The 70,850-nt window shown below is 43.6% G+C and overlaps 4 protein-coding genes across 8 annotated transcripts in view; 1 reads left to right on the top strand and 3 right to left on the bottom strand.

Annotated features, from left to right (window-relative positions):
* Window positions 1-15,697: 15,697 nt before the first annotated feature.
* LOC121615401 lies at window positions 15,698-23,653 on the bottom strand. Of its 2 annotated transcripts, XM_041949748.1 has the most exons (7): window positions 23,402-23,653; window positions 23,084-23,277; window positions 20,647-20,919; window positions 20,333-20,374; window positions 18,400-18,426; window positions 17,086-17,127; window positions 15,698-16,933 (listed from the first exon to the last, which is right to left on the bottom strand). In XM_041949748.1, exons 2-7 carry the CDS (start codon window positions 23,148-23,150, stop codon window positions 16,824-16,826), a joined length of 561 nt encoding a protein of 186 aa, XP_041805682.1. In that variant the 5' UTR covers window positions 23,151-23,277; window positions 23,402-23,653; the 3' UTR covers window positions 15,698-16,823. The 2 variants fall into 2 exon arrangements, with proteins under 2 accessions (XP_041805682.1, XP_041805683.1); XM_041949749.1 differs by lacking the exons at window positions 17,086-17,127; window positions 18,400-18,426.
* A 3,818-nt stretch (window positions 23,654-27,471) lies between these two features.
* Window positions 27,472-49,379, bottom strand: smg7 (SMG7 nonsense mediated mRNA decay factor). Of its 4 annotated transcripts, none has more exons than XM_041949746.1 (23): window positions 49,288-49,379; window positions 48,315-48,346; window positions 45,385-45,502; window positions 45,142-45,274; window positions 44,052-44,223; window positions 43,875-43,946; window positions 42,266-42,416; window positions 41,908-42,043; window positions 41,535-41,697; window positions 40,288-40,447; window positions 40,101-40,171; window positions 39,349-39,409; window positions 39,130-39,249; window positions 37,759-38,182; window positions 37,501-37,642; window positions 36,279-36,694; window positions 35,183-35,551; window positions 34,342-34,491; window positions 32,351-32,437; window positions 31,846-31,996; window positions 31,579-31,749; window positions 30,671-30,831; window positions 27,472-30,477 (listed from the first exon to the last, which is right to left on the bottom strand). In XM_041949746.1, exons 1-23 carry the CDS (start codon window positions 49,311-49,313, stop codon window positions 30,364-30,366), a joined length of 3,600 nt encoding a protein of 1,199 aa, XP_041805680.1. In that variant the 5' UTR covers window positions 49,314-49,379; the 3' UTR covers window positions 27,472-30,363. The 4 variants fall into 4 exon arrangements, with proteins under 4 accessions (XP_041805680.1, XP_041805681.1, XP_041805678.1 ...); XM_041949747.1 differs by having other exon boundaries at window positions 35,183-35,548; XM_041949744.1 differs by lacking the exon at window positions 34,342-34,491.
* Window positions 49,380-52,106: 2,727 nt separating this feature from the next.
* Window positions 52,107-63,654, top strand: nmnat2 (nicotinamide nucleotide adenylyltransferase 2). Its single transcript, XM_041949877.1, has 11 exons — window positions 52,107-52,191; window positions 56,990-57,078; window positions 59,451-59,518; window positions 59,644-59,722; window positions 60,172-60,298; window positions 60,461-60,541; window positions 60,767-60,811; window positions 60,961-61,037; window positions 62,187-62,288; window positions 62,402-62,469; window positions 63,552-63,654. Exons 1-11 carry the CDS (start codon window positions 52,107-52,109, stop codon window positions 63,652-63,654), a joined length of 924 nt encoding a protein of 307 aa, XP_041805811.1.
* Window positions 63,655-67,202: 3,548 nt separating this feature from the next.
* The window catches only part of lamc2 (laminin, gamma 2), a 15,467-nt gene continuing 11,819 nt past the window's right edge, over window positions 67,203-70,850 (bottom strand). Inside the window, exons 16-21 of the mRNA XM_041949145.1 lie at window positions 70,704-70,850; window positions 69,544-69,658; window positions 69,266-69,462; window positions 68,780-68,938; window positions 68,490-68,589; window positions 67,203-68,289 (exon numbers count right to left, since the gene is read on the bottom strand). The exon at window positions 70,704-70,850 is cut by the window's right edge and continues 3 nt beyond it. Of these exons, the coding sequence (XP_041805079.1) occupies window positions 68,036-68,289; window positions 68,490-68,589; window positions 68,780-68,938; window positions 69,266-69,462; window positions 69,544-69,658; window positions 70,704-70,850 (972 nt within the window). The 3' untranslated portion in view covers window positions 67,203-68,035. The remainder of the gene's footprint in view (window positions 68,290-68,489; window positions 68,590-68,779; window positions 68,939-69,265; window positions 69,463-69,543; window positions 69,659-70,703) is intronic.

Below are 70,850 nucleotides of genomic sequence, written 5' to 3'. Positions count from 1 at the left end.
GATCGGCGCTCTCTGGAAGCATCGAGCTTCATAAAATCTGCAGTTTTCGTTCGTCTTCAGCAGGTTTTGGTTAAAATCAGAAGAGGTGTGAACGACTCAACGTTTAACTTCATCTTCATGAAACACCTGAACCAAAGGCTCCATTTAAACTCAAACACCTTGAAACAGGTGAAACATCCGACCAGTCACTTCTTTTAAGAAGCTGATTGTTGCAGCGTAACATAAAAAACCTTCTGAACTGTTCACACGAGCAGCAGTTTGATGGAACCTCTGTTCAGTCTGCGTTCAGCAGTGAATCTCTGACTTCAGTTTTTTCTCACCAGAGTCGACGATCAGCTGAACTCCTCTCCCGAAAACCATCTTCTCTGTTCGTGTTGTCACACAGTGACGGACAGCCGACAGCAAACCTTTTACAGATCCAAACCAAACAGATCCAAACCAAACAGATTGAAACCAAACAGATCCAAACCAAACAGATTCAATCCAAACAGATCCAAACCAAACAGATTCAAACCAAACAGATTCAAACCAAACAGATTCAAACCAAACAGATCCAGACCAAGCAGATCCAATCCAAACAGATTCAAACCAAACAGATCCAAACCAAACAGATTGAAACCAAACAGATTCAATCCAAACAGATCCAAACCAAACAGATCCAAACCAAACAGATTCAAACCAAACAGATTCAAACCAAACAGATCCAAACCAAACAGATCCAGACCAAGCAGATCCAATCCAAACAGATCCAAACCAAACCGATTCAAACCAAACAGATCCAGACCAAACAGATCCAAACCAAACAGATTCAAACCAAACAGATCCAAACCAAACAGATCCAATCCAAACAGATTTAAACCAAACAGATCAAACTGAGCAGGATTAAGTTTAAGTCTTCCTTAAAGTTTAGTTCTCTGTGAATCGACTTTCAGCGGTTTTTGTTGAAATATTTGGAGTTTCTGGCGTCTTTTTTGGCGTCTTGCCGTCGATCGTTGGACTGAGCTGCTTCACTCTCACTTAAACTCAGATTTAACTGTTAATTCGACTCCTGGATCAAAGAATCACAAAAAACACAACCAGGAAAAGACGATTTGACCCATTTTCTCTGTTGATCTGATTCATTTTTCTGTTTGTCAAATTAAAGCTTTTAAGTCACGTTGTTTTCAGTTTTCACAGAACAAACTGATGTGTGAAACTCACGGCTGCCGACGGTCAGTCTGCTGCCGGATCCAAACAGCAGTTTCCCGTAACTGGCTCCGGTATTCACACCATCAGACACAGCATGACGAAAACTGAGCTGAGATCAGCTCCTCTCTGCCGTTTTTAATCTCTGATGGTTTTAGTCTAAACTGATCTGTTTTGCTTCCCTGAAGAAACTCTTGACTTCTTGTTGGTTTTATACACATTTTTACAAGCACCTATAATTTCATTATTAACCGTTAAACCATAAAATTCAGCTTCAGTGGAACGCTGAGAGCATCTGAAACCAGAGTCACATCACTTGAATGTGTTCACGCTCTTGGCCAGTTAATAATCTCGACACAATGGTAGATTTGCTTTTTTGAAGAAAACATTTAGGACTCAGTCATAGACTGAAAAATGGTCTTAAACATTTGTTTCTGGACTTATACGTCTTACCTGAGTCGACTCTCAGGTGAGTTCCTCTCCCAAAGCTCATTTTGTCTGCAGCTCCTCTCACACTGTGACTGACAGCTGACTGAAAACCTTTTAGAGCTTCTGCTGATCTCAACACAAGGTTTGAAACAGTTTCATGTTCACAGTTTCGATGATTTTCAGTTTTTAAAAACTGGAAACTGAACTTTTTGAATTTTTGTTTGCATGTTGTTGCTTCTCTCTCTCAGAGCAGCAGCTCTGAAGCAGGAATGAATGTAACCGGATCTTCTTTCTGTCATCCAGTTTAAAATAATTACAGTTTTACTGTTTAAACCAAACTTTTAAACCTGGATTAAATCATCTGGGTTTAAGAAATCTTGATGTAGTTCTCCAGCTAGTTTGTTTATTTTGGATTTCACTGACTCTAATGTTAAGACTTTATCATTTCAACCTGTGAACCACAGAACCGAATCATCGTTGATGGACTGAGATTATCCATCAGCTCGAGTCCGATGTGGCTCTAAATATCTGACGTTCTGCTCTCAAACAAAGTTTGTGGAAGTAAAAACTGGGTTTAAGCGTTACTCACTGCTTTGTACAGTCAGTTTTGTTCCTCTTGCAAACACAGTGGTGTAGCCTCCCTGCGCAGTCACACTGACATACACAGCTCAACAAAAACCAGTACGAACCACAGGCTGGACTGGGAACAGCGACATCATCTATTAAAACTGGATTTCTTTGAGACGAACCAGCGAAGCAACGGTGGTTTATTGACCGACCTGCCGACACGACGAGCTTCACGCCGCCGCCGAACATCAGTTTGTTTCCAGTTCCATACACACCGCCACACACACTCATGCACAAACCTCACACACACACTTACATAACAATATCACTCAGGATGTTCAGTACAGAAGCTCAAATGTTATGAACGACAATATTCATGTTCATGTATTCATGTGACTTTTTAAATTGAAATCAAGATGTTCTATAATGTAAAAGAAAGATTTTGACTTCGCATCTCGTAATTTTGGCTTTTAAAATGGCATTAGCTCAGTTCTGAATGAATAAATCTCATAATTCTCATTTATTAAATCACAGTTTAGACTTCTCAAGACGAGATTTGTTTCTTTTCATGATCAGATTTTTCTTGTTTTTCCTGGAGGGAATCTGCTTCCATACATTTAGGTTTTTTCTTGCTTTAATTTCTTTAAATTTTTTATTCTTTTTTTTTTTTTTGCTTTGGCATTTATAATAATATCAGCTTGTTTATTGTATTGTTTGTTGTTGTCCATGCAGCTGATTGAGCATAGATTTATCTGAATCATATTCTTTATTATTATTAATAATATTTTATATTCTGTCTGTTCTTATTGGTTTTTACACAATTTAAAACTGGTTTGATCCTTCTCTCACTTTCTTTTAACTTTATCTTTATCGTTATTATTTAATAGTTTGTCATGAGTTTATGTATTTTTTTGTATTTTTGCCTCATAGTCAAAACAAGATGCAATAAACTCAGATAAAAAGACAAATGAAGAATGGAAAATGTTCCTCTTACCAGTTTCAACGGTCAGTTTGGTTCCACTGCTGAAATAGATTCTGGTTCCTGCCTGATTCTTCACACTGTAACTCACACTGTGACGAATACTGCTGCGCCTCCTTTTATCCACTTTCACGCTGTTTTTATCCATCAATCTGTTTTTAACATGAACTTGTTCATTGTAATATTTCATGTTGTGCAGCTGATGTTTCACACAGTTTTTCTGCTGTATGTTTCTCAGTTTAAACCAATTTGAACCTGTTTTAGGTTTGATTTTAACTTTGAATTCATCATTACTCATCAGGAATTTCCTAATTTTAGAATAACTGCTGTAGAGTCCAGTTCAGTTTGTAGCAATCAAAAACTAAAAAACTGTAATAAACCAAAAGTAAATGACAAATGAAAAAGTTCTACTGATACATTATAATTATGAACGCATGAAAAATGTTCATTTTACCAGATTCAACAGTCAGTTTGGTTCCGCCGGCGAAGTGAAGTTTGAGTCCCTGATTGTTCACACTGTGACGGATGCTGCTGCAGAAACCCTCAGTTTACTTTGAGTGTTTGTTACTCTCAGCTCATCTGCTGCTTTTTACACTTTCATCCAGTTTGACCCTGTTTTTAGTTGTACATTCACTCTGCAGTCTGCATGTGTCCAGGTCAGTTTGCGTCGACCAAACAAAACAGATTAAACTGAGCTAAAATGACAAATGAAAAACTTCTTTTGACACATTTTAAAGTGTGAAAGCATGAAAAATGTTCATCTTACCTGTTTCAACAGTCAGTTTGGTTCCATTGCCAAAATAAACTCTGTTTCCTCCCTGATTGTTCACACTGTGACTCACGCTGTGACGAATACTGCTGCCAGGAACAGTATCCCATCGTTGTGTCTGTTTTATTTCTACACTAGATTTTCTCGATCTGGACACACTGATTTGTGATGGTTGTTTGAAACAGCTCCACACTAACACGTATTGTTAACTGAATCTTTTCATAGGACGTAGCTTTGATCATCTAACAAAGACTAGAAGTGAGATCTTCCTCTACAGCAGGTAGTCATCAGCATACATCAGCAATTCCCGCTCTGGTTTTTCCGAAATCAGCAGCTTTGTTTTCATCTTTAGGAATCGGTCGTGTCTCCTAGAAACTACGTTTATATACAAATTATTTTCAACAGCAAAGACGTTCTGAAAGGACCGTAATGCCGACCGAACTCTGTTTTCTGTTACCTGGCAAGTCACAAAAATGGTCACCATCCAGTGACTGCAGCATGATTCAGCTCTTTCATGGTTCTCGCAGGGAAAAAGATCTGCTGTGTTTTAATACAAAGTCAGCAGATACATAAGATTTTTATTCATATTTATCTGAACTCAGGATCTTTCCCTGACCTGAACCAGAGTACTTTTGTTACCTGAACCTGACCACAGTCTGGATGTCTCCAGCAGGACTCAAACAAACGCTGACTCTGAACATAATCATGTTTGTCAGCACAACATAATTCTGAATGCCAGTCATATAACTTACAGGAAAAAACTCACCCAGTGGCTCCTCCACACTGACTGAGAGTCGACTGTGTCTGTTTGAGGGTCCACTTCCTTTAAAGTCCACATCTCAAGACCACAAGCATCGCTGAGTTGATGGGGCAGCAGTCTCTGATAAAAACAGTCTGAATGACCTGTGTATTCATCGGCCCTCTGCATCCCATAATCCAGTTCAGGAGGGTCTCAACTCAAGCATCGCCTCCTTCAAACTGATGTGACCTGAAATCTAACAGGCAGAAACCAATAATATAAACGCCATGTCACAGTGAAGAATGAAGAGAAATCAAATGACAGTTACGGCCTGACGATCAGGCTATAAAACAGTATCATCTGCATAGAGACGGACTGACAATCATGGCCAGTTTGATCCCTGTGGCTCAGATAAGGTGCTTGTTGGATCTTTATTCTGAAACTGAGACATTCTCTACATTCAGCAGGATGAGGCGTTGACGTCATGTCCCTCTGTGGTTCTTCTGCAGAGAGACTTGTGTCATTATTGTCATCAGCAGACTCGAGCTTTAGTACCTGTTGGTGTGATGAAATCCTCGTGGATCCCTGCTGGTGATCGACAGATTCGACTCCTCTTCAGCTTCTTCTCTGAGATAAAAACTCCTCCAGGAGTAAGTTTATAGTTTCTGTAACCGACAGGAAGGAATGAGCAGAACTGACGTGACCTGTTTGTGAACCAAACATCACCTGCGGCCTATAAAAGCATCAGTCTGAGAGGAAACTCTGAGTATTTTATATTCCTGCTGTTCGTTCATGTAACAGAACAGCAGTTTCTCCACATGGACGCAGATGATACTGTTGTTTATCTCATAGACTCATTTCATCATTTGCACCCACAAACTCGTGTCCAACATTAAAGGATCACTGTGTCGTTTTCAGACTGAAAGCAGCGAAAGGTTGGTCCGTCTCTCAACACTGTTTCACTTCCTGTCTGTGGCCCTTTGGTTCCTACTGAAGATTTAAAATACCTCAAACACAAAGTTTCATTTTCTTACTCAGACAGAACAAAATACAGCAACTGTTGGGACTATTTTCAGCAGCGGATGAACCCACATTTGGTGCTGTAGTGAGTGTTTTTGGCAGCAGGACAGTGTGTGTGTGTGTGTGTGTGTGTGTGTGTGTGTGTGTGTGTGTGGGACTGAGTCAGAATAAACTACAGTGTGTGTTGATGGTGATGAAGGAACGTGTGTGTGGCTCACTGATGGCTGTCAGTAGTTTGTGGACAGCAGTGGAGCTCTGGTGTGTTCAGGTGCTGCTTGTAACTGTGTGACTGACCTGGGCTGTGCTGACCAGCCAATCACTGTGCAGACGTCAGGCTGTCTGGCAGTCTGGTACAGACTGATACTGAATGGCTATAGCATGCTAGCTAGCATGTATATGAGATGTTTGATGGTTTGTATTAACTTTCTAGAGACATTTCTTGGTCGAAGAAAATCAATATTATTTTTATATTCTATCTGATGACGTTTTTGAGGTCAAGGGATCCACAAGAGTTAAAGGTATTGCCAGGCCGGGACTCAGATCAGGACTCAGACGCAGAGATTTGAATTCACAGATCTTTATTAACTCAACCCAAGTTCCACTTCGCTGAGTGTCAAACAAATAGGCTATATAAATTATACGAGGCACAAAGGCTATAACTAGGAATATCAAAGATAAGAAGCTAACAAAGAACACAAAACGCTCACTAAGAGGATAACTATAGAAAACACTATGAAAATAAAATAACAAACGAAATTCACTCCGAACGGAGGAAAACTCGAACTAGGATTAGCGAAACTAGGTAAGGAAAACTAAGAAATCAAATACACTCCTAAAAAACGGAGGAACCAGAATATAAACACAAAAACAGAATCAACAGAAAATCACTCTAATAAGAGGAAAACAATTTGGCTAAGGTCCATGACAGGAAAATAAATCAGAAACTAGGATATCAAAGTTACAAAACAAAAACACTCACGAGGAGGAAACAAGAGCTTACGATACAAGACTGTGGCTGTGGCAAGGACAAACGGGGAAGACAGGCTCGGGTGAATTGCCGATGGACAAAGACACACTGGCACAAGACAAGAGAGACGCAGACTATTTAACACATGGAGGGTAATCAGGAACAGGTGGAGACAACAGGTGATCAGGGCGGACACACGGGACACATGAGGAAGGCAAGTGCTCTGAAACGAGAGGAGAGTTAGACCTTCAAAATAAAACAGGAAATGACAAGACAAAAACCCCATGATGAGACAGACCTCACCGCGGTGTGACAGGTATTAATTAGCTCCAGTACCTGCTGCAGGAAGCAGCAGGTAAAAACAAGCCCAAGCTCAGATTCAACACCCAGACGAACCAGCCATGAAGTCTCAAGTCCTGAAAAGAATAAACCAATGAGGTGAGCCTGCTGTTTCTGAAGCAGATCTCATTCCATTTCTTTCTTGGTAAAGTTGCAGGTTTTTTAAACAGTTTTGGGTTTGATATTTGCAGACGACTCATTGACACAATGACGAAAACAGCTTCAGTCCACCAGAGGGCAGCCTCTCTCTGCTGGAGCTCAGCTTTGTCTCCGGGACTCGATGGACTTCACTGTTAAAACTAAATGAAATGAAGCAGAATCATATTTTCATGTTGTCTCTTCTCAGATGGAAATAATGTGATGAACCTGCATCTGTTTTTTGAACATCTGTTATGCCCCTGGTCTAGGGGTGCAGAGGCACAACACAAAGAAAGGTGGACGAGAAATTACTATAGAAAACAGGCAGTTTATTGCCAACAAAAATCGTACTTTTTATAATTCACAGATAAATTTACAAACCAAATGGACCATCAAAAGAAGCCTGGCTTCAGGGTGGACTAATGGCCAAAACAACAAACAAAACAAGCTATCTAAGAACCCCAAAAAAGTAACTAAACCTAAATTTCACGTCTTTGTCGGGGGAGATTTACATACTGACAGATTGATGTGCAGCAGAAGCTGCAGTAACCGTTCCTCCCTGCAACAAAACCTTCTCGTGGATAAAAAACTAAAGACATAAAAGCCAAAAGTAAGACCAGCAGGCACAGGTGAAGCAGAGCCGGACTGAGCCGGCTGAACTTTACATGGTTGAAAAAGAAAAAGCTTTACCAACACTTCCAGTACAGTCACATTTTTGGACGAGAAGTCTGCTGTTAATGGAGTTAATAAGCTTTTAAAATCTGTCATTTAGTTTCATCGTTGACTCAAAGCAGAGTTTAACGAGTTCAATGTTTCACAGCAAACACAGTGTGAGAGTCGAGCTGCGAAAACCACAGCGGACGACTTCCTGCTGCTGGTTCTTCCTGTTTGAGCTTTATCTGCTGCTCACATTTGACTGTTGCCATGGTTTCAACTTCCTGTTGAAATGTGGTTTCAACTGATGAAGCTGCTGCACTGAACACCAGCAGACAGACAGACAGACAGAGACAGAGAGACAGACAGAGAGACAGACAGACAGACAGAGAGAGAGACAGAGAGAGAGACAGAGAGAGAGACAGAGAGAGAGACAGACAGACAGAGAGACAGAGAGAGAGACAGAGAGAGAGACAGAGAGAGAGACAGACAGACAGAGAGACAGAGAGAGAGACAGAGAGACATTCTGTACATATGAAGACACGAACAGTTGAACCACTGCAGCTCAAACTTTATTAGAAATAAAACAGGTAACATGTCAACCTGGAGGCCCAGAAGCTGATCAAAGGTGGAGCAGAGACTGAACTACGTCACGCTGACATCAGAGTTCAATAATCAAACAACAGTTCAGAAAAACAGACGATTCATTATCAAAAAGAAAACGAACAAAAATCCTCTACGTAGAATCACATCACCTGACAGGAAGTCCTCAATGTGTCTGTGAGACAGCAGGAGACAGATAGTGAGACAGTGACACAGCTTTCATTTCGTTTATCTACGGGACAGCGAAAGCACGTTCCTACGGTGTCCCCGAGGACAAAACAAGAGAAGAGAAACAGCGCTCCCAATTCAACGAAGCACCGAACACCTGAGGACAGCAACAGGTGTCCTCTGTGCTGGACTGTCGGTGTCTTCAGTACTGACACATCACATCTGTCCTCTCACCTCCTGTCTTCAGTGTCTTTGTGAATTCAGAGCACATTTCTCAGATGTCACACTGTTGATTTTCTCTTTTTATTTTCAATGTGCTTCAGTTTTTCTGTCTCCAGAGAACATTTTTCTTAATGTCTGTCTTCTCACTCAAGACAAAAAAACAAAATTAAATGTTTATGCTTCACTTTCACAAACCTGATTCCAGAACAGCTGTGACGCTGTTAAAAACATCAGTAAAACAGGACGTGATCGCCTGCTGACCCTGAAAACAGCACAAAGTCAATATATTTACTGTTTGAGCTCATCAGCTTCGTTGGTTTTTGTTTATTTGGTTTATTTCCTGATCTTCTTCGTGTTCTCACTCCTCTCTGTGTGGACGTATTTCATTAAGATCATCAATAATGAGAATAAACTTTCTTTATATTTATACAAAGAGATGCAGATCAAAGAGATCACATGACCAAAAACATGTGATCTGAATCCAGAAATGAGATCAATAAAAAGAGAAATTCTGCAGCTTCATGTTTATGATCATGTGACTGCGGCTGAATCAAACATACAGAAAGACACGTGAACACAACGACAGCTCACGCCCCCGATCAATCGGTCAAGGAGGAGGAGGAAGAGGAGCAGGAGGAGGAGGGGGAGGAGCAGGAGGAGCAGGAGGAGGAGGAGGAGGAGGAGCAGGAGGAGGAGCCGGCCTGGTCTCAGTGTTAAAGGAGCACAGCTCTGATGGTGAGGATGGTGTTGAAGGCCAGAGTTTTGATGAAGATCACTCTCACTCCGTTCATCACCAGCAGGAAGAAGTTCAGCTTCGCTGCCTCTGCAGGAGAGAAGAAAAGCAGACGAGTGACCGACAGCTTCCTGTTCTGATGCTGGAAGAAACAAACAAGCTGAAGCCAAACAGGGAACGCTTCAACACTCCACGCTGCTGTCAGCATCCAGCAGGGCGCTCAGGTGTGTCCCGTCACTCACCTGGACGGGGCTCGGTGCACAGGTCGACTGCATGGTGAAAAACAGAAAACACATCAGTCAGACACTCAGTAAGAAATATCGATAATTATTCTCAACATTCAACGTCTGAATGAATAATTAGTGGCACGAGGCAACGCTCGAGCCACTATTGTGATCCTGCGCGTTTTTTCTTCCCATTTTTCATCTTCCGCCAGAATTTCGGCGCGTAACTAGTCCCGCAGCTTTGAGAAATCGGGAATGGTGTGCTTTGTCTTTTATAGCTCTTTCGTCAATAATTCACAAAGTTATACGCAAAAAACTGTGAAGAATTTCCCATAAGAAATGAATGGGGACATTTCCTCAAATTTCAGCCTTTTTCAAGTTTCCGCTGCCTCGCCATACTTTCTCCCAGAGACTTCATTCAAACTTTAAAACGCAGATAATTTTGTCGGCTCAAAATGAAGCCCAGCACATTTTTTGATATCTCTTATGGTTTTCGAGCTATGACCATCTGAAGACCATAAAGTTTCTCAAAAAATGCTCAGAATTTCTCCCCCTAGAGTGGATGACATCATCAGTTAGAGTGAAAGAGCCAGTGAGAAATCGCCTGAAATTTTTTTCTAAAATTGCTGTAAAATCCAAACGGTGAATAGGAGACACAAAATTTTTGGATCTTTTTGTAGACAAACCTTTCTTCTCTCGTCAAAGTTAAATTTTAAAGGGTTCGCCCCCACCAAATTTAAATAAAGAGGGATCTTGCACCAGCTGCCCTGTTCTGCTGCTCCATTTAAACCCACACAATCTCCTGTTTTCTGACTCGCAGCCTGCCGGAGTGTGTCTTTTTAAATCGACCATTTAGTCATTTTTCTAAAGAATATCTGGACATAAAACACACGTACATCTGGCCCAGACTTGTCTGCATCTCACAGTGTCATCGGTTTTTTGATAACAGCTACTGTTTTGTCACAATCACAAGTTGTTCAGAAGAAACCGACAGCGAAAAAAACAGGAACAGGTAAAAAGTGGCAGAGATCGAGAGGTATTTATCAGCAGGTGGGGCAGAACTTACACACGTACACACATACACATTCAGACACACATATACCAGACACATCTCCATGTAGGAACTGGTTGGGCTGCTTGTTCAAAATACTTGGGACAATTTGATAAATGTGTTGTTCAAGCAGACAAACACACACAAACAGACGAAGACACACACACACACAGTCACACACAAATACAGCTAAATACACACAGACAGCCTCATATACATAGACAGACACAACGCTGTTAGCTCTATTAGCGCCACTGGCATTAGCTCCGTTAGCGCCGTTAGCACTATTAGCACTGTTAGCTGTTAGCTCCGTTAGTGTTAGCTCTGTTAGCTCTGCTAGCATTAGCTCTGTTAGCTCTATTAGTAAAAGGAAACTTTGGATGATAATAGAGATGGTTCATTTCCATTAACTTCATTCATGTTTAGTTAAAAAGACCAGCAGCCCCCTCGTGCCACTGTCAAAATTTTGGCGGTGCCAGAAATGTCTAGTCCTAATAATTATTAATATTAATATAATTAATATTATCTATGTAACAAATACTGACTTGGTATCAATCAATAATCAATATTAAAGAACTCTAATGAATCATCCCCCACAGCAACAGAACATGTGAATTCATCACATTTCAACCACCTCACATGTTCCCACGACTCATAATAAAGACACATGTGACTCAGACTGTCTGAGGGTTTTAGACATCAGAAGTTTATTCAGTAAGAACATTTTCTGTTAATTATCAGACTGTTTGTAAATTCTTATTAGAAATAATAACATTTATAAAAATGTAATACTGTAAGATTACACTATGATATTAATTAATAACATTATCTAATATTATTACAAACCCAGCTCCTAAGAAGTTGGGCGCTGTGTAAAAACACATCAGTCAGACACTCAGTAAGAAATATTGTTAATTATTCCCAACATTCAACGTCTGAATGAATAATTAGTGGCACGAGGAAACGCAAGAGCCACTCGCCTCTATAGCTCAAAGAGCTATAGAGGCGAGTGGCTCGAGCGTAGCTTTCTCGTCATTCGGAGCTCACGAGTGTAAAATGAGCACAGGAAGTGAGAATCAGACCAAACATTTACTAACAGTTTGAAATGGTTTAATAATGGAATTATTCTTGTGATTATTGTTACCGTAGTCATGGTCGGTCCTGGTGTTGTGCAGCTCACAGGAGCAGATGGTCTCGCTGGTGAATCCGGCGTAGAAGTAGCTTTTCGTAGTCCTGGACAGAACGGCGTTGCTGGTGCTCATATTGACTTGATGGTTCTTCATATTCAGAATCATTTCACCTTCCTTCGGACGGAAACCAGCAGCCAGACAAACCTCATCAGTCGGCTCGTCCGCTCGAACCCCCTCAGGCTGCAGAGGACTGAGGACGAACAGGATCGGGTCCACGGGGGACTGATCTGCACCCGGACAAAGAAAATGAAGCAGAGCCACGCAATTTATTGAACAGTAAAAAGCTGAAAAAAACATGCTTTCAAATATTCTTAAAACATTAAAATCTAAATCTTCCATGAACACAAATAAAGAGTTCAGTCTGAAGCAGAACAAGATGCAGTTTCTGTTTCTTCAAAAACCTTTAAAGGATTCTTGAATCTCAATCACAACAGAAGCTAAAAAAACAGCTGAAAACTGGGTTCAGACTTTCATGAAACTTTTTTTAACTATTACAAATTTGCTGCTTTTTTTTATTTGAGTCTGCTTTAAATCGTATTCTTAAGTTGTTTTTATGTGAAGTGCTTCATTGTGAGATAGACAATAAAAATTAACTTTATTATTAGTGGTAGTCGTAGATTTATTAGAATTTTTTTCACCGCAGACAAACAGCACAACAGACACATGTACGACTTTTTAAAACAATACTGGTTCAATCTTAATTTATTTAATTACTACAACACAATTTTTTTTGAACAAATGATTTATTGATGTTTCCAGCTTTTACAATTTGAAATACATTTACAGAATCTTTTTTTAAAATGAAAAAGCTCTAGATTCTTTTGTTCCATATCACAACACAATTTAGTCAATAAGAAACATCAAGACTCTGCAGTCAATCATGATTTAACTTGGCAGATTTTCAGAAGTTCATCTGTATGCAGATGATACTGTTTTATAACATCGCAAATTCAGTCAAATTAGCCTTGAGAGATTGGATCTCTCCTATTTTTTATACATTTGATGGACAAATTCTCTGCTTTTCCATCTTTACATTTTGAAGTAGTTCCTGTATAAATAACGTTTATTATGAGGAGTAGTGTTAATGGATTTATTGGTAAGTAGATTTCTATGCAATTAAATATTGCAGCAAGAATAGAAGCTGCATTTGTTGTACAAATTAACTTTAACATTATAGCATCATAATTAGAAAAAAAAAATCACCAAGAAATCACTTTTAGGTGAAGTTTAAGAGCTGACATATTTGATTTTTCTAAAAGCACTTAAATCTTCAAAACAAGCATCAGCAACTTTCAGACACTCTGAGATTTTTCTCCTCTTCTGTCTTCGCTGCTTTTAATATAGGTTGTGTTTTAGGTTTTTTCTTTAATGTTTTTTAAAACTTCTTTTACTTAAAGAAATAGTTTGATGTGTGTTTCGTTATTTACATTATTTCATACTATTATTATTATTGTTATTGTTATCATTGTTGTTGCTCTTAATTTTGCGAGAAATGAAACAAGAACTCACAACTTCAAATATTTTGATCGTTTAAACTTTTCAGTCAATAATTATAGATTATAGATTTATAGATTTTGAGAGTTTTCAGGACGGCACACATGCAGCTTCTGTTCTGCCTTCAGTGATTCTCTCTGCCTCAAGAACACGTCATTGTTTCAGGTTTTCACTTTCTCACCTTTTAGCTCAGCACCTGTAATCGTTTCAAGTTGTTTTCTTGTTGTAGAGTGAACTTTCTATGATTTGATGTGAGTATTTATCATTATAATAAGAATGATCAGTCTGGACTGGTATTCAGCTGAAGTGCTGACATTTAGAAAACATTTCAGGACTTCATTAATCGCTCTGAATCTAAATATTTGATCGTTTCAGGTTTTCAACGCTCCAGCTGTGATCATTTCAAGTTGTTTTTCATTTTCACAAGAAGCAGTTATTTTCATTTTTCTGATCATTATTCTAAATGTTCATTATGTCTTGTTGTCATTATAAGCAGACAAAACAAAACAAGAAAATTCAAGATCTGATAGATTTTATTTGAAACCACTGAAGTCTGTAAATATGGGAAACGTTATTTCAGGATTTCTGGAAGATTTGATGAAGATTTTTCACCGTCATTATTATTTGTCATCATTAGCAGTATTAGAGCAGACCAGGACGGTAAGTAGGACCTAAACTGCTGCAGGTCACTGTGATCACAACAGAAAACATTCCAGAACATCTAAAATCCATATTTTGTGTGTGTGGACGATGTTTTACAGGACGCCTGCTGCCGCTTCACAGCAGCTCGCTGCCTCATATCAACTCATCCATTAAATTAAAGCTTTAAAACAGAAATCCAGAACTAAACAGACCCAGAAAACGATTTTAATCCTGATGATGTTAACAAGGAGAAAGTGTGTTTTCTTACCTTGAGGATGAACGGTGAGCCGGATGGCTTTTCCAAACACTAAAGCATCACAGTGATTCAGCCTCATACAAAAACCCCAGAGCTGCTAATCGTCCTCAGAGAAGCTCAGAAGTGTTAAATCCACTTCACATGGACTCTCCCACAGCAGTTAAACACAGAGGAACAAACACAGACGGCCTCAGATGTGTGTTTATCTGGTAAATGCAAGAATATTCAACATTTCTGCAGCACAGACAGCAGCGCAGCACAGACACAACGCTCAGCAAAGTGAAGAAACGTGACAGTTTTCAGGTAGAAAAGAAGCAGCTGAGGACTCACCTGAGACACAGGTGTGTTTTCTGGCTTACTTGTTGATTCTGGACGTTTACTGACTGTGAACAGACAGTTTAGAGGAGACGGGAGGTTTTAGTTCAGCTCAGTGTGGATGTTCAGTCAGTGTGGTAACCAGCCCATCACAGTGAAAAAACCTCGTACAAAAACCTCCCACAGCTGCAGCAGCCAAACTGCTGCGATGAAGACAAACTGCTGCGATGAAGACAAACTGCTGCGATGAGGACAAACTGCTGCCATGAAGACAAACTGCTGCCATGAAGACAAACTGCTGCCATGAGGACAAACTGCTGCAATGAAGACAAACTGCTGCGATGAAGACAAACTGCTGCGATTAGGACAAACTGCTGCGATGAAGAGAAACTGCTGCGATGAAGACAAACTGCTGTAATGAGGACAAACTGCCACCATGAGGACAAACTGCTGTAATGAGGACAAACTGCTGCGACGAAGACAAACTGCTGCGATGAAGACAAACTGCTGCCATGAAGACAAACTGCTGCCATGAGGACAAACTGCTGTGATGAAGACAAACTGCTGCCATGAGGACAAACTGCTGTGATGAGGACAAACCATATAAATGTAAAAAAAACTGTATAAATGTAAAAAGAACAGGTGGGGTCGGCTTTTGGTTTCAGACAGAGACCCTCGTGTCCCTTCCTTTGGTTTCCTGTCTGTCTCCTGGATCTCCTGGAAACCTGTTGTTCTGACCGGTAAATGTAATGAAACGTTTTCAGATTCATCACAACATCATATTATAGCAGCAAGTGTTTTTGTTTGGAGACAAAAAGTTTAATGTTTTATCAAGAATTGATATATAAAAAACTAGAGTGACGTGTTTCTAACAGAAAAGTCTGAATAATGAAATCATAACTGTCCCTCAGGACATGTCATGATGTCTGTCTGAAGAGAGAAATCTGAGTAGCAGTTTGTCCTCATCAGAGCATTCTGAGACATTCCGTACACACGAAGACACGAACAGTTGAACCACTGCAGCTCAAACTTTATTAGAAATAAAACAGGTAACATGTCAACCTGGAGGCCCAGAAGCTGATCAAAGGTGGAGCAGAGACTGAACTACGTCACGCTGACATCAGAGTTCAATAATCAAACAACAGTTCAGAAAAACAGACGATTCATTATCAAAAAGAAAACGAACAAAAATCCTCTACGTAGAATCACATCACCTGACAGGAAGTCCTCAATGTGTCTGTGAGACAGCAGGAGACAGATAGTGAGACAGTGACACAGCTTTCATTTCGTTTATCTACGGGACAGCGAAGGCACGTTCCTACGGTGTCCCCGAGGACAAAACAAGAGAAGAGAAACAGCGCTCCCAATTCAACGAAGCACCGAACACCTGAGGACAGCAACAGGTGTCCTCTGTGCTGGACTGTCGGTGTCTTCAGTACTGACACATCACATCTGTCCTCTCACCTCCTGTCTTCAGTGTCTTTGTGAATTCAGAGCACATTTCTCAGATGTCACACTGTTGATTTTCTCTTTTTATTTTCATTGTGCTTCAGTTTTTCTGTCTCCAGAGAACATTTTTCTTAATGTCTGTCTTCTCACTCAAGACAAAAAAACAAAATTAAATGTTTATGCTTCACTTTCACAAACCTGATTCCAGAACAGCTGTGACGCTGTTAAAAACATCAGTAAAACAGGACGTGATCGCCTGCTGACCCTGAAAACAGCACAAAGTCAATATATTTACTGTTTGAGCTCATCAGCTTCGTTGGTTTTTGTTTATTTGGTTTATTTCCTGATCTTCTTCGTGTTCTCACTCCTCTCTGTGTGGACTCAGAGCGTATTTCATTAAGATCATCAATAATGAGAATAAACTTTCTTTATATTTATACAAAGAGATGCAGATCAAAGAGATCACATGACCAAAAACATGTGATCTGAATCCAGAAATGAGATCAATAAAAAGAGAAATTCTGCAGCTTCATGTTTATGATCATGTGACTGCGGCTGAATCAAACATACAGAAAGACACGTGAACACAACGACAGCTCACGCCCCCGATCAATCGGTCAAGGAGGAGGAAGAGGAGCAGGAGGAGGAGGAGGAGGGGGAGGAGCAGGAGGAGCCGGCCTGATCTCAGTGTTAGAGGAGCACAGCTCTGATGGTGAGGATGGTGTTGAAGGCCAGAGTTTTGATGAAGATCACTCTCACTCCGTTCATCACCAGCAGGAAGAAGTTCAGCTTCGCTGCCTCTGCAGGAGAGAAGAAAAGCAGACGAGTGACCGACAGCTTCCTGTTCTGATGCTGGAAGAAACAAACAAGCTGAAGCCAAACAGGGAACGCTTCAACACTCCACGCTGCTGTCAGCATCCAGCAGGGCGCTCAGGTGTGTCCCGTCACTCACCTGGACGGGGCTCGGCAGGCAGGTCGACAGCATCATGGTGAACTGAAAACACATCAGTCAGACACTCAGTAAGAAATATCGATAATTATTCTCAACATTCAACGTCTGAATGAATAATAATAATAAATAATAATATAATTAATATTATCTATGTAACAAATATTGACTTGGTATCAATCGATAATCAATATTAAAGAACTCTAATGAATCATCCCCCACAGAAACAGAACATGTGAATTCATCACATTTCAACCACTTCACATGTTCACACGACTCATAATACAGACACATGTGACTCTCAGATATTCACATGATGAACTCAGACTGTCTGAGGGTTTTAGACATCAGAAGTTTATTCAGTAAGAACATTTGCTGTTAATTATCAGACTGTTTGTAAATTCTTCTTATTATAAATAGTAACATTTATAATCAGAATTTACTGAAAGATTGCACTAAGATATTAATTAACTAGAAAATTCCCTCTGGGAAATTTTGAAAGGGACACGGGGTGTGTTCGAGCCGACAAAATTATCTACGTTTTAAAGTTTGAATGAAGTCTCGAGGAGAAACTATGGCGAAGCAGCGGACAATTGAAAAAGGCTGCAGTTTGAGTAAACAGCAGATATCAGAGGTAGTCAGTCCCTGATTAATGAATTGCTGTCAGCTGTGCCTGTGAGTTCAGCTCAGAGGTTGCCATGACAACTTGGGGCGGTTAGAAGCAGGCAGCATGCAGAGAGCAGGCAGTATGCAGTGAGATTTGGGTTCTGCGCACCTCCGAAACAAATCCCCCCCAGGAGAGAACTGTACCTCCTATCAGAGTGTACGATAGATCATCGGACTCCCGAGACCTTCCTGAGTCCGAATATGGCCTCGTTTTATTCCTGAGACAACAACTTTTCTTTTTATGGCGATCTAAAGACAGGAGGCATTTCTGCTTTTCTCACAAAACAGCTCTGAATTTTTACATTGGAGTCAATGGAGAGCAGGAGGGAGCTGGCTGCAGCTATTTCATAGCTGTAGGAGCCAGTGACTCGGGACGTTGCCCCGTGTCCCTAATAACATTGTGTAATATTATTACAACCCCAGCTCCAAAGAAGTTGGGCGGTGTGTAAAACATCAATGGAAACCGAATGTGATGTTTGTATATTATTGAATTGAAAAAGCACAAAAAAAACATCAAATGCTGAAACTCTGAAACTTGATTGTTTTTTGAAAAAACATCTTTTCTGGTCATTCAGTGCTCATGAGTGTAAATTGACACTCCACGCTGCTGTCAGCGTCCAGCAGGGCGCTCAGGTGTGTCCGGTCACTCACCTGGACGGGGCTCGGCAGGCAGGTCGACTGAAAAACAGAAAACACATCAGTCAGACACTCAGTCAGAAATATCGATAATTATTCTCAACATTTAACATCTTCTATAACCTGAATGAACACTAATAATAATTAATAATAATTAATATTAATATAATTAATATCTATGTAACAAATACTGACTTGGTATCAATCAATAATCAATATTAAAGAACTCTAATGAATCATCCCCCACAGAAACAGAACATGTGAATTCATCACATTTCAACCACTTCACATGTTCACACGACTCATAATACAGACACATGTGACTCTCAGATATTCACATGATGAACTCAGACTGTCTGAGGGTTTTAGACATCAGAAGTTTATTCAGTAAGAACATTTGCTGTTAATTATCAGACTGTTTGTAAATTCTTCTTATTAGAAGTAAGAACATTTATAATAAGAAGAATTTACATACAGTACCAGTCAGACGTTTGGACTCACCTTCTCCCTCAAAGGTTTTTCTTTATTTTTATAGCTTTCTACATTGTAGATTCACACTGAAGACATCAAAACTATGAAGGAACACATGTGGAATTATGTAGTAGCACTCTGTCACTCTCCGCCTTGGTCAAACAGCCCTTACATAGCCTGGACATGTGTTTGGGGTCATTGATCAAGCCAGATGGGCCAGAAGCCAGAAGTGTGCCTTGACTTTTGAATAAATCACCAAGTGTCACCTTCAAAACACCTCCACGCCTCCTCCTCCATGCTTCACGGTGGGAACCGGACATGTCGAGACAATCCGCTCACCTTTTCTGCGTCTGACAAAGACGTGGTGGGTGGAACCAGATTTCCACTGGTCTAATGTCCATTCCTTGTGCTTCTTGGCCTGAACAAGTCTCTTCGCCTCGTTGTTCTTCCTCAGTCGTGGTTTCTTTGCAGCTATTCGACCATGAAGGCCTGATTCTCGCAGTCTCCTCTCAACAGTTGATGTTGAGATGTGCCTGCTGCTTGAAATCTGTGAAGCATTTCTGTGGGCTCTAATCTGGGGTGCTGTTAATCTCTGGTTTCTGAGGCTGGTAGCTGTGATGAACTTCTCCTCTGCAGCAGAGGTAACTCTTGGCCTTCCTTTCCTGGGGCGGTCCTCATGAGGGCCAGTTTCATCACAGCGTTTGATGTTTTTTGTGACTGCACTTGATGATACTTTCGAAGTTCTTGAAATCTTCTGGATCGACTGACCTTCATGTCTTAGAGTAACGCTGACCGTCTCTTCACTCAGCTCAGTGCTTCTTGTCATAAAATGGATTATTACAGCAGTCAAATATGCTGTTAACTGTGTACCAACCCTGCTTCTGCACAACACAACCGACGGTCTCACACACATTCAGAAGGCGAGAAATTCCACAAATTACCTCTTGACACGGCTCACCTGTTAACTGAAAACCATTCCAGGTGACGGCCTCATGAAGCTGACTAAGAGAATACCAAGAGTGTGTAAAACTTTGAAGAATCTGAAATATAATTGTCTTCAGTGTGAATCTACAATGTAGAAAGCAATAAAAATAAAGAAAAACCATTGAGGGAGAAGGTGAGTCCAAACTTTGACTGGCAGTGTTTGTATATTCTTCTCAATATAAACAATATTTATAAAAATGTAATACTGTAAGATTACACTATGATATTAATTAATAACATTGTGTAATATTATTACAACCTCAGCTCCAAAGAAGTTCGGCGGTGTGTAAAACATCGATAGTAACAGAATGTGATGTTTGTATATTATTGAATTGAAAAAGCACAAAAAAACCAATCAAATGCTGAAACTCTGAAACTTGATTGTTTTTTGAAAAAACATCTTTTCTGGTCATTCAGTGCTCATGAGTGTAAATTGACACTCCACGCTGCTGTCAGCGTCCAGCAGGGCGCTCAGGTGTGTCCGGTCACTCACCTGGACGGGGCTCGGCAGGCAGGTCGACTGCATCATGGTGAACTGAAAACACATCAGTCAGACACTCAGTAAGAAATGTTGTTAATTATTCCCAACATTCAACGTCTGAATGAATAATTAGTGGCACGAGGAAACGCAAGAGCCACTCGCCTCTATAGCTCAAAGAGCTATAGAGGCGAGTGGCTCGAGCGTAGCTTTCTCGTCATTCGGAGCTCACGAGTGTAAAATGAGCACAGGAAGTGAGAATCAGACCAAACATTTACTGACAGTTTGAAACGGTTTAATAATGGAATTATTCTTGTGATTATTGTTACCGTTGTCGTTGTCGGTCCTGGTGTTGTGCAGCTCACAGGAGTAGATGGTCTCGCTGGTGAATCCGGCGTAGAAGTAGCTTTTCGTAGTCCTGGACAGAACGGCGTTGCTGGTGCTCACATTGACCTGACGGTCCTTCATATTCAGAACCATTTTACCTTCCTTCGGACGGAAACCAGCAGCCAGACAAACCTCATCAGTCGGCTCGTCCGCTCGAACCCCCTCAGGCTGCAGAGGACTGAGGATGAACAGGATCGGGTCCACGGGGGACTGATCTGCACCCAGACAAAGAAAATGAAGCAGAGCCACGCAATTTATTGAACAGTAAAAAGCTGAAAAAAACATGCTTTCAAATATTCTTAAAACATTAAAATCTAAATCTTCCATGAACACAAATAAAGAGTTCAGTCTGAAGCAGAACAAGATGCAGTTTGTGTTTCTTCAAAAACCTTTAAAGGATTCTTGAATCTCAATCACAACAGAAGCTAAAAAAAACAGCTGAAAACTGGGTTCATACTTTCATGAAACTTTTTTTAACTATTACAAATTTGCTGCTTTTTTTGTTTGAGTCTGCTTTAAATCGTATTCTTAAGTTGTTTTTATGTGAAGTGCTTCATTGTGAGATAGACAATAACAATAAACTTTATTATTAGTGGTAGTCGTAGATTTATTAGAATTAATTTCTCCGCAGACAAACAGCACAACAGACACATTTACGACTTTTTAAAACAATACTGGTTCAATCTTAATTTATTTAATTACTACAACACAATTTTTTTTTTGAACAAATGATTTATTGATGTTTCCAGCTTTTACAATTTGAAATACATTTACAGAATCTTTTTTTAAAATGAAAAAGCTCTAGATTCTTTTGTTCCATATCACAACACAATTTAGTCAATAAGAAACATCAAGACTCTGCAGTCAATCATGATTTAACTTGGCAGATTTTCAGAAGTTCATCTGTATGCAGATGATACTGTTTTATAACATCGCAAATTCAGTCAAATTAGCCTTGAGAGATTGGATCTCTCCTATTTTTTATACATTTGATGGACAAATTCTCTGCTTTTCCATCTTTACATTTTGAAGTAGTTCCTGTATAAATAACGTTTATTATGAGGAGTAGTGTTAATGGATTTATTGGTAAGTAGATTTCTATGCAATTAAATATTGCAGCAAGAATAGAAGCTGCATTTGTTGTACAAATTAACTTTAACATTATAGCATCATAATTAGAAAAAAAAATCACCAAGAAATCACTTTTAGGTGAAGTTTAAGAGCTGACATATTTGATTTTTCTAAAAGCACTTAAATCTTCAAAACAAGCATCAGCAACTTTCAGACACTCTGAGATTTTTCTCCTCTTCTGTCTTCGCTGCTTTTAATATAGGTTGTGTTTTAGGTTTTTTCTTTGATGTTTTTTAAAACTTCTTTTACTTATAAAAATACTTTGATGTGTGTTTCGTTATTTACATTATTTCATACTATTATTATTATTGTTATTGTTATCATTGTTGTCGCTCTTAATTTTGCGAAAAATGAAACAAGAACTCACAACTTCAAATATTTTGATCGTTTAAACTTTTCAGTCGATAATATGATTTTGAGAGTTTTCAGGACGGCACACATGCAGCTTCTGTTCTGCCTTCAGTGATTCTCTCTGCCTCAAGAACACGTCATTGTTTCAGGTTTTCACTTTCTCACCTTTTAGCTCAGCACCTGTAATCGTTTCAAGTTGTTTTCTTGTTGTAGAGTGAACTTTCTATGATTTGATGTGAGTATTTATCATTATAATAAGAATGATCAGTCTGGACTGGTATTCAGCTGAAGTGCTGACATTTAGAAAACATTTCAGGACTTCATTAATCGCTCTGAATCTAAATATTTGATCGTTTCAGGTTTTCAACGCTCCAGCTGTGATCATTTCAAGTTGTTTTTCATTTTCACAAGAAGCAGTTATTTTCATTTTTCTGATCATTATTCTAAATGTTCATTATGTCTTGTTGTCATTATAAGCAGACAAAACAAAACAAGAAAATTCAAGATCTGATAGATTTTATTTGAAACCACTGAAGTCTGTAAATATGGGAAACGTTATTTCAGGATTTCTGGAAGATTTGAGGATGAAGATTTTTCACCGTCATTATTATTTGTCATCATTAGCAGTATTAGAGCAGACCAGGACGGTAAGTAGGACCTAAACTGCTGCAGGTCACTGTGATCACAACAGAAAACATTCCAGAACATCTAAAATCCATATTTTGTGTGTGTGGACGATGTTTTACAGGACGCCTGCTGCCGCTTCACAGCAGCTCGCTGCCTCATATCAACTCATCCATTAAATTAAAGCTTTAAAACAGAAATCCAGAACTAAACAGACCCAGAAAACGATTTTAATCCTGATGATGTTAACTAGGAGAAAGTGTGTTTTCTTACCTTGAGGATGAACGGTGAGCCGGATGGCTTTTCCAAACACTAAAGCATCACAGTGATTCAGCCTCATACAAAAACCCCAGAGCTGCTAATCGTCCTCAGAGAAGCTCAGAAGTGTTAAATCCACTTCACATGGACTCTCCCACAGCAGTTAAACACAGAGGAACAAACACAGACGGCCTCAGATGTGTGTTTATCTGGTAAATGCAAGAATAGTCAACATTTCTGCAGCACAGACAGCAGCGCAGCACAGACACAACGCTCAGCAAAGTGAAGAAACGTGACAGTTTTCAGGTAGAAAAGAAGCAGCTGAGGACTCACCTGAGACACAGGTGTGTTTTCTGGCTTACTTGTTGATTCTGGACGTTTACTGACTGTGAACAGACAGTTTAGAGGAGACGGGAGGTTTTAGTTCAGCTCAGTGTGGATGTTCAGTCAGTGTGGTAACCAGCCCATCACAGTGAAAAAAACTCGTACAAAAACCTCCCACAGCTGCAGCAGCCAAACTGCTGCGATGAAGACAAACTGCTGCGATGAAGACAAACTGCTGCGATGAGGACAAACTGCTGCGATGAGGACAAACTGCTGCGATGAAGACAAACTGCTGCCATGAGGACAAACTGCTGCAATGAAGACAAACTGCTGCGATGAAGACAAACTGCTGCGATGAGGACAAACTGCTGCCATGTGGACAAGCTGCTGTGATGAGGACAAACTGCTGCGATGAAGACAAACTGCTGCACAAACTGCTGCGATGAAGACAAACTGCTGCGATGAGGACAAACTGCTGCGATGAAGACAAACTGCCGCCATGAGGACAAACTGCTGCACAAACTGCTGCGATGAGGACAGACTGCTGCCATGAAGACAAACTGCCGCCATGAGGACAAACTGCTGCACAAACGGCTGCGATGAAGACAAACTGCTGCGATGAGGACAAACTGCTGCGATGAAGACAAACTGCTGCGATGAAGACAAACTGCTGCACAAACTGCTGCGATGAGGACAAACTGCTGCAATGAGGACAAACTGCTGCGATGAAGACAAACTGCCGCCATGAGGACAAACTGCTGCACAAACTGCTGCGATGAAGACAAACTGCTGCCATGAGGACAAACTGCGGCCATGAAGACGAACTGCCGCCATGAGGACAAACTGCTGCACAAACTGCTGCGATGAAGACAAACTGCTGCGATGAGGACAAACTGCTGCACAAACTGCTGCGATGAAGACAAACTGCTGTGATGAGGACAAACTGCTGCCATGAGGACAAACTGCCGCCATGAAGACAAACTGCTGCCATGAAGACAAACTGCTGCGATGAAGACAAACTGCTGCGATGAGGACAAACTGCTGCCATGAAGACAAACTGCTGCCATGAGGACAAACTGCCACCATGAGGACAAACTGCTGCCATGAAGACAAACTGCTGCGATGAGGACAAACTGCTGCCATGAAGACAAACTGCCGCCATGAGGACAAACTGCTGCACAAACTGCTGCGATGAGGACAAACTGCTGCGATGAGGACAAACTGCTGCGATGAAGACAAACTGCTGCGATGAGGACAAACTGCTGCGATGAAGACAAACTGCTGCACAAACTGCTGCGATGAAGACAAACTGCTGCGATGAGGACAAACTGCTGCAATGAGGACAAACTGCTGCCATGAGGACAAACTGCTGCCATGAAGACAAACTGCAGCCATGAGGACAAACTGCTGCACAAACTGCTGCGATGAAGACAAACTGCTGCGATGAGGACAAACTGCTGCACAAACTGCTGCGATGAAGACAAACTGCTGCGATGAGGACAAACTGCTGCACAAACTGACGCCATGAGGACAAACTGCCGCCATGAGGACAAACTGCTGCAATGAAGACAAACTGCTGCCATGAGGACAAACTGCCACCATGAGGAAAAACTGCTGCGATGAAGACAAACTGCCACCATGAGGACAAACTGCTGCAATGAAGACAAACTGCTGCGATGAAGACAAACTGCTGCGATGAGGACAAACTGCTGCCATGAAGACAAACTGCCGCCATGAGGACAAACTGCTGCAATGAAGACAAACTGCTGCCATGAGGACAAACTGCCACCATGAGGACAAACTGCTGCGATGAAGACAAACTGCCACCATGAGGACAAACTGCTGCAATGAAGAGAAACTGCTGTGATGAGGACAAACTGCTGCCTTGAGGACAAACTGCCACCATGAGGACAAACTGCCGCCGTGAGGACAAACTGCTACCACAAGGACAAACTGCTACCACAAGGACAAACTGCTGTGATGAAGACAAGCTGCTGTGATGAGGACAAACTGCTGCCTTGAGGACAAACTGCTGTGATGAAGACAAGCTGCTGTGATGAGGACAAACTGTATAAATGTAAAAAGAACAGGTGGGGCCGGCTTTTGGTTTCAGACAGAGACCCTCGTGTCCCTTCCTTTGGTTTCCTGTCTGTCTCCTGGATCTCCTGGAAACCTGTTGTTCTGACCAGTTAATGTAATGAAACATTTTCAGATTCATCACAACATCATATTATAGCAGCAAGTGTTTTTGTTTGGAGACAAAAAGTTTAATATTTCATCAAGAATTGATATATAACAAAACTAGAGTGACGTGTTTCTAACAGAAAAGTCTGAATAATGAAATCATGACTGTCCCTCAGGACATGTCATGATGTCTGTCTGAAGAGAGAAATCTGAGCAGCAGTTTGTCCTCATCAGTTAATTATTTTCAGTTTCTTACTGTTTAATTATTTTCAGTGTTTCAGGTCAGATAACATCTGATATTTATGGAGGAAACAGCAGCGCTCGAGATGAGCCTTCTGTTGGAAGTGAAGTCAAACTGTAGGAATCTGTTATTGGAGACAAGATTCATCCAAAAACAAAGCAGCACAGTTTTATTCTGATTAATCTACAAATACATGAACATATAAAATAAGGCTGTGCTCTCTGATACCAGTCGAGCATGGACTCACAGCTCTGAACCCCATGACAAATGCAATACAGCAACCTTCAGACCTCCGCTCTCAGTCAGTGACTTCCGACACTGTTTCATTTAATATCAGCTGATCCTCGTATGTCAAACGTAACATGACATGTGGGCACATGGAGCTGATGTAAACCATCATCCCTGCTGGGACTGGATGGTTCCAGTAAAATGGGTTTTCTGTTTCCCAGACGTTGATGAGGCCGAGGCTCTGAGCAGCTGGGAGGATGTTGGTGAATATGGTCCCTGTGGTGCCTGACTCGAGGACCCTTCTGGGGACAGAGACCTCCAAAAGTCACGTCTCTGTGTTTCTTTAACCTGGAAACGTTTCCAAGTCTCTGGTTCTGTTCTGAGTCTGTGAACCTTCTTTTTTAAGACCCTTCAGGACTGATGGTCTCAGCCTGTGAGGTTTAGGAGACCTGAAACCGGAGCCAGTTCTCCTCCACTGGGAACATTCAGACTGCAAAACACGTCGAGAGGTTTTTGTCGAGGTGTCAGACTGACTTCAGTGACTGTGGTCCGTAGACACGATGAAAAACTGCCGTACAAAAACTGTTGAACGGTTTCTCTATAGAAGAGTGTCAGCAGAGCAGCTGAACGCGGCTCGAGGTTTTTCTCATCAGCTCCTGTGGTCTCTTTGAAGACAGGAGGCGTCTTATCTGATGGGAAGGCAGCCAAAAAACACACACACAGAGAAAGAGTGTGTGACGTCTGATTCTTGGAATGGAAACGTAATGTGACTCGAACCTGAAGTGTCGAATCAGCCAAAATAATTAAAACTCATCCGTGTGGGTGTTCCAATCCGTGAATATGTCAAACATGGTGATGCTACAGCGTCCACGATTCAACAGGATAGATGTGAAATATTCATCAATACACATTAATTAACATGAACGGACAGGTGTCAAAGGGACCGTTAGTCAGCTGTCGCCGGGCAGATTCTGGTTGATTGTCACATGTTGGAACTCTGACATGATGCCAGCAGCGGTCCACCGGTGGAAGGAAACTGACAGATCCAGGTAAATAAGAGTCTCTGCGGGCCAAGTCACGCCGTCTGATTGGACCTCACCTCAGGTGAGAGGTGATGTCACCAAACTGTACGCACTGATGAGAGTGTGTTTCTCCTCCCAACAGGTACAACTGAATCAACATGAGTGTGAGGGATTACTGTCAGAGTGCAGGACTGTAAAAATAGTGCTTTTACTTGAGGAAAGGATCTGAGTACTGTCAGAGTACCTCAAACAGTTTCTGTTTTGGAGTATTTGGGGGTCCAATGTGCTGCGTGTCCACCACCTGGGAGGAATTACCTTTATTACAGTAAAGGATCTGAACACCTCTTCCAGCACAGACTGCAAACGACAGCGAGGACAAAGAGACGTGGACACAGTGTGGAGGGAGAACATCTGAACGTTTATTTAAAGGCTGATTCCACCAGTTCTGAAAGTCTACAGAGAGACAGAAACACAAAACACCTCACAAGTCAAAGCTCAGGTCTGATGTTTCCTGTCACAAACTCTCCGTCAGAGCTCCAACCAATGAGGACCCGGCGCCCTGAAACCTCCCAAACATCCAGAGTGGAATGTCGTCGACAAACGCATCGGGTTGATCCGTTTAGTTCTTACTCCAAAAACAAAAGGCAAGCAGAACCAGTAACCAGCTCGGGTCCACGTGGTCAGCTTCAACATGAAAACTGGAGCTTTTCCCTCTCCTCAATGCTTCTGGCCAAATTCGTCCTCACATTCATTAATATTTTATCTTTATTATTTTTCAAATACATTTTGTAAATGCAACATGAAAAGCACAATCACACGGAAAATAGACACGTCTCTTTGAAGTCTGCTTTAATAAAACTCCCGCGAGGGGAAAATAAAAACAGGCTTTTATTTTTTGAATCTCTTGGAACTGAACGATGAGCGTTTGTGTCTCACTTTGAAGGTAGAAAAACAGCGTTCTGCTGGTTTAAACTGGACAGGAAGGTACAGTGCTGCAGTCTAAACCGTCACATCCTGCTAAGCCTGAAGCCTATGGGGGGATGTTGGAGCCTCTAAGCGGCCTGATTGGTCAGCTGTCACTCGCTGCTTTCTGATTGGCTCTAAAACAACCAGGACTGACGGCTTGTAAATGCTCTACAAGGGTGAGACCACAGAAATAAAACCCCCCAAACCCAACGGAACTCTTCTAGCCCGTTTCCACCACAGGAACGTTTCAGCAACTCAGGAACCTTTTCAGGGAACTCAAACTTCCTGTTCAGTTCCTGGACCTAAAAAAAGTCTTTGCGAGGTCGCCCGGGAACCATCAGGGTTCGGTCTGTTGTTGCTGAGTGTTACATTAAAGCAGAAATAAAGACCTGGAAAACTAGACAAGTGCCTCTGCCCGTCGCCTTTCAAACAAAACGCAGGGCTGAACGTGAACGATCATCAGTTCACCAAACAAAAACCCAACAGTTCCTGTTTGCAGCCTCTCGTTGGTAAAAACCACTTGACTAAAATGAAGCTACGAGTCGATTAGCCGACGAGTCGCTCAACAGAGAGTTAACGAGCAGAACCATCGATTATCAGGCGACAGGTTCAGCTTCTCAACAGAAATATCGCGGTTTTCTTTCCTTGATCCGAACTGAGGATGTTTGAGCTACGGAGCCTTCTGAAGACGTCACCTGGGAATTTTCTGGACATTTTATAAACCAAAGTATGAATCAATTACAATTCGAAAAAAATGAGTTAACTGCAGCCTGAAGAACACGAGGACAGAGTGTGTGTGTGTGGTCTGGGGGCTTTCAGTTCCTGAGTTTGGTTCCTGTTTGGTTCCTTTCAGGCTGGAAACGGGCTTCAGTTACAGGTCCAATAAAAACAGAGCTTCAGAGTCTGCAGACGCTACGATTCATAAAAAATCTGCTGTACAGGGTCGAGCTGCAGTCGCGGTTATTGAAGAAAAGATAGTGGGGAAACATTCAGGCGGAGCCACCGACCTGAGTTCACCTTTCTGTCTACCTGTCTGTCTGTCTGTCTGTGGCCCTGTGCTAACCTTCACAGCAGTCAGTAGTTACGGGACAGTGAGCAGGCACAGAGGAGCCGACAGAGCTGCTTAAAACTAGTAAAAAGGCAGAACATGAAAAAAAAGAAACAGTAAATGCAGGTTAAGTAAGCGAGCAGGGTTACATCTTTTGTTTTTTTTTTCTTCATTAAGTAAAGAAATAACAGGAAGAAGAGGCCAGAGAGGAAGAGAAGCCCGAAAATATTCAAGCAGGAAGCTAATAGACATACCTGTATTCACCTCAGAGGGCGTGAAGCTAAAACTGCTACGAACAAATCACAAAATACAGCTTTTTTTGTTAATATCTGCAATCTCTTGAAGCTAACGGTAATACTACCCCTAAGTGTGCCGGGTCGTTGTGTTCTTAGCCCCCCCTCCCTCGTACTTCTTCTTTCCTGTGATGTTTACTGGCACCACGAGGGCGTCCCGTCGTCGGGCTTCCGGGCTCTTCCTCCCAGGTGACGTCACGCACCTGGCTTCACAAAGCAGCGTCCGGTCCTCATCCTCACAACGCGGCGAAGAGACGAGGCCCGTTCAAAGTCCAACTATGGCAATATATATTTATTTATATATTTATATAGCTGTCCCATCCCCAACGTCCTCCTTTCCTTCCTTCATTCAACCACTAAACTACAGCGAGCCTTCCTCCTCCTCCTCCTCCTCCACAGTAATGAAAATGAATGAGAGATCAGAAAGTCCAGTCTTTTTTGACCCCCGGTGCTTCACCTGACCTCCCCACCCAAACCCGACCACCACACCATCCTCGCTCCCTCACTCAGACTCTCCTGCTTCAGTCTGCGGCGGCGGAGACGCTAAAAACAGGCACTCCGACCGAGCCGAGCAGATGTCCAGGAGGAAAGAAGACGTTCTTCCAGATGAGAGGAGCTGTGGAGATGTGGCGTCTGTCCAAAACCGGGGGGGCAGTGGTGGTGGGGGGGTTATGTTCCTCATTGTTCAGATTTCCGCGGGTTGAAGGAAACCCGGCGGTAGCATGGCGCGTGGCACCGCGTTTGAAGAGATCCCTCGCCCTCCGGTCCAGGAGGGGCGTCACCGCTCCTCGACAGTCGAGGGGGGTGGGGTGGTGTTTCAGCCTCGTCGGGGGGTCGTGTGGCCTCCCCAGCCTCCACCGTTTCTCACCGGTTTAATTTTCCATTTTAGTTGGAGCTCGTCTTCGTCAAACTTTTGTTTTTTTCCTCCCATTTCTCCTGGTGGTGGTTTCGCTGACGTCCGGACACAAAGCGCCGCCTCGGCCTGCCGTTCAGTGAGGCGGGTTCATGGCGCCGTGACCTCGCTGCTGCTTCTGTTTCTGCTGCAGGAGGAGCTGCTCCAGGGCCGACGGGCCCGGCTGCATCATGGAGCTCGACCAGATGGACTGCAGAGGAGAGCAAACTGTTAGCACGATGCTAATCCTGTCTTTTCTTTCTATTTGATCAGAACTTGGTCTAAATATTTCATTGATGTCCTGAATCTTTAAGTATAATTTCATTCATCAAGTTCAAACATCTGGACTCTCAGAACTGTCAAACTGAAGCCGTCTGTAACGGTCTGCGAGGATGCTGGCGGACCTTGAGGCTGTCGAGCAGCACGGTGGAGGACGATTCCTCCATTGGAGACTCCTGACTGGTCCAGGAGCTGCCGGCCGGTCCGGCCTGGTGCCAGCTGGTGTCCGAAGCTGCAGAGGACGCTGCGGCGGGCAGGTAGTCCAGACCGAACCCGCCGACCGTGCCTAAAAGACAGTACACCAACCACATGTCAACATCTGAGAGGAAAGATCACAGTCCATTACACGCTTTGATCTGAAGGTCATTTTAGCAAAACCAGCAGACGTCTTCTGTTACAGGAACACTGTCAGCGTCAGTTCTCTGTCCACGATTTCAAGACATTATATGAATGAACAGATGTGAACGTGTTGCTGTTCCAGGAACAAAAGGACCACGTTCATGATGCGGTCTGAGTCTCAGCTCTGTAGAAAATACAGACTGTGCACGGTCCTGGATCTGCTGTTATTCTCTCACTTCTATTTAGCATCATGGTGTACGTTTCCCATAATGCTTTGGATGACCAAGCAGGAAGTATAATTTTACACCATGAAAAGTCATGCTGAATTAGCAGTTCACGTTGACACTGTAACCATGGAAACAGAACTATTGACAGGAAGTATTCACCAGTGATTCTGACTGAACTATGAGAATCTGTCCCGCTTCACCAGAAGCATCTTCACACAAATATTCCAACTTATTGATTTTTAATCTGAGAGCCTGAAGTGAACAAACATCTAAACTGTCCCCCTGAACCCCCTGAAACCCTGAACCCCCTGAACCCTCTGAAACCCCTGAACCCTCTGAACCCTCTGAAACCCCTGAACCCTCTGAACCCCCTGAACCCTCTGAACCCCCTGAACCCCGTGAACCCCCTGAAACCCCCTGAAACCCCCTGAAACCCCTGAACCCTCTGAACCCCATTCCTCCCTCACCAGTCTTGTCAGCCTTCCAGCGGTCCACCACCCTGCGGTCCCGGCTGTCCGGAGTGCCTATGGGCCCAAAGTTAGAGAAGGGCATGGCTCCATGATTGTGGGTCGGGGGGGAGGACGGCAGGCTGCTGGGGTTGGAGGAGTGAGGGGATTGGCTGGCCGGGGTGGAGTGATCTGCCAATCAGAATAAAGTTCACACATCAGAGTCATGCTTCTGTTTGGTACCACATATAACCTGAGTCCACTTCCATCTTCACAGGTGTGACCTACCTGAGCTGGCAGGGAGGGAGGGGGACCAGGGAGTCCCTTCAAACAGGGAGTAGAGGGACGGCTCCTGGTGCATCATGGGAGCGTCAGGCCTGGTGCTGGGTGGCAGGTTCTTGCCGTAGGCCTGACTGAAGATGCTGTTCTGGTTATACTCCTGAACACAGAACACATGAAGACATTTCAGCTCTGATCGATCCGGCACTGAATGATCCCTGATCATAGATGAAGATTCACCGATCACATACTGATCTATTCAATCCTATGTGTGTAGTATGTGATGTGTGTGCAGCCGGAGTCAGTTCCAGAGGTAAACCACCTCGTCAGCGTTAGGAAAGCACGGGTGAAGACGAGCCTGATGTTGCCTGACACATAAAGAATGATCCCAGAGAGGCTCACGGCTCACTGGTTTAACACTGATACCAGGTCAGTGCTTCACACCTGGTCATCTTTTAGAAGATAATACTATTTTTCCCTCTTACAGAGGAACTTTTCAGATGGTGGGTCTGACCTGCATGGGGAAGCCAGATATAGGCAAGAGAGAAGACGGTTGGCTGACGACCTCGGGGCCACTCTCCATCCTGGTCTGGTTTGGCAGCTGCAGAGACGAAGGACAGATGAGATGAGGACCGACAGACAGCAGCCGATACATCACACACACGTCCACCACAAACATGCCGTAGAGCCGAGCTGGTCTATTTATCTTTTCATCACCTGTGCTGTGGTTGGTTTCAGTCTCATCTAGATTCAGATTTATGGAGCTACAGTCAGTAATCCAGACGAAGCCAAACACATCAGAGTGCCTGCAGCTGCCTCACAGTAAAACCCTCCAGCTGAACGTGTCCAAAGCCTCTAAAGCTGGAGGACTTTTACTGTGGAGCAGCTGCTCGAGGAGAACTTATTCTAAATCTAGATTTGGAAATATTGATGTTAAAGCAGAAGAATCTGTGGTGACTAAACTAAGCGCTGAAGACCACCAAGGGTCCCTTCAGCTTGACTCCACCGCTCACGTCTGCGTCACGTTCCGGCTGCTACATGAGTGGCTGTGATCGAACTCCAGACACGCCATGACGCTTTTCAATATGCGCTTAGCCTCTCTGAGCGAAGGCGCATCAAACTGCACAGAGCAGGTCGAGGAAGTCAGAGGCAACAGGAAATCAGTCACAGGACTGACATCAGTTTTCAAAATAAAACAGCCTGTTCTTCAGCGACTAACCCAGGGGTCGGCAACTCGCGGCTCCGGAGCCGCATGTGGCTCTTTCATCCCTCTGATGCGGCTCCCGAAAATAATGAATGAGCATTTAACTAAAAAGTATTTTATTTTAGTTCGTTCGTTTTTAAACAAATCGCTCACGCTCACAGATGACAGTTTACGATCCGAGGTTCAGGAGCAGAAATCACATTAACCACGTTTGATTAATATTTTAATTGCCTATTATTGAGCATATATTCATATTTTTCATCGTTCAGTGAAATAGTCCTTTTATTATTCAGGTTGACAGCTGACTGCACGCGTCAGTAAAAGACTGACGGCACGCAGAGAGTGGACGGTATTTTTACCTTGCTGCCGGTGGAGAATTTAAGTTTGGTGTTTTTTTTCATAAATGCAAGAAGGACTCCAATAGACATTGAGAATTTTACTGGAAAGTACCTTCAACCCAACGTCTTTTTGTCGGACTTCAAAATGTTATTGTTGCACGCAGAAATGTCATTTTGTTTTCTCTGCAGTCGTTCAGTTATTTCATAAATGCAGCACATTATCGCTTGTTTGTACGTAAAAAAAAAAAACACATTATATGCAGCGTTATTTTAGGGGTTTAGGGGGTTTGTGGCTCCCAGTGTTTTCTTTACTGTGGGAAACGGGTCCAAATGGCTCTTTGAGTGGTAAAGGTTGCCGACCCCTGGACTAACCCATCCTCATCAGATCCAGTTCTTATTCTCTTCTTTGATTTGCAGCTGTTTGACCTTCTTGTCTTTTGTCTGTTTTAGTTCCTTTTAAATCTCTTTGCTTTCCAGGAGACATTTAAAGACACTCAACATGCAATTAAAGCCACAATCTGAAGGATTACCGACGGTAATAAATCTTCACACCACCTCTCCTCTGACGTGGTCACAGACTGTGTGACTTTTCATTCTTAAATCAAGTCAAGAGGCAGGAGATAAAAACTGGCAGAAAGCACCAAAAGCTTTCAAATCAAAATCCACTTTTTTACTTCCAGGGAAAGAAAATCCCACCGAATCCTCTCAGTTAAAACACAGCGAAGCTTCACGTTGGACTGAATTTTGTTTTATCATTTTTAAAGATCTTGCCTGAAAATGTAGATTTTTTTGACAACATCATGATTATTCTACACAACAACTAATATCACAAGATGTGAAGGACAGCAGCTCTATTCAGTGAAGAGATGGGACATGATGGGCAGAGTGAGGCTTTAGGTCTGGATGGATGGGGCTCAATACTGGGGGGGCGGGTGGGTGGAAGCAGAAGACAGGGCTACATACAAATATGTTTGGTCCAGGAGCAGTGCTAAGAGGGCCAGCCAAGGCCTGGAAGAAATCAGGAGGCTTAGTAAAGACGAGCTCTTCCTCCTCCTCAAAATCTGCTAGAGTTTTTAACAGGTCAGGAGGTAGAAGAGGCGAGCTCTTGTTGTCCTAGTGAGAGATGAAGCAAGAACAACAGGAAGAAGAGGAAGAAAGAAAAGAAAGAAGGCAAGCCGGTAAGACAGAGGTGGAAAGAAGGAAAGTTAGCTAAAAGCTACAGAAGTTTGCAAACTAAACACAGATCAGATCAGAGGCAGTTCAACATCACAGAGGACAGCAGAGAGTGAAACAGTCAGAACAAGCTGTGGAGTCTGAAACCTCTTCATCTTCACTGCGTGCATCATGGTTCTGTTAGCTCACACTGCAGCTCAGAAACTTCACTGATGAACCACAGAATTACCTGAAATATAATGAAGCATTTCCAAATAAAAGCTTCAGTTTCACCTCTCTGCTTCAGTCTATACACACGCTTCCTCTCCAACCGTTTCATTAAACTGTGAATGTCTGGTCGCAGTGACACCTAACAGACCGCTAAAGCTGACCCCTTCAGATCGACCTTGGACAGGAACATCTGAGGGGATCTGCTGCCACATGATGCGACCACTTATAACCTGAGGGGAATCCAGAGCACTGCAGGAAGCCCAGCTGGTTTCAGGGATGTGAGGTTTAAACAAAAATGAATCACATCAATTTGTTCAAATTAATTAAACTAAACACTGCAAGTAAAAGAGGCACAGAGACAGAAAAGCAGCAGGACAGGACCACCTCCCCCCTCGTTCACTGTCACCTGAGACCTCCTCACCTCAAATGGGGGTCCCCGGGGCCCGGCGGAGGGGTCCTGCTCAGGACAGATACCACCTGGCGGAGGCCTCTTCATCCTGTCTGCCATCACAGCCAGACCCTCCCCTATCCTGTACGACGGCTCCCAGTAGAAGTCCTGCATCTTGACGTTGGGGTACTTGATCTTCTTGTCCAGGTTGGAGAGTTGAGGCTGGGCGGGGGGCTGCAGCTGGTGCTCGTACAGTTTGAGAGGATCCTGTGCCGCCATGTAGAAGGCCTGCTGCTGCTGCTGAGGCTGCTTCATGGACATCTGCATGGGAGAAATCTTCTGCAGAGCAGCCTGAGCCTGGTTCCACATCTGAGCCGGCTGATCCTGAACCTGCATGTACTGCTGAGACCAGACACACAACAAGAGGCACCATCATCTCTCATCTGTCTGTGTCTGAGGCCGTCTGGAGGAACAGTTCAAAGTGTTTTTGAAGTCTGAAAGCCGTCTGTGTTCACACACTCGCCTAAAAGACTTTGAGACGAAAAATCTGCTGATATTCTTTTTTTCTTCTTGTCTACAAACCTCACAGCCAGACTCAAACCAGCTGTGAACGCTAACTGCTAATTGCTAACAGTTCTGTGTGCATCACAGCCTCATAGATCTTCTTCCTCTGAGCCATAAAGCTCAAACACATCAGTGAGCCTCACTGTTGGTCTGTTGACATGTTCCTTCATCACTATGAACACACACACTGTAGTTTATCTGACTCAGTCCCACACACACCGTCCTGCACTCTGTCTTTAAAGATTCTTCTTCGGTAAGAACCAATGGGTCACAAACAGGAAGTCAGACAGTACTGAGAGACGCACTATGACACTGTCAGTGTGGCTCTGACCATTGGATTTACTAACAATAATAAAATAAGAATATTTCGTCTTAATCTGTCTTACTTTTGTCATAGTTTCAGATTTACTGTTACTGTGCGTCAACAGGAACAACCTGTGTGCTTCGTTGACTTTGATGCCCTGAGTTTTGCCCACCAGGCATCACACACACCGCCTCGACACTGTAATTGATGGCAGTTGTCGGGTCCATATGTAGCATGAGAGGAAAATCAACAGACACTGACCTGCTGCAGCCCCGGGTGGTGAGGTGGACTCTTCCCCATCCCGACCTGCTGGACCGGTTTGGTGGGAGACTGCTGCTGGCTCAACGCCTGCACCTGCAGCTGGACCGACTGTTGCAAGGCCTGCTGGGAGGACGGCTGGGTCGGGGGCTGCTGGCCCTGGGAGGGCCCCTGGTTCATGGGTCCCGAGCCCTGGCCCGAGGATCCTGGTCCCTGACCTGGACCAGGACCAGAGGGCCTCTGCTGACTGTAGGGAATGTGGGACTGCTTCCCGGCCTGGGTGCCGCTCTGGGTGTGGACGCCTGGCTGGAGGAAAGGTCCGGGGACGGACACGCCGGTGGAGAAGGAGAAGCCCGGATTCACCTGAAGACCTGGGAACGCCACCGGCGGAGGGATCACATAGGCCGAGGGAGGGAAACCTGCAAGGAACCAATCAGGAGCAGAACTGAGACTGACAGACACAACACAAGGCCACTGGAGTGTTTTCAGCCACAGTGCACATCTGGATCACTGACAGGCCGATCCATTTCAGTCCAAAAACAGCCTTTTATTCACTGATCAGGTGGCTGCTGGTCATCAAGCCCAGCAGCGCACACACTCGATCGTCAGCTTAAAGCTCCTCATGGTTCACAATTTCCTTTGTTATAGGATGGACAAAACTCCATCGTTGCTTTCACCAACATCGATGGTGTCACCGTGTATTGATCATATTTTAACAGACGTGTGTTGTGTTCACAGGCAGCATCAGTGGCAGGAGGCTGCAGTAACACCAGTCTGACTGCTTTACCACAAAAGGCTAAAATGGAATTGTTTACTGCAGCTCTTAGAAAAGACTGAAGGCAGACTCATTTCTGAATGATGCTGAAGATTTTAGGTGCAAAGGAAAATGATATTAACGCCACTTTAAAAACATTACATTAGTACATATTAATACAAGAGTGAAGTTGGTGGAAATGTGGTGCTTCTGCATAGAGGAAGGTCTGTGAAGGGCAGAGGTGCATCATGGTTAGACAGATAGATACTTTATTAATCTCCAAAGAGAAGCACGAGTTAGAGGACGGGTTGAGATCTGTGACGCTTCAGAGGGACAATTTCAGCGTAGCTAATTAGAAATCAGGCTGCGTTTTAGATAGAAGCCTTTGGTGCAAACTGACCTGCAACAAATGGCTGATTATTCAATTTTGCGTGCGTGTGTGTGTGTGTGTGTGTGTGTGTGTGTGTGTACCAGGTCTGCTGGGCAGTGGTGGGAAGGCTCCAGGGTGATGGATGGGAATAAACTGGGAGGAGCCTGCGGCTTGAGTCTGAGTGACAGGAGTCTTCTTCGCCTCAGACACCGGAGTCTTCCTCAGCTCCGTCTGCGCCTTCACCTGAACGAGAGAAAACGAGACCAACATCGTCATCGGCTGCTTCATCACTACTCCTCATAATAATATTCAGCTGAGCGGCTCTGTCAGTGCTGAAGCTGCAGCTCAGATGTCTGCACCTGTTTTCCAGCATCAGTTGTTTTCTCATGACCGGCTTTTTTCAGCTCGCTCTTCCTCTTCCCGTCCCGCTTCAGCTCTCCTTTCCCGGCCGACCCGTTGCCTTTGGCGAAGTCGCGGCGCTCCTTGCCGCTGTCTTTCAGGTGATGGTTTCGTGTCGGCTCGCGGCTCTGTTCTCTGGGTTTGATGTTCTCCTTGAAGGTGACGACGGGCCGGTCGCTGCCATCGGGCCACGAGCTCTGCGTCTTCCCCGCCGACAGCACCGACTTCAGGCCAGAGTTTCCGCCGTCGTTGGGCATCTGCTCGCCGTTGGAGGACTCCTGTAGCACCGGCGCCTCCTTCTCCTGCGGCTCCTCGATGGCCTGCTCTGGAATGTCAGTGAGAAAGACGAGGAGGCCGTCCTCATTCACTCTGCACTGGATCAGTCTGCAGAGAGGAGACACAGATGATGTACTGATGTGCTGCCATGGTCTCCTGAGCTCTGCAGAGACTCACTCAGACTCTGAGAGGTTCTCAGTGGAGCTTTAAAGGCAGATGACCATGAAATTACTTCAAACAGCTCGTGGAAGACAAACTATCTGACTGTGCACCTTACAATGACACTGTTATTTCATTATCTCCCCTTTTCTCCACTTCCTCGTCACCCTGCATTGATCTACTGGAAAGTTGAGACTTCAGCTGACTTGTCAAGAGAGAGCATGAAACCTGGAGCAGGACTAACAGGTTTGGAGGTGAGGAGTTGTTTCGTGCTCATAAACACTGGACGTTTTCAGGCACAGAGATATCTTTACAGTGAGCCTTCAGCAGCATTAACACAGCTCAGGATTGTAGAGACTCAGTGTCTCCACCTGCTGGACCATCTGCTCTGTCCTGATGTCCCCTGCTAATTATCTCTCACTCAATTAATCATTTTCTTTATAAAATGTTCAACAATGAGTGAATAATGTCCATTATAATTTCCCAGAGTCCAAGCTGACGTCTTCAAATGACCAACCAACAGCTTTAACTCAGACTCAGCTTTCTGCGAAAAGCAGTAAATCCTCACTGGAAAAGCTGCAACCAGACAAATGTTTTTTGCTTAAAACGTGACTCAAACAAACAATGGATCAATTATCACAACAGCTGCTGAATGATTTCCTGTAAGCCAACTTCCCAACTTCTCGATTCATTGATCACCGATCCGGCTCTCCTCTCCTGGCCTGTGCAGGAGCTGAGGACACGCATGGACGGGGGCTGCATATTCAATAAAAGCACCATTTTCTCTGTAGATCAGCCCACAGTGTTTAGACTCTGCTCCACAAAGTCAACAAGTAAATCGGTTTGATTGTTTCATGTGCGAAACAGACGCAGCGACAGCGCAGATGAACACTCACCCCGGCTGGTTGTCGGCCACCCATTTGCCCAGACCGACAAGTCTCTGATGGCGAGTGTGGAGCGGCAGGCCGTCCCTGTCCACCAGTATGCCCTGATGACCTTTAGTGAAGTCCAAGGACCTGAAACACCAAACCCAACATCAAAACATGGAAAGACTGACTGGTTCAGCAGCCAACAGCTCAACATTTATCCCACCACTGAACACAGGAGGGCAGTACCTCAGAGCGGGCCGCAGCGCCAAGAAACCTTGCAACTCAAACTCCTCTGGCAGGGGCATCACTGAGGAGAAAACAAACACACCCTCAGCTACAACAGCTAGAAAACATCTGACTTACAAACACTCGCACACAGTGAATGTGGTGGTGACATGACATCTTCAAAGTCACAATCAGTAACAACAGAGCTCAAAGGTACTTTGAGAGCTAAAACATTGTGTTGTCAAAGCTTCGACCACGTCCTCACTGATGAGGAGAAGTCTGAACACGCTGTAGGACTCCATTAAAGCTCTTCTTCCTTGTGTATGACTGCCACCATCTGGTCAGAAATAAGGCTGGGTGGATGTGTGACAGGATGATTGTGCAGTTCCCATGACAACAGGTGGATTTTATGATTGGCTGAGATCACAGAGAGTCAGAGGAGGCAAAAACATAAACAGTAGCAACGCTAACGAGGAAGAACAGCTCGGCCATCTCTGGGAAGTTCCACTTCACCACCCACACTCTGAAAGGAGATCCCCAGAATACTGGTCTGGAGGGCTGAAGATGGAAGCAGATGAGCTGATTTGTGAAAAGCTTCCTGGGAAGAGATGCTGCAGGCAGCTTTTTTTCTGAGGTGATGAAACACCTGCATCATGTCATAAACAACAGAATCACTGGTTCCGCTCTTCTCAAACCTGACTGACTGTAACTCAGATCAGAGCTCACATCGATCACTGAACTAAATAAAGAATCAATATCAGCGGGTGTCCTACCTGAGGAACAGGACACATTGTCCTCCTTGGGCTGGAAACTGTTGAGTATGGAGACCAGCCAGGGCCAGATGCTGAGAGACAGGAAGAGGAGTTGAACTTCTTGTTAAGAGCTAATCAAACAGACATTTACTAAACAGCAGAAAGACAAGTCAGCGTTGATGAAAAGACAAAAGGACAGAAAGCTTACTACTGCCTCTTGTCCACAGCGGCCTCGTGGAAGACACTAGGTCTCAGTTTGAGCCAGTCCAGAGAAACTTTAATGGCCGGCAGAGGACACTCGCCCATGATCTCCTCCCCTCTGTTATTGTTGAGCAGAGCACGGCTGCACATGACACCCAGGAAGGACACTGAGGAGACAGGAAGTCAAACACCATGAGCAGACAACCATCAGAAAGCTTCACGTCAGCCCTCAACACAGCAGGAAGGACATCCGACACCGCTGAGTCTACGTGGTGCGATGGACAGCGTGAAGCTCTCGACTCGACATCTGTGTCTTCATGAATGTCAACACAAACACACGTTTCAGTCAGTCTACATGTCAACATGTTAGCTGTCAGAAATGATAAACTACACCAGCAGGAGTACGAGCAACGTTAGTGTCGGTCTGAATAGTTAGCTAGTAGCAGTAACAACAAGTGGATCATCACCACGACTGAGACTAAGACTGGACTAATACATGAGATAAGAAACAGATAAAAACAAAGCATATCTAACAGCAGTGGATCATCCTCTTGTTTATGCAGCTCTGTCAAACCTGCAGTCAGATCAAGTCATTTCACACCCAGTTAGCAGGAAAACCCTCTGAATGGACGGACCCTTTGTATCACATCAGCGAATCTTGTTAGCATAACGCTAGCTCTCAGGCTAACAGCTAAACCAAACGTTCTGTGAGCTGAACGGACGACAAATATCTCGTGCTGCTGAGTCGTATCTACGGTTCGTCCTGTTTCCTGGAGTCGTGAACAATGTTTCCATTGCATAAGAAGATTATGGGATGGTAACGATTATTAGTCAAAGGAGTCCTCAGGTGTTACCATGGAAACTGAGTTATGGCTTGTGAGAAACTTTAGATTGTGATTGCAGAATGCATGAAAATATATCAAGTATTTAGTCTGGTCTTTTAATTATGGTCTTAATTTTTTTTCTTTGGCAGGCGACCACAGTGCAAGCAGGACAGCCAACCAGGTGTCCATCATCACGGTTTGGGGAGGCCATTAATTCCAGATGGTGGACATCTCGTCTGACATTATTACTTACTTAAAGCAGTTTCAGTCTGTTTACATGAATAAAGATGGATGGAGCTGTTGGTTTGGCACATCCTCTGTCTCTGTGGAGACTTCTATTAATCTCAGCGTGAGTCTACTGCACGAGTACTGACGGTATGGACAGGAGCGTTATTCGCACAGACAGTGTCAGTGTGTATGTGGCTCTTACTGAAGAGTCCGAGCAGCTGGAACCAGCTGATCTGCTGCTCGCTGCTGTAGCTCTGCTCGCTGCCGTCAGCTGTCAGGTCTCTGAGGTGGTGCAGCTCAAACAGGTTGATGACAGTGATGTGGACCAGCTGCTGAGAGCTGAAGGCTTTCTGCAAGATCAGCCTCTGCGCGCGCGCGCACACACACACAGACACACAGACAGACACACACACACACACACAGACACACACAGACACACACAGACACACACAGACACACACAGACACACACACACACACAATGACTTTAAAATCTGTTTAAAATCACACAGCAGACATCCAAAAACAGGCAGAATTGACGAAGTGCTGAACTCTGGAAAACGTGTTTTGTTTCACCTGAAACTGCTCCTCCAGTTTCTCCCTGAGAGCGTCCAGTTTGTCCAGACTCTTGCTCAGGTAGACGTGACCATGAAACTTGATGAAGGCCCTGATGAAATCTGACACGCTCCATTTGGTTTTGACTTCATCGCGGCTGCAGGAACACAGCAGGAGAACAGAGGATGTTATACAGAGGAAAAACATCAGAGTGTACACAGAAAAGTTTGAAAAATGAAGCAAAGTTTCAGACTGTTTATCAAACGAATCCATTCAGCAGAAATCCCTTTTCACTGTTAAGTCATTTTTCTTTGATTTAAAGTGAGTATTTAAAGAAAACTGCGACACTTTGTGGGCTGTGTTTACTGCCTGGTGTTACCTCTCCAGAGCCTTGGACAGGGCCTTCTGCAGGTTGGTGGAGGCTGCTGGGAAGGGGAACTTGACTGCGATGCTGCGGCAGTAGTAGAAGATGGTGGTGAGGTGGTCTCCTTTAGAGGAGGCCAGGATGGCCAGCTGGTTGTACGGCTGACCTGCAGGAGACACAGAGGAACATCACATCATATACGCAGGAACAGACTAATGAAGCTACTGATGGAAACCTGAGGGCTGTTTTACCTGCTGGAATGTTTGAATTTTCTCCAGGCTGAAGGAAGGGTCTAATTTTTTGCAGTGTTGAGTAGTTAGAGGAAGCAGTGATTTCACACAGAGCTCAAAAATAATCCAGATATTTACGCTGAATTTAACATTTCAGGAATCAATCTACTGTATTTTCTGCACTATAAGGCACCTAAAAGCCTTTCATTTTCTCAAAAACCGACAGTGCGCCTCATAATCCGATGCGCCTTTTATATGGATCAATATTGGTTAATTATGGCTACCGTAGTCAGGGGGCGTGGCTGAAGTAACAGCGGTAAAAGTGTAAAGGACATTCCAGTCCAACATCATTTGTGTGTGTATAAAGACCCCCAAATAGCACCTGTTCAAGGTCAGACTTAAGGCTATCAGTCACGCAGTGGAACATGGGAATAGAGCTGCAGCGAGAGAATTCAACTTTAACAAATCAATGGTACGGAAGTGGAGGAAGCAACAAGATGACCTGCGCCAAGTGAAGAAGACAAAGTTCAAATAATGAACAAAAAACTGACTCAAATAGTGACGACTTTGACGAGACGGAGCCGGTGAAGTCGGATGCCATACTCACCCAACTGTTCAAGTTGGACACTGAAGAAGAAGAATTCGACGGATTTGAGGAATGAACCAAAAAAGTGAACTTTACGTGTTTCTTTTACGTGTTTACAAATGGACATGGTGCATATAGACATTAATGTTTGAACATCATTGAGTTATTGTCATATTGTTATTGCTTTGCACTTTTTCGTCCGTTTTTTTGAGTGCACTAACTTGTTTTGGGAGTGAACGGAGTTGTCACAACGCTGGTTTGTTTTCTATTAATAAAGTTTGACTGACAGACTTATCTGACTGTTTTGACATCGCCTTTAGCGCAGATCCATCTAGTGGATGCATAACTCAACCCCAGACACCACAGTACGGTAGTTTCTTTCTATGCACCTTATTATCTGGTGCGCCTTACAGTGCAGAATATACGGTAGTTAAGTTTTGGTGAATGTGCATCACGGAATCATAACATCTTAAAAGAAAAAGAATTTCTGTTCTGTCAAAGTTAAGTTGAAGAACATTTGGAGGCAGGTACATATTCAGGGGGGTGAACATCATCAGATCATTGAAATCATTTGAATGGATCAGATTTTAGGGCAGAGCAAGGCTTTTTTATTTGAATAGCATCTTTCATTAACGAGGAAATTAAAAGTGATGCACGAGACACTTAAATATTACGATGGCCGAGCTTAGCATAAAGACTGGAAGCAGGGGAGGCCTGCTTTTAAATGCAGTTTCCATCCAACAGCAACAGTTCTAACACAAACTAAAGAGACACGTCACCCCGTCTGCAGAGCAGCGAGCAGACTCACCGTTTGATGGGACCAGCTGAGCTGCGTGTCGGTAGTAAGACTCTGCCTGGCTGGTCTGGTTACGGTAACGTGCTGAAAGACAGAAACGTGGATAAAATAAGGACCAGACGCTCGATCCCTCCACGGCTGGCTCTGCGGACACTGAGCTGTAACAGGAGGGGCAGCGGATGTTCTCACCGATGTCTCCGAGGTGGACGAGGCAGTGCTGGCAGATGTAGGAGCAGGAGCTGGGCTGCGGGGTGACGATGGCGCTGGTGCTGCTCTGCTTATTGCTGATGATGCCGAGCTGAGACGACTTGACGCGACACGGCAGGTCCACGTTGAACACGGTGCACAGCTCCTGCAGTAACTGAAGAGCGGGAGTTCACAGCATTTATCCAGAGGGAGCGGTGGGACAGACTCAAACACACCCCGCCTGTCTGTGGGTGTCCTGGGCATCGTCGTAAAACAACGATCAGGTTGGATTTGTGGCTTTGATGGATTTCTACTGTTTGTATGAGGAACACTGTGATCTGGGGGGGGGGGTTATGTGCTGGATACCAGGAGATCTTCCTGTCTGGGTATTTCATCCCACAGACAGTTTACATCAATGTTGTGAAGCAGGATTTTATTCAGCATAAGTTGCGATGGGGGACTTTATCTTCCGTCTGAAACTGCTCTGTCATCAAAACAAACATCTGTGCAGCAGTTTGGGAAACAGCATTCATGAGTTCACACTGGAGAATCACATTTTACTCATCGCTGCCTTTGATCATTAAAACAAAAAGATAACTGATCATCATCCAGGTAAGTTCTGTCACACCTCATCTTTTACAGATAAACCTTATTTTCACCTTTTCTCACTTCTAAAATGTAAAGTATTTCCTGCAGCAGCTGTTAGGAAGCATCCTGTTTTTCCAGCTGTTATGTATCACAATCAACTAATGCTGACCTTTAACAGAAGGAACATCATGGCATGTTCTCCCCCAGCTGCTGTCAGGGAGCTCTTTTCACAGAGTCAGTGAACGTCATCGAGGTTTGTTGTAAAGGACTTCGATTCCAAATGCTTCAACACTGTCGACAGTTTACTGCTTCCAGAAAACTTCAAGTGGTTTTTACCTCAATATATTTGATTTTGTGAAATAAATTGGACAAGAATCATGATGAGGATTCAGAAAGGACTAGATTAAATGACCAGAACCAGAACTGATCAATACCAAACCCCTGCTGAACCTCAAACTGCCGCTCTGCTGGTTCTCCCTGAGCGACACCTGCTCCTGAACCTTACCTGCGTGTAGAAGCCACTAGCAGCCTCCAGAAACAGCGACAGGTTGGCCTGGACCTCGCTGCGGTTGGGGTTGGCTCGGTTCTTGGCCTGGCTCTGCAGTGTGGTGATCTGGTTCTTAAAAGCATGATTCCACCTGCAGGCAGATGGAAAAACACCATCAAGACCAACATGACTGACAAGTGATTTTAGTTCTTCCATGTCTGACAGTGACGTATGGCCTGTGATGGAGGTGGAGCAGCTTACAGGTCTTGCTCCACCTTCTTGTCCAGGGCATACTCCAGGTCAGTGACCAGCATCTTCTGGTACAGGTCCTGCAGGGCCTGCCGAGACGTCCACACCTCTGCTGCCCCCAGCTTTGAATCTAAGGCACAGAGAGGAAACAGATGTAAACCAGCTGGAGGATTTGTGCGGTGGAAAGCGAGACGGGACAATCGAGACCTCAAGACTGAACCTCAACACATTTGGAAACTTGACGAAACGTGTCCATAACACGAAATATCAGAAACTGTCGAGGACTGAAAGCCGACATCAAATGTCAAAATCATCATCTTGCCAATTTATTCTGTGATCACAGACTTCCTGATGTGGTGAAATAAAAAGTATATATAGAAGAAAAGTATTCACAAAGTAAAATGTTTTTAAAATTGTTCTTATTGTTAATACTGAAGCTGAAGTCTCATCTCAGCACTGCTAACTAAAAACTTCAAACTATGAAATTTAACTGATATTTATTTTTGAGTCAATGTAATTAGTTCACTAGTTAATGAGTTAATGTGTATCAATACAATAACCATGTAGGAAATGAAAATCATCAGGCGTCTCTGGTCGTGAAGAATCCTCCAAATCACTGATCATTACTGGATGTGGGAATACGAAACTGTTTGCTGACATGTTCAACATATCAACTGAAAAGGTGATGATATGTTAATGTTGAGTTCACTGCTTGTATCTGCTGACAACAAGCAGCCAAAATAAAACCGTAAAGGTTGTAGACTGACGGTCGAGCTGAGAACGCCTCCTTCAAATGAGGATTATTTTTAATCGTAAACTGATCAATCAATGGGGTTGTAGTGTTAGGAGCTTTAAAATGTGTAGCACAGTTGCTTACTGTCAAAAGAACAAGTGTAAAAACAGAAAAATTACAATATACGATGGAATAATAACTGATCAACCAAACTGTTGATTATTAATCATTATTATTAATTATTGTCAACAGATCATGTGTGTTAGGTGTTAGTATTCTCCTATTGTGCGACACACACAAACTACACAGAACTTTGTTGTTTCCATTGACCTGTACTGAGTCATGTGACTAATCTGTCATGTTTTTGAGACTGACTGTTCTGCATTAATTTGACCAGAAAAACACAAACCTGCAACTGAAGCCACAGTTTTAATGAGTATTTGGGAAGTTTGATGCCGCAGCTGCCATGACTCTATGAATCATGCTCGTCTTTCTGTTTAAACTGCAAATCCGTTTAATCAGTGTCAGGTGTGTCAGACAGCCCTCCAGAAAAAAGTTCACATCAAAGCCCAAACCATCACAGAGCGCTCAGGCCCGCAGGCTGAATGTGGTTTCCTCTAGCAGACACTCTGGCTGGTGTCCAGCTCTGTTCCAAAAATCACACAAGGTGGTAAAAATAAGTAAATTTAAAGAGTGCCAAACAGTGAGAAAACAAATCAATCCACTGGTCTGCTGTCTAAGCTACTGTTAGCAGGACGGCAGGAGGAGCCAATGAGCCAAAAAGTCACACTTAATCAACAGCTCAAATGAATACAGGTGCTGAACAGTTTAACCAATTAATCACTGAACACTTTCCAACCAGCAGTCAAAAGCCAGCAAATACTCACAAAGCAGGAACTGCAAGGCTGAAAACACCTACTTGAAAAATGACTTATTGATTGCAAAAATAGGTTTCCAATTATTTTTCAATCAGTTGTCCAGCTGAGGAAGCTCTTATGTTGATTAACAACCACAGATGTAAAGATGGAAAAAGTTCGCTTTATAAGAATTCAAACTTCTCAAACGGATCACTGCTCAATGTTTTTACACCAACAGCCAGACAAGAGAACGACGCTTTGGTCCAGTAACAATCCAGTAAAACGCGAGCTCGCCTCATCCCACATGAGATAACAACACACTGCTGCATATCAAACATATCAAATACAGCAAAACACCTGCATCCATCATACAGCAAACACATCCTCATGCTGTCAGGTAACTAATGTCTATGTATAAAATATGAATTGAACAGCAAAAGAAGAAAGAACGAGCTCAGGCTCCAAGCTTAACTCTGATCCTGGTGAAGGGCTTTTTTCACTGTCTGGTTGAAGTTTAACTTCTTGAAAACACAGCGTTTTTTCTGAGCACAGTAAAATGTTTCAGGGATTGTGTTATTCTGTATCAGGTGACCTCTGAATCGCAGGTGGAACTGTTTTTGTCTGTATATGCAGCCTTGCAGTCTTATGTTCACACGGACGTTCGCCTGAAGCAGAACTTCAGGTTAAAAGGTCAAAACATGGCATCATGTATGAGCTTTCGCCAATAAATCAGCTGAGTATAATGTCCTGTATGTTAACAGCCAACTCCGTCTCTGTGCATGTACAAATACATGTTTCTGTTTTTTATTCTAATAAACAATGTCATGCATCATTCACGGAAAAAAGGACAATACGAGACACATGGAAATCACTTTCTACTGTCCGTCACTTAGACGGCATCTCAGGCTGACAAACTGCCCAGCATTGATTTTAAAGTACCTGTGCTCACCTGGGCATTCACACTTTGAAATGGATTCAGACTGTGTCATCATTCTTTACTCTCTGCAAACACAGCTTCATCTAATTTGTGGATGTTGATTCAATTGAGTAAAAAGGTGAACCAACACTACATAAACAAGGCTGAGAGTCTGACCAAGCATGTGGTACCAACTTTCAATGCTTGACAGGGTTCCACATTCTGTTCAATGAGAAAAAATGAGCCGGTACTCAACAAGTTTCTCTACTCTGCACTGATGAGGATTACAACTCACAAGTCCAGACGCATAATTTGCCTGCATGTGAATAACGAAGCAGCTTGTATGATTGCAGGTATCCATCCCTGCAGAGTGCAGATATAGACTGTGCAGGTACATTCACTGAGTAAAATGTTTGAGGTGATGGTGCAAACCTACCTGTCATGTCAGCCTTCAGGGCCTCTGCCTGTCTGCTCGGATGTAAACAGAAAGGAGGAGGTTAGACACGTCCGTCAGAGATACACACATATAAACACACACAACATGACAGCACTTCACCTTATACAGACTAACAGCATCAGTAACATACAGCACTTCCTTCTATCTAGCCAAGCTAATAGCTAATGACAGATAGAAACCTGACAACCTGACTATGATGCTACACGTACCTCACGATCCGCTGAGACTTCAATAAAACATTTAACAGATCATATCAAATGTCTACTAGAGGGAACTGTGGTGACATGGAGCTCAGACTACTCTCAGACTCAGAAATGCGACGAAATATATACAAACAAACCTTCGTTACAGACCCGTGAGCTAACGTAGCTACGTCTGAACACGAACCACTCACTGCTAATTCACTGATCGATGTTTATCAAAATCACAGAAACCCTTTAAAACGTGGCTAAATATCAATTAAGCGGTAACTAAAGATGAAAGAGACTGATGCCAATTAACCCAAATCACATTTAATATGGAAAAGCATCAGTTCTCTAATGCTTACCTGACGTACGCAGAAAGACACTAGCAAGCTAAAGCTAACTAGCAAAAACACACTGAGTTACACATCTCTCTGTGGCGGGTAAGGGCAAATCTAGCCTTAAATTCACACCAACGACGGACGATAAATATTAAATCTACCTAAAACTACGCCAACTTGTATAAAACATACCACACATTTGACTGAATTTGAGTTAAGGTGACGGCTGGCGGTAGCATCGATTGTTTGTTGATATGTGGAGCTAGCTAGCGCCAACATTTTGCTAAGGGGGTGGTCCCCAAAACCAGCCATGCTAGCTTTAGCGTTAGCAACCGAACAAAACAATTGACCCGTTGGATGGAAAATGTTCGTTCCCAGCGACGGCTCCAGCGCTGGGTGAACGGACAGATGACAGCACACCGAGCTCACCGTAGATATTGGGCGCAGAGGTTCATCCTGCCGGATCGCCGGTCTTTCAGACAACGACTGGTCGAGAAGCTAACGCTCCTCCCGGCGCCATATTGTTCCTGTCTGACCCACAGAGGCCCGGACTGGGGGTGGGGCGGCGGCGGCGGCGGCGGCGGGGGGGCGGTTGTAATGTCAGTAATAACAGTAGTAATGATATTAGTATTGGTAATGTTATCATAACAATGGCAAAAATAAAATAAATACAATGACATAAAAGACCCTTTTGTCTGGCTAAGGTAAAATCTGACAGACAGACAAATGATGGACTGAATGAAACAGATATAAAACAAAACCAATGATAATGAAACAATAGTCACAATAATTCCAAATAATAAACATCATGAAGTGACTGTGATTTACATGAGTGTGTTTTAGTGGAAATCAGTTGTGTATATGTATGATTGTGTGTATGGGAGAGAAAATATTGATCACAACACTACATGTATTGAAAAATGGATAATCAGTATGAAATTATCAGGGAAGGCTGAAATAACTAAATAAATATTATAATTGGTAATTTGAAATGTCACGAGTTGTAGTCTGGGCATCCTGGCATGGCCGTGACCACCTGGCCCTGCGGAGGGTGGTGCTGTCAGCTGAAAGCACCATCGCATGTCATCTGACAAACTGAAAGCATGCAGCAGGAGGTGCAGGACGAGGGCCGCGAGGATCATTAAAGAACCCGATCAGGCCAACAACAGACTGTGTGCCGAGGTCAGGAGGCTTCACCGCTGTCTGAAGGCCAAAACAGAGAGGATGAGGAGGAGTTCCTTCCTCCAGGCCATCCAGGTCCTGAGCAGTGACGGTCCAGAGGACTTTACACATCATTAAGATTCATCATTCATCATTCCACCTGCCACTCATCCCTGTCATACTTAAATTACAAATACTATTATGTGCTGGCTGTACTGTTTCGTTGTTTCACTTTAAGGAAAAACAGATTAAAGTCAGATTAACGGCAAAAGAGTTTTAAAAAAAACTGTAATGTTTGAAGAAATTTCAACCAACAGTCATGAAAAGATCATCTTTATCTCCTAATGCTAGAAAAATGCTGATACATCAAGAGAAATTCACACTTTGAGAAGTGAAATGTCCTAATATTTTGAAACATGAATTGATTAATCCTAACTATGCGCCATAATAAACAGGTGCGAGTATGATGGCGACGTACCTGAAGCTCCATGTTTCAGTGATGAGCTCCTGATTTTCACACAGATACTGAAACACTGGAAATAATTCATCTTTCTCCAGAAATCCTCTCAAAATGTTTCTAAACTGCAGGAAAAAAGAATAGTGAAAATACCAAAATAATACGTTTTGTGCATATACCATACTTAACTAATGTTTTCTACATACTGTACTGTTTCCATCATTGAACTGAACTCTTCTTTTGATCACTTTGAGGTCCAGTTAACTCCGCACATTATCAGTGAGGGTCACTATGAATGACTCCCTTTCTTCAGACCTCATCATGGACTGACGATCTAAATGTGTCACTCATGTCAATAATAATACACTGTGTGTGTGTGTGTGTGTGTGTGTGTGTTGTGAGGAAATACTGAGTAATAAATGTGGAGTATACAGCAGCTACAGTGGAACTCAGCTGTGTGCAGCTACCAGCTGTTTTTGGGTTTTTACATCAGAACAACAGTTTGGCCCTCTGTGGCGCCCCCTCATGGTTGTGTACACCCACTCAGGACAGAAACACCATGATGATCTGAATCACCTGTTTTTTCCTCACGCTGTCCCACTTCATGATGTCCTCAGCTGAGCATCAAACAGGCAGAAAGAAAAGAGAAAATGATTCTACAGACACAAGTGAAGAGACAGCAGCTTGTGTCTCTGCTGCAGATCAGCCACTGTCTGTCCACACGTTTAGAACGGTGAACCTGTTGGAGGTACTTTGTAAGGTTTCTGCAGTATTGATCTACTTTTACTGTGTTTGTCACCAACGTCTCTGATTTTTGATTTCAAAACAAATACTGTAAACATCAGCTTTTCTTGATCAAGAACCAAAAACATATTTAATCAAAGTAGTCGTTCTAGCCTCATTAAGCTGCTTCAGGGCCCAAAGGTAAAGGTGAGCTGCTGTCCCCTGTTGACCCCCAGTTCTTCCTCCAGTTCTGCAAATCATCATATGTGAACACAAAACGGAAATAATAAAGGTTTTAAAAGTAAATCGTGACATAGTGACTTGGATCAGATAATGGAGCAGGACTCCCTGAAGGACTGAGGCTGTGCTCTGTTTCTGTGTTAGTTTTGTATATTTTGTCACACACATCTCAGACTCGGTTAATGTGAAGCGTTCAGGCCTCTGAGCTGCTGCTGCTTTTGCTCTGTTGGAGATCTGTATGTGTGGAAATCCTTGCAAACCAATGGTTTACAGTAGCAGCTGTAAAATTGAGAGTATTTGCACACAGGTATACATGCAGCGCCGTCAGTGGTAGTAGCTTTATAAAAAAAAAGTTCCAGAGGTGGGAAGCAGCAGGATATATTTAATACAAGCCAGACTCCCAAACAGCTGATTGACTGTGTAAAAGGACAATAAATGAGAATATATTTCTACCACACAAACAGCATCCAGACCTGCAGTGAGGGTTAGTCATCTGTGTGATGCTGTGAGTGTGTCAGTGTCTCTTTAACAGGCTGACGCTGCTTCCTGCCGCAGACACACCAGCCTCGCCTCTCTCTGCGGCGGCTGCCTGCTACAAACAACCGACCCCCCCGGAACACAGAGGTACACAGGACCGGGACCGGACCGGACCGGATCGACAGAAACCATGACAGAAACCACCAAAACCCACGTCATCCTGCTGTCCTGCGGCAGCTTCAACCCCATCACCAAGGGACACATCCATATGTTCGGTGAGCATCTGCGCTGGAAGGGTGGGGGGAGGGGGCAGGTGTGTGTTATTAGAAGATAAAGATCTCCTGAAACCTCGCAAATAACAACATTACACGCCCGAGCTGAAAATGAGGAAAATACAAATGAGGTTTGGTGGGTCGCGTCTGGTCGCTGTCCGGTAGGGAGGTGCTGAAAAGGGCGACGGCTCCGCATCCGGCAGAATAAATACATTACAAGACAAAAACACAAAAAACACACAGGAAAAACACAAAGTAACCCGGCTCATCGCAGTCTGAACGCGGTTTAAGACGGAAAAGACGGAACTGTTGGGCGTTAAAGCTCCGCAGGCCTGGCGCGGCGTGTGGCGCAGCCCAGAAACCAAGAGGTCCCTGACGGATCGTCCACAGGCTCAGTCCGATCAGACAGACATGATGCGAGACAGACAGACAGACAGACAGACAGCAGCATCAGGGTGGAGGCAGCTCCAGCAGCTCCAGCGGCTCCAGCAGCAGGTGGTGCCTTGCTCAGCGGCGCTTCCTGCGCATTAAAGAGGAGCTGACAGGCCTGATGAGAGCAGGTGAAGCTGCGCTTAGAACAGCAGCAGATGAATTATTCAGAGGGAAAAATGAAGATTTCTCAGGCTGCTTCTTTTATCCTGACAGAAGTTATTACAGATGTGTTGATCACAAAGTGCATCAGTAGTAAAGTGCACTTAATGATTTTCATCATTAACAGGAGTCCTTTCATTTTTAAGCTACAAATGTAATTAATTTACCCTTTAACAATGATGTAATCACACCAGGTTAAGGGGTAACTAATGGATGAAAAGATAATAAAGAAATATCGGTAGACATTAAGGTAGTTTTAGCAGATGATCTGCTGTTTGTGGGCAAAAACTGCTTAAAATATGTAATATAATATAATATAACATAATAACCTTAAATGAGCCTTAATTTCAGTAAAGGCAAAATCATTGAGGGCTTTTGCCTTTAAAAGGCCTTTAATTTCTGGAGGAAGTATTATAATTGATTAATTTATCCAAAACTGTACCCGAGGCGAGACGAATCCTTCAATTTCCACCTTAACTAAAAAACTACAGTCCTTTATTAATTAACAATGTAAAGATATTTTAAACATTTTAAGGAGTATTTACTCCTTACAAAACCTGATTTAAATATTATGAATCAGAATAAATACAGATAGAGGGTACCTGAGAGTGGACAAAACAGCTGAAACACCTGAACACTCCCAGGAGTACTCTGAAGTCTGTACTACATCGTTACATGAGTACTCTGTGGTCTGTACTACATCGTTACATGAGTACTCTGTGGTCTGTACTACATCGTTACATGAGTACTCTGCGGTCTGTACTACATCGTTACATGAGTACTCTGAAGTCTGTACTACATCGTTACATGAGTACTCTGTGGTCTGTACTACATCGTTACAGGAGTACTCTGTGGTCTGTACTACACCGTTACATGAGTACTCTGTGGTCTGTACTACATCATTACAGGAGTACTCTGTGGTCTGTACTACACCGTTACAGGAGTACTCTGTGGTCTGTACTACATCATTACTTGAGTACTCTGTAGTCTGTACTACACTGTTACATGAGTACTCTGTAGTCTGTACAGCGCTACATGAGGACTGAGCGGTCCTGGGTGGGACCACAGCCAGACTTTGAGCCAACATGGTTTTGATCAGTGCGTCACAGAAGCAGCGAAGATAATTGACGTCTCAGTGATTACACCTCGTGCAGTCGAGTGTTTGCTGAAATGAACATTCACCAGTAGCCATGTTTAAACAGTAAGGCAGGGTCAGAGTTGACCAGGTGAGGATGTTTCCATACTGAATGAATCCGGCACAGTTCACCTGCGTCACCAAGCTCACCTCTCTCAGGTCGTGCTCCATTCACTGATTTGGTGTCGGTCACTGCTGAAAGCAATACAAAATCTACAAAACGGATGAAAGATGAATAATTCAACATGTTCTGACTAAGATGATTTAACATTTAACTGGAGTCAGTGGTCACCACCGCCCACAGCGCCCACTAGTGGTGACAGCAGCTCACGTCTTGACCAGCCAAGACTGAAGAACTGAAGCTGGTTTCATCACCTACACAGTAAAATTCAGTGAGATGCTTAATTATTCGTCACTAGACTCCATCATGGAAGTGTGATAAAATATCATATAATATAAAAAGATCAAAAGAGCAGATTTAGGCGGAAATGGATGCGGTGTTGAAGCTGGCGGGAAGGTTCATGGTTTGGTGTCGACTGTGTGTTGTCCAGCTGTATCATTGTGACCTATCAGAGCACAGAGAATCAAAGCGTGTGAGCTCCCTGCAGCAGGTTTTCAATCACAGGGTCTGTGACGGTGGATTAAAATGAATTCAGACAGATTTCCACACCTGAGCTGAGCTGAGCTGAACACATGGACGAGCGCCGCGTTCACGTCAAACTTTCCTCCTCAGACTCAGATGTGGATGTTGGGTTGATGCAGCAGCAGCACAGCAGCCATGTTCCCTCCATGACCTATTTTCACCAGCAGCTCCTCCTCCTCTGTAGCCTCCTCTGGGCGATGTCGCATTCTTCTTTATGAAGCTCTGCTCCACAGCTGCAGGTGTAGATGGAGAAGGAAAATGAACGAGAAGGCCACAAAACATTTTCTTATTTCATCAGTGACATAAAGCACAAAATAAACACTGAAATCTGAAATTGAAGCTGCGCATATTATATTTTAAATAAGTCCTGCATTCAAAACAACAAAACATTCAAACTGCATTGTGGATTAATATTCCTGCTGCATTCATGTGGATGCTGCATTTTACTGCTGTAGATGTTTCAGCTTGAGCTCATTTGAACCACTTTTTATACTCCTGGCTAGTTTAATCTGCAGTGGATTGCTAACGTGTTAGCATCGTCTACATTGTGTTTACAGGCGGTTCTGATGTTTCAGGAGTGACGAAGCTCCAACGAGCTGAAGTGATTGGGTCGTTATGACGTCAGTGGAACCTTCTGACTCAAAGCTCCACCGAGCAGACTGTCAGTTCATTCATTGCCGCAGCAGCTGTTTCCTCTTTCAATCACTGGTTTCGTTGCTGCACAAAACTGAACTCAGAATGTTTGTTCAATGACTGAAACCTGTGTGAGTGCTGAAAATCATCAGGTGCTGAAAACTGACATCAAACGTCTGTCCGCATTCATAATCGGGATTAAAAGCCTGTTTCAGGCTTTATTTTAGGCCTCGTGCTACATTAAAAAGTGTTTGGTAGAAAAGCTCAAAGGTATTTCTCAAAGCTTCCTCACCCTTCTGGCAAACCAGAAATGTTGCTTCAAGTTGTTTCTTCTGAAATCTCTGTCAGAAATGAGCGATGACGTCAGTTTAACGAGGTTTAATGAGGGCGAAGCACCGACCGGCTCCACGTTATCGAGTGAATAATCTGAGTCATCAGCACAGGAACAGGAAACAGTTCCTGTTCACTCAGATACAAACACTTCAAACTACGAGGATCCGACCTCGAGCTCACCAACCTCCTCCTCAGCATCATCACAGCTGAAACAGGACAAGATTAATTGAATTATTAGGATAAGACAAGATAAGATGTAACTTTATTAATCCAACGCCGGGGAAATTAGGGTGTTACAGACAGCAGCAATAGTAACAGGAAATGAAATAAAAATACAGAATACAAAACGGGAAAATTAACTATATATATATATATATATATATATATATATACACACACATTTATGCAAAAAGAGTATAAAAAGAATATTTCCCATGGAAAAATTGGAATATGGAAATAACACGATATTAAAACAAACTAAGCAGAAGACTCAGTCTCAGTGTTTCAGAGCTGAGCTGATCGACCTGTTGAATCAAATAATTATGTTGACAAAAGAATATTAACACTGATCTGACATCTGCTGCCACAGAACAACACTCAGACTGAAACTTTCCCAACAAGTCAAAGAAAAAGTCCCCATTAATCACCTTCCTGCTCAAAGAGCTTGTTAGCATCACTGTCGCCACGGTAACAGACCGTTCAATAGCTTTCCTTGTTTGCTGGGAGCTTTCAAAATAAGAGTCAGCAGCTACGAGTCAAGGAGTCACTCGGTGGAAGATGTTGCTGCTGCTTCATTCAGTTCAAAGATAAAAGAATGAGTGTTGTTTGTCAGAAAAAGGTTTGTCACATTAAAGAAGCTGCAGTCGCTCAATTTCTTTCTTTGTGCACTTTCTGCAGTGGAGGTACAAGTACTCAGATTCATTACTGAGGCAGAAGTACCAATACCACAATGTAAAATACCCCATTACAAGTAAAAGTCCTGTATCTAAAACCAGGTACAAAATTATTAAAGACTTAAAGTACAGTAGTAATAGTAATCAGCTTCATGCAGTAAAAGTACTGTCTGTGCAGTAAAATGTCTACGGTGTCTGATCTCTGATTCTATTTGACATTATTAGATTGTTCATACTGAAGCATCAATGTTAGAGCAGCATGTTGCTGTTGGAGCTGCTGCAGGTGGAGCTGCTTTCTGCTACGTCATATTCAGTTAGGTATATAACAAAAGGTCACCAGAGCAGTCTGAGGGGTCGTCAGATGATTCGTGGGAGAGAAGATAAAACAGATTTATTTTGAAAGTTCTTTGGGCTTGAAGCAGCTGAAACTGAAATGAAACCATGTGAGAAGTTTAGAGGAAAAAATGTCTTTTCTGGTGGAACTCACAACATTTTCATCCCTGAACTGTGTGTGTGTGTGTGTGTGTGTGTGTGTGTGTGTGTGTGTGTGTGTGTGTGTGTGTGTGTTTGCAGAGAAAGCCAGAGAATATCTGCATAAAACGGGTCGTTTCATCGTGATCGGAGGAATCATCTCACCGGTGCACGACTCCTACGGAAAACCTGTAAGTCATGATGGTGAACCATGAAGTCCCCTTTAATCGTTTCTAAATGTGTGTTCATTGAATCAGAAAGTAATCAGAGTAAACATTTGCTCAGGCTGCAGACAGTGTGTTATAGGCAGTGACATGTGGACCCAGCGGCAGAACTCAGGTTGGGTGGGTTCATCAGGATTTATCGTAAGAAGTTCTGCAGGCTGAGGACTGAGAGATGAATGAGAGCATCAGCGCAGGTGGAGACAGGCTGGGAGATACTGGGCAGCAGGCAGGTGGGCGGGATAAGTTTGGACCTGGAGCACAGGAGATACGTGGTTGGTCAACAGGCCTCGGCAGTCACAGTGTACAACTGGACTGAACAATGTGACGATGAGAACCGGGGTTCAAAGACTGAAGACATGATGAGGAGCAGGTGTGCTGGCTGATCCAGTCAGGAGGAGGAGTAGATGAGATGCAGGTGTGCAGGAGGATGGCCACGCCCACAGACACGCAACAAGAACAGAGACAAACAGAAAGAGACATCACAGAGAGAAGGCCACATGCAGCTCAGGCCAGGATCACAACACTGTGTGTTTCATCTGCGGAACACATTACAGGACATCCATAACTAAAGAACTAACAGACAGCAGCAGATAGCCTCAGACAGCAGAAGATAGCCTCAGACAGCAGCAGATAGCCTCAGACAGCAGCAGATAGCCTCAGATAGCAGCAGATAGCTTCAGATAGCAGCAGATAGCCTCATACAGCAGCAGATAGCCTCAGACTGCAGCAGATAGCCTCAGATAGCAGCAGATAGCTTCAGATAGCAGCAGATAGCCTCATACAGCAGCAGATAGCCTCAGACTGCAGCAGATAGCAGCAGATAGCTTCAGATAGCCTCAGACTGCAGCAGATAGCAGCAGATAGCTTCAGATAGCCTCAGACAGCAGCAGATAGCTTCAGATAGCTTCAGATAGCCTCAGACAGCGGCAGATAGCAGCAGATAGCCTCAGACAGCGGCAGATAGCTTCAGATAGCCTCAGACAGCGGCAGATAGCAGCAGATAGCCTCAGACAGCAGCACCCTGTGTGCAGCTGCTGTTGTTTTCCACTCTGCTTCCTGCTGGAATTAATGAAGCTCTTGTCCTACTTTTGCTCTGCCTCCATAGAAACACACAACATGAATAATTGATGCTACAGAAACCCAGTTTCACCCACATCAGGAGTCTTTGCTGATGTGATTTCCAGCGTCAGTACTTTACCTGCAGCTAAAACATCAACAAAAAAAACAACATATGTCAGATATTATCAGACCTGATCCAAACAGCTGACTCACTCAGGACTCTGTGATTGGCTGTTGGTTAACTACCACCTCCATGTTTTTATGTCCTCAGGCTTCTCGTAACTTTTTAACAAAGAGGTAAATGTTTTCTGACATGAATCAGACTTTTACCTGCAGACATAACAATGATAATATGTCCTCACACTGCGTGACTGTTTGCAGTATTACATGTTTTGGTGTGAAGTGTAGGCAGTGTGTGTGTCACTATATGAACACATGAAGTCACCTTGCAAAGATGCTGATCACGACTTCACAGTCAATATGTTCAGGCAGGTGGAGATGAGCACAGGTCACTCAGGTCATTCAGATATGACAGCAGGCGGCTTTACCTCGAACACGGCGTTGAAAAGTTCAGACATGCACACATGCATAACATCACCCTGCAGACGCTGCAGCAGATAGTGTGTGTGTGTGAAGCCACTGATTATTTGGATCTACATTTATTGATTTTCTTCTTGTAAATTCATTGTTTAATGATCCAGGTTTTGACTAGAATGTTTCATTGTGCTTTATGCTGAATGGAAATGACAATTACAATGTGTTCAATACTGAAAGCCAACCACCTTTACCTGAGTACATTATTCATGGTGCCGATTAAAAAGAGAAATCTGACCAAGAAGATAAATAATTCCACTGATTAATGAAAGGTGTTTATGGTTCACAGATCAGACAGATCCATATTTCTAACTAGACTGTGTCAGGAAGTGGCTCCAGGCTGGACAGAGAAAAGCAGGACACAGGACAGAGTAGGAACTAAAAGAAAGACAAAAACAGCAAAACCAAACCAGGTGGAAGCCAGAGAGCTCTGGCACACGGAGCCCAGGTGTAGCTGATCACCCTCTGCTACGCCCACCTGCAGCCACGCAGGCAGACAGGGTGGAGAGGGTGGTCACTGATGGTGGATCAGAAAACAAATGAAGCGATCAATCACTAATGGATTTCTGAGAAAGTCAAGTGAGAATCGAGGAACAATCCAATAAGAGAGCTGGGATGTGGTCAGGTGTGAGTGTTTGTGTGACGCTGTATACCTGAGGACTGACGGTGACTGTGTGTGTCCGCAGGGTTTAGTGCCCAGCCGGCATCGTCTCACCATGTGTCAGCTGGCTGTCCAGTCCTCTGATTGGATCAGGTGAGACAGCTTTTATATCTCTTTATGAAGGTGAGTCAGTCACCACAGTCTTTATGAGAGTGTGTCCTTCGGCTCTGACACGTCCTGTGTTGGATCCCTTTCTTTCTCTGTGTGGTTTGGGGCAGGGTGGACCCCTGGGAGTGTTACCAGGACACCTGGCAGACCACCTGCAGCGTGCTGGAGCATCACCGTGACCTGATGAAGGTGAGGAGATACTTCTTCTTATTATTATTTATAGTATTTATTTCTGCCCGTCAAGTTGTTTGGAAAAAGTCATGTGAGTTATTGTTGTGAATAAACTTTTTTCCTGGATGATTCCAGATAAAATGAGATTCAAACATTTTCTAATAACAGCACTGAAAAACAAAACATGATTTTAGAAGTTAATAATCTGAGAGTTTTTAAAGTGTACTTAATGGAGGGAAAAATGATCAACCTGCTGGATCAAAGGCACAGAAATCATAAGATGTGCATTTAACCATGAAGTATGGGTCATATTCCTTAAATATTCCTTAATCGGTGTCACAGCACATCATGTGAACCTGACAGCATCAGCCATGTCAACGTGCAGCAGTTACCATGGAAACCTCATCTGCGTCTGTGACTGAGATCATATACAGTCAGGTGTCGATAAAAACGCTTTGTTTCCTCAGAGAGTCACCGGCTGCATTCTGTCCAACGTCAACACACCATCAACGACTCCTGTGATTGGTCAGCCACAGAACCAGACTCCGCCCATCTACCACAACCACAACAACATGAGTCACAAGCCCACCGCCAGTGAGTCATACTTATCTCTCAGCGAGTTCTCAAGTTCACGGAGAAGTTCGTGATTTTTTCCTGTGAATGAAACTCAGAGGACAAATGATGATGATGATGATGATGATGATGTTTGGGCATTTTATGCCTCATGTTTCTCTAAACTTTCCTCACTCTGCTCAGTTAAACTGTGGGGAAAGGTCAGTGAGAGTCTGGGGAAGATCTGCTGCGTCCGCCCTCACATCGAACGCTTCACCTTCGTTGGTAAGTAGACCCCGGCGAGGATGAAGAGAGCAGAGGAAGTAACAGCAGTCAGCAGCCAGTAAACCACAGGCCAGTCTGCCGACAGCTGTATGTTAATTAATAAAACGTTTTCTGCAGTGAGATTAATTCAAAAAAAGAAATGATCCTGGTGGCTGCCTTCAGACGCCACACGTTCACCGAGCTCACCGACCATGTACTGACTCACGCTTTGTTTCACTGTGTCAGATGAAAACGCTAACCTGGGGACTGCGATGAGATACGAGGAGATCGGTGAGTGGTCTCTTCAGAGTCTGAACCTGAACAGACTGCGTGTCGTGTTTCCTTCCTGCTGTGTCTGAACTCCTTCTGGTCTGGTTGGATCCAGTAAACCTGCTGTTTACTGAGGACGTGTCTCTTTCCTGCCTGTTTGTCGTCTGTAGAGTTACGCATCTTGCTCCTGTGTGGCAGTGATCTCCTGGATTCCTTCTGCATCCCTGGCCTGTGGAAGGACAGTGATGTAAGCACACTGTAGCCCCGCCCATCCACATGTAACCCCACCCATCGCCACATAACCCCACCCCTTCGCTCTTTCCCCTGAACCCCGTCGTAAGAAGTCGTTTTGATGTCACTGACCAAGGAAACGTCTGCACAAAGAAAGCCTTATCACTCATAGCATGCAGAGTTTTTTTTTTGCTAACAAGCTAACCAGCATGCTAACATCAATGCTAGCTGTTAGCAAAAAACAATGCTAACAGAATTCAAGATTTGGACTATGTAGTTATAGGACCTATTACAATATTTTGTAATTTGAATGATTTATTTAAAAGCATGCTTGCACAACCAGCCAAGATAGGTCACCATGCTAGCTGGCTAGCTACCAGTTAGCTAACTCAGCAAGGAAGCTAACTTGTTGCTTGTTTGCTAACTGTACATTAAGTTAAAGATAGATAGATACTTTATTCATCTCCGAAGAGAAATTTGCAGTTCCAGCAGCTCAAAAGGTGGATACACAAGGGCATGCAAAATAAGAACAAGAACTACTTTCAAGTAATGAACCTTTTCAAGTAGGAGGTAAAAATACAATACAAAATACAAAATAACAACATAAGAAAAAATAGTGAAGTAAAAATAAAGAACTAGGCTATCCAGGATAAACGTCTTAACATCTGGCTATACAGGATAAACATTCAAGCAGTTAAATATGTGCACAGTAGTGCAGTTGTGCAAAATAACAGTGTGCAATAGTCGGTTTGTCCACACTTGGGTCCAGCATATAGATGTGTGTGTGATAAAGTCCAGCATTTAGATGTGTGTGTGATAAAGTCCAGCATTTAGATGTGTGTGTGATGGAGTCCAGCATATGGATGTGTGTGTGATAAAGTGCGTGTGTCCATGCTGTGTGGTGTAATTGTGTAGTGGGTTCAGAGTTGTTGTGTTGATTATTGTTTTTGTCGCCCTCCCCAAGAGGTGTTGAAGAGCCAAAATGGTTCATTCAGAGGAACGTGTTTGTGTCAGAGCGGTTTGACAATACAATACGGTAACTGATCAGCAGCAATAATTAGCATGTCAATGGAGAGTCCATGAGATGGACTGATTGCTGGTGCGACTGGTGACTTGAAGCCATCGCTTTCACCACCGACTGAAGGTCATCTTTCTGTGGTTTCAGATGGAGGTGATCGTGGGGGATTTTGGGATCGTGGTGGTTCCGCGTGATGGAGCCGACACAGAGAGGATTATGAATCACTCCTCCATTCTCCGCAAGTACAAGGTCAGAGCAAAACATGGGTGTTCACATGTGGCTCACACACCCTGACATCGATCTTTACTCTGGGAGAAACGTCCTCTTTCACTGTGTCCTCTGATCTCTGTTCTTGGTTTCAGGAAAACATCATCGTGGTGAAAGATGCGATGAGTCACCCGATGTCCATCGTCAGCTCTACCAAGAGCAGGTGGGCATATAACTCTGGCTTTGACGTGGTTATTGTCAGATATTTTCAGATGGATGTCAGTGTCATTCGGAGAAAGGTCAGATGTTTAGCCTAGCTTAGAATAAAGACTGCAGGTGAAGACTGCTGGCTTCCTCAAAAGAAAAGAAATCCACCTTCCAGCAACTCCAAGTTGTATCTGTTAGCTTAGCTTACAGTCCATCCTGTAATCAGCCGGTTCAGTCCACAGTGGAGTGAACAGAGCTCCAAGCAACAAACCTCATTATGAGTTCAGGATTCAGATGCTCCAAAGCTAACGGTTGCTAAAACCACACTGTGTCCTTTCTACAGGTCCATCTCTGCACCTGTTCAGCATCACAGCAGTGCATGTTCTCCCAGGAAGCAAATCTGTGTTCCCAGGGTTTTATGTTCCCTTGTTCAAAATTCTGTTGACACACACTAGCCCGTCTACTGTGTTTGGCTCAAAACCTTAACCCTAACCCTGGAAACACGGGACTCTGGGAAACAATAAAGTGTACATATGCACATGTAAAACTGGGAAACATGATATTTTTCTCTTTTGAGAGAGCTAGGCTAGCAGTTTCCCCCTGCTTCCTGCCTTTGTGCTGTGGTTTAACCTGTCCTGGACCCAGCTCTGGACTGAACAAACTGACTTTAAACCGATATCCATCTGAAACGTTTGGCTCTCGGTAACAGGCGCTAGGCGAGCCACCCCAGGTCATGCTAACACTACTCAGTCACAATGGTTCTTCAAGCTAACTGTCTTCACCCCATGAGCAGGTCACGTGACTGTTCACTGTTTAAGTTTCTCAAACATGAATTAATTTCATGCAGAAGGTTTTCAGTCTTCAATGCTGGAGTGACTGGGCCATAAAACAGGGGGGGTTGATAAAGACGTGAGCGCCATCTGGCTCCACATTTGATGAATTAACTGAAGGATTACGTGTTTCTTTATGGACGCATTAGCTTATCTGAAAAATGCATTGCTGTTGTATTTCATGGCTCATAAGTTTTTGATGTTTTGGAGATACATGCTTGTTATTGGACAGAGAATGTAAAATGAATGTTTGCCCCCTCCCCGTCAGACTTGCCCTGCAGCACGGTGACGGCCATGTCGTGGACTACCTGAGTCAGCCCGTCATCGACTACATCCTGCAGAGTCAGCTGTACATCAACGCCTCAGGATAGAGACAACAACCTGCCCGCATGAGAACAGGGAGAGTGGGGGGGGGTCTACCTGCAACCACCATCACCTATATAAATATAACCCCCCCAAAAAACTACAACTTCCTTCTCTGTCTTCTGTGTCAAACATATACTCTTCTTTGAGCTGTCGCTTTTCAACAGCAGCATTAGTCCCTCCTGTCTGTGTCATGTGACTTTACCATGGGGTGGGGGCTTTTCAGGATGAGCTGGGGGGTTGGAGGTGAGGCGGGAAATCCCAAAGGGCTGCAGAGGTGTCGTCGATGTATGTTTGCACTGCAGTGGTGACGGCAGTGTTTCTCACTCTCTTTGTTGTCTGTCTTTATTGATGTTTGGGGGTGCATGACACACAGCCCGGCATGCTCCGTGTCCCAAAGACCGAAGGGAAAACTCATGGCGGCATTCAGCCAAAAGGTCACAGGGTTCTGGGGCCTCGTGCAAGAACTGCGAACAGGTTTGTTGCTGAGTCGGGGCAGGAAATAATTCTTTTTAACTGAAGCCAAACCAACTCAGACTGAAAGCTAAAATACTTAAATAAAAGCAGAGTAAAACTTGTAAAACTGCTGATATTTTGTTCAGCGAGGTGCGTCATGTTCGCTTTAGAAATGCATCGTTCACAGAAACAGATGTGTGTGTGACAGAAACGCTCGCTCCTCTAGCCAGCTGAAGGGATACCTGTTGCTAGCAGACCTTGTTGCCTGCCTCTAGCTAGCTAGTTAGCATTAGCTCCATGTGCTGATTGAAAATTCTGTCTCCAGCCGACTTTTCATTATTTATTCATTATTATTTTCATTATTACACACATATTACGCATGCTGAGGCTAAGGCTAACAGTCATCACCCTCACCGTTCCATGATGGAAGGACAGCGGCAGTATTGTTCCTGTATTGCAGATACAGTTTTTAGGCCCAATATGAGTCCAGTCTGAGGAAGGAGAACACAAGTTTTTTCATTCGAACAGAATTCTCTTCTTTAGAAAAACAAAAAGTTTTATAGTCACTTCAACTTAATGACCTTCTGATTTAATCATGAAGACTTTATGGTTTTTCACTACATCTAAAACTCTGGAAACATCTCAAAGTTGAACCTTGTGTGTCAAACAGCCACACATCATTTGATCTTATCTGCTGATGTCCGGCAGGACTTCAAGTCACTGTGAACTTCTTCTATTTTTCCTCTTTGGTGACAGTTTTGTGAATGAAACTCGATGATTTCTCACAAACTGCCCTGCTCATGGAGAGGTTTGCCACTAGAACAGAAAAGGTAGACTGTCTGCATCGTGGAGCGTCCGTTGACGTGTCCATCAGACAGAAGACATGGTCCAGGTGCAGCAGCTGGACTGTACCGATCTCAGAGGTGAAGGTGGTGAAACTGCTGCTTTTCAAACAAACGTCCTGGCTGTGAACACTCAGTAAATGAGACTTAGAATCCGAATGCTAACATGTTCTTGCACGAGGCCCTTCGTCTTCTGCGCCGATTGAAGGAAACGCAGAACTTGCAGATCATCTCAGCTGTACTGAACAAATACGCTCAGCGACCGTCTCAGCCCGAGGTCCTTCTGGAGATCAAACTGTACATAGTGACACATCAATCATAGTTCAGGTCAACAGTTTAACCTCCGCGCTAAATCAGAGCTAAAGGTTTATTAGCCTGCAGGTAACTGTAGCAACAGTACTGCTGCTTCAGGCTCTGTCAGTTAACCGACCGCCAGCACTCGTTAAATCAGGAGGAGGATTGAAACACAGATGGAATGGACCGTCGTATCGCGGTGGTAACCAACTGTGGTTTTAAGGACATTGAGGAGACTGAAAATCATTTGATGTATTGATGATGATGATGATGACGATGATGATGATGATGAGAACTTTTCTAAGACAAATCCTCAGCAGCAGTGATGTTGTGGAGTCCTTTTCTTCTTCATGTGCTCCTGTTAGCTCTTCTTAGACTGCATGCTTCGACAGTTTGGTTCTGGCATGAATGTTTACCTCTCGGTAGAATATGATCTGTTGTGAATGTGTTTACAGAAAAAGAAACAACACAAAAAGTAAATATAGATCAATATGTGCTATGTGACATACAGTGGGGGTCCTCAGCACCCACGTCTCCATTTTCTATTCGCTCTGTAAATGTACAGCCGACCAACGCCTCATCAATGTGAAATGTGCAATGATTTATGCATTTGTTCATGTTTCCTGTGTGTGTGTGTGTGTGTGTGTGTGTGTGTGTGTGTGTGTGTCTCAGCTCACTTTTTGTTGTACCATGTAGCTGAAAATGAACTTTGTTTTCTGTATTGATCTGCTCTCGTTGACTTCTGTTGATTGTAAACTGTGATGCACTCTTAAAAATGATGTCATTAAATATGACACATACTTTTAATGACATACATTTTTAATGTGTGTGTGTGTGTGTGTGGTTTAGGGTTTCTGGGCACAGCTGCGTGACTACAGATCAGGACCACATTTAACAACAACAGTTAAACAGCATTTCTAGAACTGATGACATCATCAAAGAAAGAAAGAAACTGAACTAAATTTGTTCACGTTCTGTTTTCTTCTGGATTTTCGTTCTTTTCATTTTCTTCCCTCTGATGTTTAAATGAGCTGCTGCCTGAATGAAATACTGCTTTGATGAAATGATGTTCACTTCTCAGTGATGGAGCTCTGTTGTCCAATCCAGAAAACATTCAGTCGTGTGTGAGCTGAGATTCAAAGATGGATCATCAGGTTTATAATAACTAACCAGTAGAATGACAACACTGATTCTGTTTCTGAAAACTCGCTCTGCTGTGTGTAGACAAATAATAGTCTGATTTTAGTGGTTAAATAGTCCTAATCTGCCAGTTTTTGAGAAGAGATACGAACTTTAGGCCTGACAGGAGACCAAAGTCACAATCTGATGCAACAGCAGAGCCCTGAGCACACAGCAGAGCTGGACTCAGAGGACGGCATCAGCCCGATCACATCAGAGTGGACGACAAAGACGCCTCAGCTGGACGCCTCGTCACGTCCTCACAGAAAGACATTAACTCTTCATTCTTCATCCCGATACTACAATAAAGTTTATTCTGTACAAATTTGGCCACATGGTTTAATGTGAGAGGTGATGTTGTGAAACAACTCAGGCAGCAGAAAACCAGCCGGATCAGAAGAGTTCAGTGGTTTACTACGAAAGAAGCTGCCAAGAATCCACTGGTTAACTGGAACAGGCAGGTAAAGGTACAGGTGAGCAGGCACGGTCAGGGTCAGGGTCAAGTTGAGGGTCAGAGTCAGGGTCAGGTTCAGGGTGCTAAAAATTAAGGTGATGTAACAAAGCTCTCTCCTGATGATAAAGCTGTTACTCTGTTAATTAGTTACGTGCAGGACTGACTCCATCTCATGTTTTACTGTTATTCTAAAATAGCACAGTAAGAATTTGTTTTTGAGGGTTTTGTTGGCAGGATTTTGCTTCCGTAACCTCACTGAGCGTTTCATACAGAAATATCAAATAAATTAATATCACCAAAGTGATGAATAATGAGACTGAAACTTGCTGTGGATCAGAAAAAAGTGCAGCAGGTTTTATTAAAAAGCAGTGAGATAAAAATATTTCTGCTGGTCGCCACAGTACACAGTAACACAGTACAAATAAACAGAGTAATAAAAAAGATGCACTGTATGTACAGTTATAAATAGAATATTTTTACATTGACATACATCACATCAGTATCAGAAATATAAACACAACAACAAGTATAGTTTCATACACACAGCATCCACCTGCATGATACTAGCCAGCTGAATTATGGGAAATGTAGGCAATTTTGGATGAAAAGTGAGGAACTGTCCACCTCTGCTGCTCTGACACACTGAAGCACTGAGGAGTGATTTCCCCTCGAACACTTTCTAACACAGCCTGAGATGATGTATAAATTCAGGACCAGTAACATAATTAGCATCATTTATCATTTATTCCTCCTTTCCTCTGAAAAACCCAGAGGTTTTCTTCTTTCTTCTCTTGCTTTCTTCCACTGTGCCTACATTGAAGAACCAGCAGGAACCATCAAACATTTCGTTGATTCATCAGTGAAAACACTGGAAGCGATGGATTGTGTTACAAGAGCTGAAGACTGAAGCTCATCAGCTCATCTGATAGCTTCAGTTTGTGATTCTATCTTTATTCTTTCACTGTTCCAGGAAGATGCTATGGATAAAGTTGTTCTACTATTGTTATGATCAGCCAATCAGTCAAAGACTCACTGTCTTCTTTCAGTTATCTGATGAAACCACTAAGATAGATGATTGTTGAAACGGCAGGACTCTCATTGTGATCTGGACTCTGTGAAACCAGAACTCGGCAGCAGGTACTGTCACGTGTCTCTCGGCCGTCCTCAGGCCTCCTCGATGGGCGGGCTGTTGAAGCAGCCGTTGGGGACGGTCCTCAGGATGTCCTCCAGGTTGGCGATGTCTCCCAGGATGGTGTCGATGTCCAGGTTGATGCCGGTCAGCTGGCGTCGCTGGGCAGCCTCCCGCTCCTCCATGTCCCTGAGATGAGGCCTCAGATGCCCATCCACGTCTCTCTGAGCGCCGGCCAGAGAGTCCTCCAGCTGCTTCAGACGCTTTTCATCCACAACACCGGACTGGTCTGAGGAGAAGAATGAGAAGGATTCATTTCAACACAAAAAGAATTTAGCAGCCTTAATGAAACATCAAACATCAGCAGTGTATGACTCAACACACGATCAAACCATCTTCAGAGTTCTGGTCTGAGGTGACGTCCTCAGATTCCAAGAAGACCCAGCAGCACCTCGGCTTGATGTTCCAACACATGAAAAGTTCACTCACTCATGTTAGCCAGCAGGGCGTTGATGTCTCGTAGTGTTTGTCCCACAGCGGCTCTGGTCTGCTTGGCGTTGTTCAAAGCTGCAGCCGCTCCAACAGCCGCCTGCAGAGGAGACATCAAGCATCATTAACCGTGACTCTTAAGTAAAAGTCCTGGAACCACACTGAAGTAAAACGTCCCTGTGACTGTTCTCCTGTTCTATCTGATCTCATCAGATTATTGTGACTCAGTTCTGTCAAAGCAGGATTTTACTGTTGGAGCTGGTTGCACTCTTATTGTGTGGACAGTTTACCTGCTCAGCCTCAGCCTCCAGCCTCCTGGCAGCGTCCAGCTCGAGGTTCAGGTCTCCAGATGCACCGACCGCCTTCGTCCTCAGGTCCTTTGCGTCCTGGTTCAAGTTAGTGGCTTCATTCACCAGACCAGCATGAGACGGCAAAGATCCAAATGTTCCCTGAAGAATAAAGACAAAAGGCCAGTCAGTATAGGATGGGGGTCCGAAACCAGAGTCAGACCGGTTTACATGACCAAACAGTTTGTTTCAGAACACCTGACACAAACACAGGTTGACCAGGGGGAAGCAGAAGCTTATAAATGTCCTGAAACAGTGAATAAGAAGCAGCCAGAAGCACAGAGCTGCAGCTGCAACCTGCTGCAGGACACAAAACGAGCAGCACATACCGACATCTACAGGCCATCAAAGCAACCACTGCTGCCAACTTAACCGTCTTCGTTTTTGTTTTTACAGCTGTTCATTTGAGTGTTGATGATTGGTTGTTACCTCCAGACCGTTGACCAGGTTCTCCAGCACATTGATGGTTCCCAGTGCATTGTCGTAATCATTAGACACGTCTCCCAGGACGGACAGTGTCTCAGCGTTGTTGCTGACAGCCTGCTGGATGGTGGCGCTGATGCCGGGAAGACGCTTGATAGCGGCGTCAGCCAGAGCTCGGTTGCCGTCGATCTGCTTATCGAACCCTGCGGAGGAAGATGAGGAGTCACGTTTAGTCCAGTTAGTGTCAGAGAAAACACAGCCGGTCTCTTCGGTCAGTCTGTTACCTTTCAGGGTGTTCAGGGCGTCGTCCAGCTCGTTGGTGTTGCTGCTGATGCGTTCCAAAGCACCTTTGGCGTCGTCCTTGGCTACATTGACTCTGTCCAGCAGTTTGCTGAAGTCCTGCAGAGAGGAACCACGTGGATATCACCATGCATGACGACAAAAAGATAAGACCAGATGAATGAAGCTCTGCACACCTCAGAAAGTTTTCTGAATGACAAAAAACAAGCTCTTTTTTATTCTACCTGCTTCCTGTTTTGCTTTTATTAATCTGTAATTTTGCTTTTTGTCTGTTTTTTGGTTTCTTGTGCTTTTTGTGCCCGATCAGCACCTGAAGCATCAAAACAAAATTCACCTGCATGTTCTCATCAAACTGTGTTGACGTAGTGACGACCTCCAGGACGAGATGCTGCAACTGTGGTTGAACAGCGAATGGCTAACATGCTAGCTAGCAGGTAACATATTGGGTAGTCAGCCAAAATAGCTCAGAAAGCTAGCTAGCTTGCTATTAGTTACCCAGCTTCTCTAACTGGATAAGTTACACTCATTAATTGAAGTGAGCAAACGGACACAATGACTGGTGTCTGACGGCCGTGTACAGACCACGCTGCATGTCTTCATTTCAGAGGTTCAGTGGGTGATGCAGCACAGCTCGTATAGATCCTCCACCTGGTTTTTGGTCGTGGTATTCAATTAAAGGACTAGTGTGAAGGATTTAGTGGCATCTAGTGGTTAGGTTGAAGATTGCATTCAAAATGCCACTTAAGTAAAAGACCAGAATTATTAGCAACCAAATGCACTTAAAGTATCAAAAGTAACTGCTCTCACAGTGTTGTATCTGATGTTACTATTGGATCATACGGATGATTAAATATGTCAGCAGTACTTTAACGTTGTAGCTGTTTGAGGTGATGAATTTTAACTGCACTAGTTGTGGTAGTTGATCATATTTAATAAACTGATGGTTTGTTTTCTTTGTAAAATCTTAATTTGAAAATTAACTGAAGTAGCATAAAATGGAGATACTCAAGTAAAGTACAAGTGCCTCAAAATTCTACTGAAGTACAGTAATTGAGTAGGTGAACTCTCTAAAAGGCAGAAGTCTTTACTGATTCCTCTTTGTAGCACTTTGCTGTCACAAGTGAAGTTTAAACGTCTTCAGTACCTGCTGGGCGGCCTTGCCCTTGGCCAGCAGGTCCTGAGTGGCGGCCATGTCTCGCTGCACTCCGTTCTGCAACGCCTCGAAGCCTGAGATGTCCCCGTCCGCCGCTTCCTTCAGACCACCCAGCGTGGAAACCATGGCGTCCACCCC

Source organism: Chelmon rostratus, chromosome 12, assembly GCF_017976325.1.
Source record: "Chelmon rostratus isolate fCheRos1 chromosome 12, fCheRos1.pri, whole genome shotgun sequence".
Classification (NCBI taxonomy): domain Eukaryota; kingdom Metazoa; phylum Chordata; class Actinopteri; order Chaetodontiformes; family Chaetodontidae; genus Chelmon; species Chelmon rostratus.
The sequence above is the reverse complement of the archived record's forward strand: the minus strand, read 5'-3'. Positions and strand labels throughout refer to the sequence as shown.

Coding starts and splice junctions, on each gene's coding strand:
- LOC121615401 (XM_041949748.1), bottom strand. CDS start 23,150: ATGAGGCTGAATCACTGTGATGCTTTAGTGTTTGGAAAAGCCATCCGG. Junction 20,920..23,083: donor GCTCACCGTTCATCCTCAAG/GTAAGAAAACAC, acceptor GTCTGGGTGCAG/ATCAGTCCCCCGTGGACCCG. Junction 18,427..20,332: donor GCCTGCCGAGCCCCGTCCAG/GTGAGTGACCGG, acceptor TCTGTTTTTCAG/TCGACCTGCCTGCCGAGCCC.
- smg7 (XM_041949746.1), bottom strand. CDS start 49,313: ATGAACCTCTGCGCCCAATATCTACG. Junction 40,448..41,534: donor CCAGCTGCTCGGACTCTTCA/GTAAGAGCCACA, acceptor CTGTCTCCTCAG/TGTCCTTCCTGGGTGTCATG. Junction 31,997..32,350: donor TATCTGGCTTCCCCATGCAG/GTCAGACCCACC, acceptor TTCTGTGTTCAG/GAGTATAACCAGAACAGCAT.
- nmnat2 (XM_041949877.1), top strand. CDS start 52,107: ATGACAGAAACCACCAAAACCCACGTCATCCTGCTGTCCTGCGGCAGC. Junction 60,542..60,766: donor CGAACGCTTCACCTTCGTTG/GTAAGTAGACCC, acceptor TCACTGTGTCAG/ATGAAAACGCTAACCTGGGG. Junction 61,038..62,186: donor GCCTGTGGAAGGACAGTGAT/GTAAGCACACTG, acceptor CTGTGGTTTCAG/ATGGAGGTGATCGTGGGGGA.